The sequence below is a fragment of the Telopea speciosissima genome, chromosome 1 (genome assembly GCF_018873765.1).
Source record: "Telopea speciosissima isolate NSW1024214 ecotype Mountain lineage chromosome 1, Tspe_v1, whole genome shotgun sequence".
Classification (NCBI taxonomy): domain Eukaryota; kingdom Viridiplantae; phylum Streptophyta; class Magnoliopsida; order Proteales; family Proteaceae; genus Telopea; species Telopea speciosissima.
The window spans coordinates 7,097,014-7,155,999 of NC_057916.1; the positions used below are offsets into that span (position 1 = coordinate 7,097,014).

The 58,986-nt window shown below is 38.7% G+C and overlaps 3 protein-coding genes, 1 long non-coding RNA gene and 1 other non-coding gene across 10 annotated transcripts; 1 reads left to right on the forward strand and 4 right to left on the reverse strand.

Moving 5' to 3' along the window:
* Positions 1-2,879: 2,879 nt before the first annotated feature.
* Positions 2,880-11,049, reverse strand: LOC122665546. The gene is made up of 7 exons (XM_043861703.1): positions 10,702-11,049; positions 9,932-10,017; positions 6,955-7,101; positions 6,735-6,843; positions 6,240-6,363; positions 3,814-4,087; positions 2,880-3,301 (listed from the first exon to the last, which is right to left on the reverse strand). The coding sequence occupies exons 1-7, from the start codon at positions 10,823-10,825 to the stop codon at positions 3,194-3,196; spliced, it is 972 nt and encodes a 323-aa protein (XP_043717638.1). The 5' UTR covers positions 10,826-11,049; the 3' UTR covers positions 2,880-3,193.
* An 84-nt stretch (positions 11,050-11,133) lies between these two features.
* On the reverse strand, positions 11,134-11,207 carry TRNAV-CAC. The gene has a single exon. It is a non-coding gene; the product is annotated as a tRNA-Val (tRNA).
* Positions 11,208-15,322: 4,115 nt separating this feature from the next.
* On the forward strand, positions 15,323-26,139 carry LOC122647543 (UBP1-associated protein 2B-like). 3 transcript variants are annotated; one of them, XM_043840938.1, is made up of 2 exons: positions 15,323-16,559; positions 25,779-26,139. In XM_043840938.1, the coding sequence occupies exon 1, from the start codon at positions 15,338-15,340 to the stop codon at positions 16,547-16,549; it is 1,212 nt and encodes a 403-aa protein (XP_043696873.1). In that variant the 5' UTR covers positions 15,323-15,337; the 3' UTR covers positions 16,550-16,559; positions 25,779-26,139. The 3 variants fall into 3 exon arrangements, with proteins under 3 accessions (XP_043696873.1, XP_043696864.1, XP_043696867.1); XM_043840929.1 differs by having other exon boundaries at positions 15,323-16,554; XM_043840932.1 differs by having other exon boundaries at positions 15,323-16,551.
* Positions 26,140-29,403: 3,264 nt separating this feature from the next.
* Positions 29,404-29,833, reverse strand: LOC122645017. Its single transcript, XR_006330445.1, has 2 exons — positions 29,724-29,833; positions 29,404-29,510 (listed from the first exon to the last, which is right to left on the reverse strand). It is a non-coding gene; the product is annotated as an uncharacterized LOC122645017 (long non-coding RNA).
* Positions 29,834-33,531: 3,698 nt separating this feature from the next.
* Positions 33,532-37,894, reverse strand: LOC122639583 (acidic leucine-rich nuclear phosphoprotein 32 family member B). 4 transcript variants are annotated; one of them, XM_043832477.1, is made up of 3 exons: positions 37,631-37,894; positions 36,870-37,024; positions 33,532-34,289 (listed from the first exon to the last, which is right to left on the reverse strand). In XM_043832477.1, the coding sequence occupies exons 2-3, from the start codon at positions 36,987-36,989 to the stop codon at positions 33,828-33,830; spliced, it is 582 nt and encodes a 193-aa protein (XP_043688412.1). In that variant the 5' UTR covers positions 36,990-37,024; positions 37,631-37,894; the 3' UTR covers positions 33,532-33,827. The 4 variants fall into 4 exon arrangements, with proteins under 4 accessions (XP_043688412.1, XP_043688406.1, XP_043688396.1 ...); XM_043832471.1 differs by having other exon boundaries at positions 33,532-34,295; positions 36,870-37,028; positions 37,635-37,892; XM_043832461.1 differs by having other exon boundaries at positions 33,532-34,295; positions 36,870-37,025; positions 37,584-37,891.
* Between the last annotated feature and the right edge of the window lie 21,092 nt (positions 37,895-58,986).

Below are 58,986 nucleotides of genomic sequence, written 5' to 3' on the forward strand. Positions count from 1 at the left end.
CCGGGTCATGTTAAAAAATAAACTTGAAGTTTGTTGTCAAAGAGACTCGTACATAAAAGCGTTCAAAATAAACATCTAAGGTCATAACCACGAGGATAAATATCCAAGTGAGATGACTGAAATATCTGCAGATGTCATTTGGCTATGTTTTCGTGTTGATTTTTGGGTTTCAGACCTTTGTTTACACTTGGAAACAGGGTTTAAGAACCTGGAATCAGGATTTGAATCGAAATTGGTAAGGATTGTTAAGAAAATCAGTTGGAATCAATCGCCCAAACCCTAGTTTTCCGAGGTGAATTGGATGATCCGGCTGATTCAATCCAGATTCTTGAAATGGTGCATGGAACTCTATCTGGATGGCTACTTTTGTTCTGTACCATTTCTGGTATCCAACTAAATTTGACCAATTGATGATTATCGTGATGTATTTAGCTTTGAACCTGCAGTAACAGTGTTGGGGAAAATTAATGTAGATAGATTTGAACTGTCCAAATTGTGTATCCTTCGGACTAGAGGTGCAAAGTTTTTTTCCCCTGAGAAAGAAAAATATCATACAAGTAAACAGAGAGGAATATACTTCATCTACTAAACCGTTATACCTTTTCTTCTATAGCTTTCCTGGCCGAAACATGGGCAAAGATAACATAGAACATCATATGGTACTCCTGCCCAAATACGTTTCCTAAACTCCAATGACAAAATCAAATGCCAACCTGATTCAATCTCTCTATGACAAAAGGAACATAGAACATCATAGCGTAAGATCCCAATTTAAAACCTTCCACAAGAGTAGTTTAAATTTAGGGTAGATTAAAAGGAACCAAAGAAATCTGCAAAGTCTATTACCCCTCACAAAACCCCCAAACTCACGGCCAGAAGGGGAAGGGGAGATAGAAAAGCATAACAGTGTGAACTGGTTGTCAGGATATGGTGACGTGTTTGTGTCAGGGAACTCAAGTAGGCTAGCTTTGGGGGCTGTTTTCTTTTCTTCATTATCTTTCTAGTTTGATAACTGATGTTGGAGTTGTATGTATTCAAAGGAAGGACAGGTTATTTTGGTGGTGCATAGACTGGCTAATATGGCCAGATCTAATAAACTTAGGGACATCATATATGGCAGATGTACATATAACTTTATGGGAAAAAGTTTTCTGTCCGGGAGTGTGGCCTACGCCAGCACTCCCATGAGTCTATATCTCTCCTCCCCATGTGAAAAGACATCTCTGTCCCCTTGTTTTAAGGAGGAGAGAGATAGACACATAGGAGTACTGGTGTATGGTGTAGGCCACACTCCCGTACAAAAAACTGCTTCCCTAACTTTATTTACTTACTATTATCTTTTCATTTGGCATTAAAAAAAAATAAAAAAATTTGAACAGTTGATTCTGGCGCAACGGGTTAATCTATGAAGCCTGCAGTGATGCTGTCTGTGGGTTTAGCTTTGAACCCTGTAGTGGTGGTGTCAAGGAAAAATAATGTGGATAGATTTTTTTTTTACGATTAAGTTTCCCTCCATCCATAGAGGACCGTTCACCCACAATCCTAGGGATCCAATTCACCATTCACCATGGGTGGAGGGAAACTCATCCTTTTTTTTAAGAAAAACCTTAAAATTAACAGAAAAGAAAAGAACCCAAATTCTCAGTTACAACTACTTTGTGTCTTTGTTTCTCTCCAATCTGGCCCGAGTAGCAAGTCATCGGCCATTGATCTATTCTGTTTTAAAATATTTTTGAATTTACTTATCGATTTAATTAGGCTTTAGATCTAGCATAACTGTAAAAATTTCCCATGGCCAGTTCAGAGAGGTACTTTTCTCCATCCAGTTCACTTTTGAATGTAGAGGACTGAATCTGAATCAGTCTGGTCTGGTTGGTTCAATTCACCGGAAACAACTTGTGCCATGGATGACTTGGCTGCTGTGGCTTCTTGCTGGCACGAAGCAGAGATGAAGTAAAAAGAGGGTCGGGGAGAGAGGAGAAAGGTAGCGAAATGGAAGGTGGTAGGAGAGATACAGAGGTTTGTATCTCACACACACACACACACACACATGGAAGGGACAGAGGTAAGGGGATAGGAGAGTGTTTTGCAGAGACAGAGAGTGAGGGAGAGAACGAGAGAGAGTTGACACCTCATGGAAGGGACAGAGAAGGAGAAGGTAGGGAATTAAGCAAGGGCATTGCATGCCTACTCGAGAAAGCCACCCCACCACACATACCTCACATGTCAAATGAGAGCTTAACAATTCTTCAATCCACCAAACGACGTAGAGTATGTTGCTTGGGTAACACTGCTTTGATCTTCAATCTCAAGTGATGCAGTCAATGTTTATCCAAACGTATCACTACGTGAGCATCCTTTGGCAGTTAAACCTGAAGCATAATAGACTTGGTGTAGAAAGAGGGCCTTTTTTAGGCTCAAAACAAGAATCATAATTCTCAAAAACCATGTAATACATAAGCCAGTACACAGTATAACTCCCACAAAGTAATGAGGGCAATAACTGACTGCATCCATGAGTCATATGAAAGCAATTTTGGGAGTTGAGAAGGGCAGCGAGCAAAAAGTGAGATAACCTATTATTCAAAAAAAATGTGGAAGAAGGATAGAATGTCAAAAGAGGACCCTTAGCCCACCCCACCATGTTGCAGCAAAGCTTAATGATTGGCTGTAATTTCATTGCATTGCTCTAGGTCACACCAAACCCAGGTTCCAACTGTGGATCCTCAGCCTAAGTCTAAACAAAGATTTTAAAATACCAATCCATCCAAGTACAGTGTCAATCCACTGGTTTCAGTTTGAACACCGCCAAGTTCAAAATATTCACACATATTGCAAAAGCGAAATGAATACAGCACTCCCTTGCAAAGAACCCAATGTTGCCAAACCCTACAAATTAGATTTAGTAACAAGATGTTGCCAATTATGAGGCTTGACATTGTGATTTCATCCTTTACAATAATCAGTAAGGGCAAATAGTAAGCCCAGCTACGTTTCATGCATACACTGTGACAAGTTGACAACAGCAATTCAAAAACATAAAACACATCACATACCTCCAAGGAACACCATTTACAGAGCCATTCATTAGCATATTTGCGCATAATTCTTAAATGGATGACTGACTGACCACAGATGACAGAAAGTTCATCGCTAATTGTTGTTTTTCCTCCAATGAATGAAGAATGTCAAATTACAGGAGACCGAGTGTCTTCAACTGCTGAACATGCTCAGGTGGGAGGGGTGGAGGGGACCAGTTGGAATCTATCGTCTCACCATCAACATCCTCCACAACGTACTCCTAATAAAGCAGTAAGTGAATCCAAGTAGCATGAAAAAAATATATATAATTTACCTTCCAAACCAAACCCACATACTCCTAATAAAGCAATAAGTCAACAATCCAATTAGCATGATAAAAATATGGGAGAGGGTTGGGCACGCCGCCTGTTCCAGGCAAGCGGGCGACCTTACCCAATGGGAGGGGTGGGAGGGGAGGGGCTGAGTGGTCTTTTCATATGGGAAGGGGAGAGAGATAGACACAGGGTAGGCACCCTGGCAGTGTGCGCTCTCTCTCTCAACCATAAAGAGGATTAAATGCAAATTTGTTTCAGATGGAGCCTAATGGGCAATAAAAAAACTGATTGGACACTCCCAATTGGACAAAATAATGACGTCATTGATAAATTTTTTGGTCGGCCACCAGAAGGTGGTTCTTTTGGCTTAACACAGTATCAGGTGCATAAGAGGAGAAATAGGCATCCAAGAGGCTCTAGCAAGAAAAAGAAATGTGTAGGTACAATCATGACTCACTTTTGTTAGCATTCTTTTTGCAAGTATGTGATAGTGCCGCTGCCAAATCCTTTGCCCAACCATTGTAGCCACAAGTACGCTGTAGAATATGCCAATCACAGTGAAGAGTCCAAGTACAATTAAACCCATGATAAATAGTAATGGCAACCCTGCTTCACCAGCGCCTCCCAAGCAACCACCACATTCACCTGCCGTACTTGCACAACTTTCAAAACATGTGGTACAGTCTGTCCACATACAAAGCGTGCCAGGTAAATGGCAGTCCGCACACATTCTGCACGTTGAAAAGCAAATTCAAGCTAAAAAGAGCAACATAACTCAAAAGTGTTGTGAAACTGTAAGAATGACAGAACCAAGATACATATTAATTTTTTGTTTTATAGGGTCCATCTGTCAGTATTGTATCAGATAATGATTGCTAAAAAATAAAACATCTGAATACACCGTGCACGCAACGGACTTTAATAACTACCTACTGAAAACTAATTGTATTAAATTACAGTTTTGAGATTATCCACACAGAATCAGCATATAAGACCCCTCTCCCTCTCTAGCAAACAAAAGAAAAAGAACTTTCTAATAGAAATGGAAAGAACTTCACAGTTTCCATTCTGATCCAAAAACAAAAAAAAATGGACTACTCAACTCACTGAAGCACCTTTAAAATCATCAATTACTGAATCCCTAAATAGCAGCCAATAGTCATAAAATTCATAAACAACTTAATGTTTCTGGGGGCATAACTGATGCAGATAAAAAACAGATTTGGGCTTAATTTAGTCGAAATAAACCTTGAGTTGGGTTATATACGTGTTGGACCTTTAGTCCAATGGGTTTTCTTTGTAATAGGCCACCTTATGGGCCTAAATTATGAGTAGGAGGTAGGAATACGGGATTTATTTTATTAGTTTAGCTTGATTGTTTTATTTAATTAAGTAATTGTTATTTCATTGGTTGCTAAGGACAGGATAGAGACTTGAGACTTGTATGAATAGAACTCCTATTCCTAGATTGGATAGTGTTTTAATCATGTGGGACACCTATTCTCACTAGTTAAGATAGAGTTTTTAATTATAAGGGACATCTATTCCTATTATGGATAGAGTTCCCTATATCTATCTTTCCTATTTCAAGTACACTTTCCTTTCTTATTGTAAGTACATTTTTAGTTTCTATTTAAAGGACATAAGGCCCTAGAGCCCCCCAATGGTTTTTTGATATTGAATAAAGCTAAGCTTATCTCCTATGTTCTGTGAGATTCAGAATAGCTTCTGTACGATGCAGTAGCGACCTTTAGTGAGATGTTAAGGTAGGATTGTTGGGATAACAATCTAGTTCCAGATAAGATGCTTGGTTCATATCCATCTATCTTTATTCCATTCTTCTTCATCTTATCCACCATCACATCATGTTAGTACTTTAAGTTTCTATTATGTTCTTATGCATACCACACTTGTTGGAGTTTCAGTTTCTTTATAATTACATCTGAGATTTCAAATCGGATTTCATATTTGGCAATCGGATTACATTCTAAACACACCCACAGGTTCAAAATTTGATCTTGTTGCTGTTTTATTTGAGTCCTACTTCAAGTTGGAGTTTTAGTTTACCTTATTCTAAAGATCGAATTTGATTTTCGGTTTCAGATAAAACATCCTAATACAACTGCTTAATTCTGTCAAAGCTTTGAATCACTTTAGATCATTGATTCGAGTTCTTAAAGTACTGCAATTGGTATTCAATTCTGGAAACCTGTTTCAAGTTTCCTATTCCTAATAAGAACCTCCATAACTCTAGATCTGACCATCAGATTTTGAGGAGTTATTCTTCTCCATATAATTGACCTTCGGACAGCTTTTGGGTGAAATCAGAACCTTGGATTATCTGCTTTAATAAAGCTCTTGAATTCTGGTTTCTAAACCTGACACTGTGATTCTGGTTTCTTTGTGTTTCTACTTTCTATTACTTAGTGACCCTAGGTAACTAGAAACCCCATCAATAACATTACAGCTGCTCTTGTTCCATATATATACCTGTTAAAAAGAAATAGGAACATGAAAAGGGGTCATCTCAACCATTGTCATATTTACCAAAGATCGCATTCTTTTTCCACCCTGAGAAGCAGTAATTATGTAACGTTACTTCCTTGCATGATTGTATTGCCCAAAAAGAAGTGACACGGAAGTCATTAACTTAAAGGAAAACATGAAAAATATTACATCAGATCTGATTGTCGAAACAATATAACACAAAAACAAGAGACAAAAAAGAAATGGAAGGGCTGATGGGACGAGTTTCAATTTCTCGTAAAACAAGGCAATTAAATTGCATCAGAAGTCAGAACATAAATTGTTTTTTAAACATATTTGGATATACAAAATAAACACGGAATAAATCTAAACATTACAAGCAGAAAGAATTTTTACCCTGGCTGGCAGCAACAAAGGCATAATTCTCGGCATGGCTGAGCTAGATCATTACGCACTCTTCGATCATAACAAGTAATGAAGCACCCCGACAATCCCAGCAAAGCAAAAAACAGCAGAGCTCCTTCACTCACCAGGAATTACCATCATCAGAGATGGAAATAATTATTCAGGGAAAAGATAATACAACATGAAATAGCAGGTATTGGTCTAGTGGTCAATCACAACACAAGCATAACCTTTAACTCCCCCCCCCCCCCCAAATAAAAAAATTAAGATATAAAAAGCATAAACCATTGAATACCAGAAGCATGCAAGTTGAAATGACAATAAAAAGTATTCAAAACTTTCTCACAGATTGACTGCCTAAACAAGCAAAAAAAGGAAGAAAACTAATATTAAAACAGAAATTAATGCAGACACTAGCCCTATTAGAATAGGCAGAAGCAACATATTTATGGGCTACTCAAGTTATTTCAGACCCCGAGGATATACCGCATATGTAGTAGAAACTAAGTTCACTATCAAAACCCCAAGCCAGACGAAGCCAAAATTGCTGGTAACCATCAATTAAGTACACCAAATATGCCAAAGAAGCAATTACCTGCACATGAAATCATGAATAATATTAGGAAAGTGATTTAGAAATTGTGACCTTACAATTAAAAAAGATTTACAGCACAAGATATATAATTTAGGAAAATCAGTCACCTACAAGTTGAACAGCCAGAAAGATAAATATTATATCTCTAGTTACAAAGAAGCGGAACTTCAAAGTTCGCCATTTCCTATCCGCAAGAACATGCACTCTCAAGTGGTAAGGGGCCTTGCAGGTTGTGCAATGAGCAAATGCAAACCCTTCCTGCAGAAGTTAAAATGAGATCATCACATTCAAACTAAAAAGGAGCTAAGCAGCAGGTACAAGTGTACAACTAGCTATTTGCTAGTCCATGAAAATCAGCTATTGTACAGAAAATGGCACCTTAAATTCATTCAAAAGCTGTTGTTTAAGGTTTCATAAATATCCCAAATGATGAACAAAAAGTAATATATAACAAATCATAAGTATTAGTTTGTGAGTGTGTGTGTGTGTGTGTGTGAGAGAGAGAGAGAGAGAGTCAACTGAACATTTAGTGAATCCATAAACAAAGATGAGAAAGTCTCCATCTAACTGCAAGCCACAAAAAAAAAAAAAAGGAAACCTCCAATAAACATGGCTAGGTCACCTTCAGTCTTCAGATATGGGAAATCAAAAGAAGTGGTGGCACATCACCAAAGCTTGAGAGAACAGGAGGCACATTCCCCTTGTTGTCTACAAAAACTCCACCTATGCTCAGGAATCTTGATTGCCTAAGAAGCTTGCATAAAAATTAAATATGATGGTATGATCATGATGAGGGAACCTTGCTGTCACCAAATGAATTGAGAACGGGGAGGAATCAATTCTCTTTCTTCTGAAGATGAATCAATGGCGACATAACGAAATACAATCCACCGCAAAGGCCCACCTTTCAGCTGTTACGGTAATGGAGTTCCTTCTCTCACTCTGGACCATATAACATATATATAAACCTTTTTCAATTGACCTCTCACAAGTCAAAATATAGCTTATGCTTCAGAGCATAGAAAAAAAAAATGGTGTACCCAGTGCATGAGGCTCCTGCCATTGCGGGGTCTGGGGAGGGTCATAATGTACGCAGCCTTACCCCTGCTTTCGCAGAGAGGCTGTTTCCAGGGAGCAACCTTTATCGTTACACCAAGGCCCGTCCTCAAAAATTATTTTGTGGGGAAATTGATTAGTGTTGATTCCTATTAAAAAGGGGACAGCCCAATGATATAGATATGAATTCACCTTCGGAAGATACTAGATAGAACCCATACCATCTATCATCAACTTCTAGGGTGAGTGAAGTGAGCATTACCAAAATATGCACAATCATGTCTGATTTTAGATGCAAGTTTTTGTAGGCAGGACCAATTGGTGATATCTTGAAGATATATCTAACTTTGATATTACAAAGGAAATGAATGACTTCCAAACAACAAATTTTTCTTTCTTTTTTTATTGATAAGTATCAACTTACGAAGCCATCTAACAGTTTATGTTTTAAAGATGTAAAAATAATAGTTTCCGAATTGTTATATGTCAATGAAACTACGTGAAGCTTTTAAAAGTATAACATTTAGACTAGAAAACCAATAAAATAATGTTTACTTATTTTGACCATCTTTTATATCCAAACATTAATTTGGAAAACCAATGAAAGTCAGGAACACGTCACTAAGGCCCTGTGGTGGCAGAGGGAGGCTCCTTTTGTCTTCTTCATTGTCATCCAAGCCAAAATAAATTGTAATTTTCATTAAAAAAACTCAAAAAACCCTCATTTCTCTCCGTATGTATGTCTTTCCTTACCACTTCTTCTAGAGTCATTTTAGGTCTGCCCTAACTCTTTTAGCTCCTTCGATCTGAATCAAATCACTGTTCTGTACTGAAGCATCTGAATTAAATCCTCTTTTTTGAGTTTTTTTTATAAAAATTACAATTTTGTCCACGCTATGAGTATGTGTTCATTAACCATTCAACGCAAAATACACTGAAGTGGTTTCAGCCTCTGAAATTGAAATAGCTCCTCAGATTTGTATTCAAATCGATTTTAATTTTTCTGAAATTGGGTGTAAAATCATACCAAACAGCCTCAAAAATTGAAATAGAAACCATACCAAAGAAGGAAGTTGTAATTAATGAAGAAAATAAAACAAGAGAAACAATAAAATTTCAGTTTTAATGGTAAATACAGAAGTGAAGGAAAACTATAAACTTGAAGGTGGGGGGGGGGGTTACAATATATCAAAAAAGAAGGAGATGAAAATTTAATGAAGTAAAAAAAGAACACCAGGCATGGAATCATGGGATAAAATCATAAAACCAGAATTCCAGGATCTAGAAATTAAAAAGAAGGGCCTGACACTAAGGCCTTGATGGTATAGAATTAGCGAAATATAGAATAGATAAGAGATAATAACAGATAATAGTTTGTTGAGGTGGAGTAGAATGACCATGGATTCACAAAAATGTAACAACTTACTATAGCTCCCTGAATTGCAAATCAATGAGTAGTGGTTTTTTAATGAACATATTTGTCAATTCAGTACATGTAAGACGGAAGAAAATTCAACTATCATTTCTCTTTCTCCCTCAGCCCTCCAAGAAAGGTCAAAAAGACTTTGTTAAGAAATACATATACAGAATAAGCAGGGCATAAGACACATTCCAGCTTTAAAAATAACTTCACTCAAAAGGTAAGAAAAAAAAAAAGTTCTAACTTACTTCAGTAATTCATATACATCAAGAAATTGGCTAAAATACAAACTCTGGTTGGTTACGTTCATGCTAAGAACATCTGGAGCCACTTTAGCTCCTGTTACCAAATGTTGAAGTAGAACATTATTAACAGGAACTTTATACAATATCAGAGTAATCATAGTTTTTCTATGAACAATACCTAAGGTTTGAAATCACAAAGACCAACAACATTCACAACCCATATATTCACAATAGGAAACCCACATATCTGGAAAAAGGGCTAGACATTTTGCTCAGGTGAATGACTTTCATATGGTATATGGATTCATCTACTTTTATATACTGTTTACTTCACTAGATTAAATGAAAATCACAAAAGTATATATACCCTAACAGCTCGCCAGTGATCCAAACATGCACGGTGAACATATTTCGAAGTTCCTTTGCACTTGCAAGGAGCAATAAAATCCCTACCTGGAAGGAAAAAAAATTGAAAACATGTAGGTCATCTTAAATTGTTCCACTCAACTGGCAACAAGTTCACAATATTGTAAAAACTGAAAGAGAAAAATGTAATAAGGATATAATAGAAACCAGTTATAAAGACTATCTACTTTTGGCACCAAATGAAAGAAAAGGGGGCCGGGGAAGATGAGCTAATGGTGAAATTCCACACAAACCTTTAAGAACTATACAGAATCAGCATTTTGGAATTTGACTAAACCAAAGCCACAATTACCCATGGTTCCGGTACCAGATTATGATGTAATATGTTGAATAATATGGCAAAGCATTACTATAATTTGTACTCGTTCTTCATCTTCTTTAAAAAAAGAAAGAAAAATATTACGGGAAATAGTGGAACAGGTGAAGTTCCAAAGATTAAAGAAAAGCTGGAATTCAAACTGAACAGAAAAGGAAGAAAACTATTATCAAAGACTGCCAGCAATAAGGGACAAATTCAAGGGGAAAAAAAAAAAGAAATTCGAATGAATTCTCCAGGAAAATATAATTATCAAAGACTTAAGAAAATTCAGAAGAGACACAAGGCTAGGATTCTCTGAATTGGAAAGGCGTTGGTAAACAATAAAAGTGTACATTTGCGGAAACCTAAGCATGATCGAACAAAAGCAATTGATAGAATTCGAAGTCAATTACCATCGGATTCAAGACAAATTCTGCACTGTATTTGCTCTCCTGGTCCTGCTTCAAGATCGATCTCGCTTGGTTCAGTAACGGGAGTAGGAGCAAGGAGAGGAGACGGATTTGCATGATCCGCCATGAAGCAACTCGAGAATTAAGCAAATGGAGAGTATAACAAATAAAAATATCAAATTTACTGAGATGAAACTAGGAAGAAGAGGCCCATGACCTAAAACCCTGATCCCTAACTCTCCATTCTCCCCTCCCTTCCCTCCCTCTCGTTCTCAGAGGATTATCTTGCCTCTCTAGCGTAGAAGGAAGGAGAAGAAAAGCTCTTAAAAGTCTCGTTCACGGAAAACTACCTGCATTTTATCTGGGGGAAAGGTTTCCTTCGTCTCGGTCCTCCACTCCTCCTTTGATATAAAGCCAAAATCAAAAACATAATATTGTCTGAGCCCGGGTTCGAACCGGGGACCTCTAGTGTGTGAGACTAGCGTGATAACCAACTACACCACCCAGACAGGTTGATATTTGACAGATTAATCAATGTAATTCCTTTTTACGTATATAGTTGTAGGGATGTAAATGAATAGCCGAAATCCGTATCCTTGTCCGTATCCGTTTAACACACTATTCGAATTCGTCCAAAAGCTAAACGGATACGGATATGGATAGACTTTAGCTATCCGAAAAGCTATATTTACAGGTAAACAGATAAAATATCTGATCCATATTTGTTTAGCACTATCCGAATCCATCCGAAAGCTAATCGGATGCGGATGCAGATATAGCACTGTCTTAGCCGAATTCAATCCGTTTACATCCCCCTTTTTTATGTATTCCAATCATGTACATATATGTGGGCATTCACATGCATATTGTGATATGTATTTTATACAAACCAAGTTTTTTTACCAAAAATAAAATAAAATAAATTTCTATGGAATAAAATTTAAATCCAATGAAAGAACTAAGAAAAATATTTGAAAGGACAAACAAAAATAATTTGTGTGAGGAGAACAATAAAATGAATTGTAAGTCAACGTAATCATTTAAATCCAACTGCATGGTGGGAAAAAGGTGGGGGGAATAAAAAATTATAATTAAACTTTTTTTTTTTGCATAAATATTTATTTGGAGAAAGTTTTTCTTGAACAGGAGTGAAGAGAATCTAACCATTGAAGTGTTATTATACCCTTTGCCCCACAATTTTGAAATCTGAAATACCTTTGGCACTATTTAAGGAATCCCATCCAACCACCAGAATCCGTGGATTAAGAAATTATCTCTTCGTCTTAGGTCAAGGAAAACTCGATCCATACGGTCACATGGCCTTCATTAAGATGTGGTCACTTGAGCTACATAACATATGGTGAAATGAGACATGAAGGTTGTGGTATCTACAGGTTTGCTTTAATTTCTGTTAACTCAGGTTTGGATTAGTTGTAAGCAATCAAATGGAATATGCACGATCATGACAATATATACCAAATGACTACATTAGCCCTATTGCATAGGGTCAAAATAGTAACTTCTAATCTAAAAAGCCATGACTCTAAGCTAATATTGTCCCATTCACTTATGGTGTAAATATGGATTTGGACTTTCACTTTGAAGTATTAGAGGGTTTTATACCCTTCTTTTCAAAACTAGAAGCAAAGATAGAATATATGAGGAAGAATTTCTCTGTGTTGTTTAGATAGTTTCATTTGATCAATCATTCACTTGGTTTTTGTCATAATTCTCAAAGCTGAAAATTTGAGATAATTCATCAAGGCATGCAATATTTTATTGGGGTAAACACAAGTAGCACTCTCAAAGTATATGCATTCCATAACCACATTAATAACACCACGCATGATACTATACTACATTGGAGCATGGAGTTTGTACTTGACAAGTACTTTTTGTAACTAATTTAATATCATCATTTTACATGACTTTAACAATTCATTGACAATTTGGCAATTAGTTTTCGTTTTTAGAATAGTTTCTTCTGATATACCAAAATACGGCTCACCAATACTAAGTTGACATGTGGCACTAATATAACCACATGGAGGAATCCTCAACTTGTCAGGTTATACCCGCATAACACTCGATGACCTAGATTGGAAAACCTAATCATGTGAGGACACAATCTCCCTATAAAAAGGCAACACGTGTTTAAAAATCCTATTATAACATATATATAACGTTGTCAGCCAACGAGCGCAGTCCAATGGGAAAACAAATCTTCTACCAATTAATAAGGAAACTCCCATATTTGGTGGATTCTCCAGCCATCACTCTCCCAACAGGACTCTTACCTTAATAAGCTCAACGTGGAGCACAAGACTCATTGACTTCTAGTGAGGCACAACTCCCGCCTAGCCTAGCATATAAATAGGAGGCCTATGAGTCAGGTAAACTATCTAATTTATCACTCTCAAGCTCTCTTGAATCGTCTATTGCTAAAGAGACCTGACTTAGGCATCATAGAGTCCCCCGTCGGAGAAGACCAACTCTCCCTTGCTCATCTGTTATTTTTTTGCAGGTTCTACCTAGGAAGGATCAATTGAAGGTTTCTTGACGCACATCTTCATTATTTTATATTTAATTATAAAAAAGTCATATATTTGTATGTACAAATATTTTGTTGGTAATTAATGTTTATTTATTATTTGTTTTTATTGGGCTATTAATTACAAATTTTTTTTAATTACTTTGCCTTGATACTTTAGTTTTCTATCATCTATAAAAAATACTTGAGAAAAAAGAAGTTAAAATCTACTTTTCTAAAGAATCAAGAAAAAAAAAAATCCTCGTTGACTGCTTTTGAGTAATTACAAGACAAGCATAGGGGTGTCAAAGTGGAATCAGAACTAGAAACTAGAAATTGAAATCGAATTTTTACCAAATAACCAGAACCGAATAGAATTTGATTGCAATTCGAAGTTAGGGAACAGAACCAAGACGAGAATTGGTTACTTTTCAGTTCCAGCATAGGAGGTTACAGTTAGAACTAAGATTGAACGTAATTTTGGTACCAATACATTATATTATATAAGGGAAATGGTTGGGTATGCTAGCGATATACCGTATGCTACACCGTATGTGTCTATCTCTCTCTTCCTCCCTTTAAGGGGTAAGGGGGTCATTTCAAAGGAGGGAAGACAGAGATAAAAACATGGGGTCCCTCTCCCATTATATAAATACAATATTAATAAATCATGGTATATAAATACACACTATAATACTGATATGTTATAATATATATATATTATTATGGAATGGGTTCCCTAAACTACCCGAGTGTAGTTTCGGGCTAATAAGGGAAACCCCTTTGTAATCTAACAAAAAGGGGTGGGGCATTTATGACATATCACCTCTCACATGAACAGTGGTATGTGATAAAAAAATAGGGGGAAATTTCTATTGCTTTCTCATTTTTATCTAAAGGTGATTTGGTTTCGGTTTGTTCTAGAGAGATTGTTTGTGCAATCTCGAACCGGAGATTCTAAAATTCTGTATTTGTATCAAACCTGTGTGGTTTGGGTTCCTACATGGTTCAATTTTGGGTTTAGTACTTGATTTGTAATATATATATATATATATATATAATATAATATAATATAATAATATATTAGGGCAAGAGAACGCTAACCAGTTGCGTAGCCCTTGCACCAACGCAGTAGCCAATGAAAGGACTTGTAGAGGCATTATTTTGGATGCAATTTTCGATTTCATTGGGGGTTCGAATGATCTTTTCGTGCACAAAGGCATTGATTTGTGTATAGACACAAGAACCATACTAACCATTCTATCAATTAACATGTTTTCCCAAATATATTATGCTATAATATAATAATATATATTATTAAACAATTAGTAATATTCTTTATCAACAAAAAAAATATATATCAATTAGTAATATGGGAAAAAGGTTTGTACATCGCAGCTCAAAAAATGAAATTGCACTCCCTCACATATCACTGTTCATGTTAGGGGGTGATATGTCATAAATGTCCCTCTCCCATCTGTTAGATTCCAAAGGGGGTTTCCTTGTTCACCTTAAATTGCACTCAGGCAATGTAGGGAACTATCTCCCTATTTATTTTTAGAGAAAAGGAATGCTAACCGATCTCATAGTGCAGCGTTTACCTGCACCCAAACATTGCGTAGCACAAAATGACCAACGTACCCCTAATCCTTTCGAGGGGTGCACCGATCATTTCACGTGTAGCTATGTCTGGGCACAGGTACACACCACGCATCACAATCGGTTAACGTTCTTTATTCCTTTACTTTTATGAGTGATAAAAATTTGGAGAAGTTCTCCGTGGGAGAATATATTGCCGGTCCAAACACACTGTGAAGAAATAACCACCGTGTCCCCTATGAAAGGCGAAAATCCCACCCCTCTCGCGCTTCCGATGCGCTCTCATTGACGTTTCCCCACTCCGGCCCTCCCAAACAGAGAGAAATGTTATCTGTTACACCTTTAACAAGACATTAGCGGGTGTTCCGACTTCTGATACAGAAAAACGCAAATTCCCAAAGTCCCAAAACCCTAAATCGCGCGTTGTATTTCTGCCGAACAAGGAGTACTACAATCAGAGTACGGGTGCCCCATCTATCAATTCCCCCCTGCGGTGAACGTGAAATTTTCATGGCGAAGAACAAAAACAAGAAGCGAAAGGTCTCGCAGACACCGAACAAAAAACCCCAGAAGAAAGTAGACAAGAAGAAGAAGAAGCAAGTCGAGAAAGCCCCTGCTATCGTGAAGGAGGAATACTCTGACGACTCATTGTCTGAACCCGAATTGGAGTCCGAGAAGATTCAGAAGCTCATCGAACCCTACAACAAAGACCAATTGATCGAATTTATCTGCGACGCCGCTGTCAAAGATTCTACTATCCTCCAGAGCATTCGTTCTATCGCCGATCGCGACATCTCACACCGCAAGATCTTCGTCCATGGACTTGGCTGGGACACTACCCGTGAAACCCTAATCTCCGCTTTCAAATCCTACGGTGAGATCGAGGACTTGAATGTCGTAATGGACAGGGCGACTGGTAAGGCAAAAGGGTATGGTTTCGTTATCTTTAAGACTCGAGCGGCCGCAAATAAAGCTCTGAAACAGCCCCAGAAGAAGATCAACAATCGCGTTACCCAGTGTCAATTAGCTTCTATTGGGCCGGCTCCTGCGGTCCAGAACTACGATACGACGGGTCGGAAGATCTATGTCAGCAATGTTCATTCTGACGCAGACGCAGAGAAACTTCGGACCTTCTTTGCCAAGTTTGGCGAGATCGAGACGGGTCCGATGGGTTTCGATTCCTCAACGGGGAAGTCTCGTGGTTTTGCTCTATTTGTATATAAGACGCAAGAGGGAGCTAAGAAGGTTCTTGAGGAACCGTACAAGATGTTTGAGGGGCATCAGTTGCATTGTCAGAAGGCCTCTGAGAACAAGCACAAGCCTGCAATTGCAGTGCAGCAGCCTGTACAAACTCCGGTACTGGCTGCTGTGGCAGCTTCGCAAAATTTGGCTTTATTTAGTCAGCACCCAACTCTTAATCCATTATATAGTGGGTTGCTTGGGAACCCAAATGCTGGGTTTGTTGCAGGCTCTTTCAATCCCATGATGGCAGGTGCTCTGAACCCCATTGCGATTCCATCTACTCAAGTTGCTGGGAGTTCTTTCGGGAATGCCATGGGGATAGGAGGATATGGTGCACCGTATGGGTTGGGTACTTTTGGGGGAAATCCTTCGCTGCTTGGGCCGTATGGTTCTAGTGCCACAGCTTTGCAAGGTCTGCAATCTTATCAAAGCTCAAACATGCAGCCATCTTCTGGGGCTTTTCCTGGTTATCTATCTTAGAGGTGGTAAGGTCTATCCTGTCATTCTTTTAATGAACCTATTTTAAAGTTATTTTGTACACTATTTTTCTTTTCGCCAAATATATCTTTACCTTTTTCTTTTGCTATTACTTATTATTATTATTATTTTTCAATACTATCTGATTTACTGATAAGTTGAAGCTTTGTAGTGTATACTTGTTATATTTTTTATTCTTTTATTCTTTTTTACTTTTCACCCACATTTAGCTGGATTCTTTCTTTGTTTTTTAATTATTTTATTCTGTTGATTGTTGAGTTTGTGTGCTACCTTTCGAATAATCGTCATTATTCTTATTAGTTGCCTGAGGGCTTTCTAAGTAGGTTACTTGCAAGGTTTCTCCAAAGGGAAAGTTTTAAAAAAAAAAAAATCTTTTGTTGAGATGTGGAAGCTTAGTTGGCCTTCAAGCTTTTATAGACAAGCGGTTCACGTCACTCTCTGGGCCTCGCTCCATGTGGTAAGCTGCAGCCTGGAGGAGTTTAGTTGGTATAGGGCAAAATAGAACTCTGAAAAATGATGGAAAAGTTAACAGTGAGGGAATGCTGAAGATCAATAACAAAAGGGTAGAGTCCAATAATTGAGTGAGGATCAGGTTCAGTGGATTGGTCACTTAAAAACCTTTTCCTTATGACCGTTTTTGCTGCTGGTGTTATTATTATGGTTATTACTCTTGCTGATTTGTTATTTTTGATATAAGTAGGCTTACTTACAGTCCATATTTTGTCCATCAATAATCTCTTATAGTTAGTAAAGTTGGCTTCACATTTCACAGTTATAACTGTCACACCCCCAGACTCGGAGAGGACGGGTTGCGACAGTCCCGCAAAGGGGATAAAACAGTGGTCCTAAACCTCTACTTGGTTGCAGTGGAAGTCTCTCTTTTACAACATAGCTACAACGGAAGAATTTTTTTTTGTTTGGTTTATAAATGAAAAGGGACTCAAAAAAAAAGTGTGTATATATATACTCAACGTCCAAACATATATACAATAAAAAGCGAGGTCTGGTGGAGTCTAAATACTAAGAACTGTTTAAGTTTACATTTCTGGATGTCTAGTGTAAATATACACTTTACTTACACAAAAGAACAAAACAAGACAACTGACAAAATAATTAGATTAACAAGAGATTACCAGGAAAACATGTGTTTATGCATTTTCATTATAATCATATTCAACATGTTCATGCATCATCAAAAGTCATAGATTCGAGCATGCATCATTAAAAGCAAAATAGTAATTTCATTTTATATCTTCATTTAAGTTAAAGTCAATGATGTAGATAAGTCACATAATGGGCTTATTTCAATAAAATAAGCCTTGGGTGGGGTTATGTATGTGTTGGGCCTTTGATTCCATATGTTTTCTTTGTAATGAGCCTAAAATGTGGGTACAAGGAAGTCATATGGGATTAGGCTTAGTAGTAGCTTATTTACATGTTCCTAGGTTAATTAATGTAGTGGGTTTTACTTTCATAGGTAGGATTAATTAGTCCTTTAGTCTTCCTAGCTTATAGTCATTATTTCTTGTTTGTAGTTCCTGTGTCTCGGGAACAACTTTCTAGGTCTTGGGGGTAGTTTTCCATGTCTAAGAATTATTATCTATGTATGGGGAATTCCAAAGGGGTTTTGAAATTCTAAGAGTCTCTTTAATGTTATTGTGTTGTACACTTGTACTCAAGATTGCTCTCGTCTGTGAGACTTTGCTTGTGGATCTCAGTATTTACATCCAAGATGGATTTCCTTGGTGGTGGCCTAGGTGTGACTCCTACGGCTGGTAGACTGATGGGAGTCCAGTTCTACATCTATCTATCCATCTCCGTCATCATCCATCTTCATCACCACCACCACCAACCTTCATCATTCCTGCCTCTATTCGCTTCTAGATTCGATCTTTGCTTGCTGTCACATTCGGGTTTGCATCAGTCAAGGTCACCTTATGACTGACTACTTGTAACATAAAGGTAGGGCACACCGTTGATCCTACGACCATCCAAATACTCATAAATTTAGTGAGCACCTCTAAACCTTCGGGAGGAAAGGCATCTGACAACTTTGGCGGGGACCTTGCAATTTTGACAAGGAATTCTTGTGGCGGGTGCCACCTGGTCTTTCCCACAACTTTGATGGGAACCTCACAACTTTGGTGAGGCCCTTGCAACTCTGGCAAGGCCAACCATGCCTTATCCAACACCTATCCCTCTGCTGGCAAGGAGTGGTAGTCATGCGGGTTAACTCATTTTATTTCCATCCATCCATTACATTTCCATTTCTATCATTCCATTTCATTGCAATTTAAAATTATAATACATCTTTTGAATTGTTCGGAAATGGAAGATAAAGCAACATGCATCGGCATCACTAAATAAAATAGTAATTTTGTAAAACATGGGTAAACTAGTGTTCCACTCACATCGATGTCCACAGAAATGGAGTACTTGGGAAGAATTCCTTGGAACTATCTCTCACTAATTGGTTACATCACAGGACAATTTTCATATGAAGTTCCCTTTACGTCCATAATTTTCATAATTATATCTCATGTGATTAGATTAAGTTCCATTAAGTTGTATGCCATTTATTTATACTAATTAGTTTTGACATGTTCAATCTGCTAAAATTAAGCTCCATTTTCAAATTTATTTTACCTTAGATAAAAGGGTGCTTAAGTCGACTAGTTTTCCTTAATTTCTAATCTATATCTTGGATTCTTTTTATTTAGTCAACCATAGACTCACACCTTTGATGCAACTAAACTAAATTACCACCATGTTGAAATAATTTATATTTAGATTTTAGGATATAATAAAGCTATATATATATATATATTTATATGTGAGTAACCATATGGTTTTCTTAATGTAATATTTAATAGAGTAGTAACAAATACAATATATGTTATGTAATTAAATGAGTCTTGAGACAACACATAAGCCATTAGCACAGTGGTTGGCATGCATTCTCCCAAAAGAAATCAATGGTGTTTTGAAGAATTTGTGAAGCTGGATTTGAAGAAGCAAGGGGCAAGATGGAGTGAAGGGCCTAAGCTAGAAGAGAGGATTTTGAGCTCTAAAGTGTTAGGTTTTCATCTTTTTTTAATTTCTGATTTTGGGGATTTTTGGTAGATTTATCTTTTTAGAGGAAGGAGTTTGAAAGGAAAGGGGGAATGGAGAAAATGAAGTAGAAGAGAGGAAGAGAAGAAGAAGAAAGGGAGAGGGCGTGCGTGATAGAAAGAAACTGAGGGACAGAGAGAAAGAAAGGGAGAAAAAGGAGGAGAGGGGGAAACCGAGAGAGAGAGAGAAGGCCCTGGCTGGCCTTGTGAAACCCCCTCTTCTTGTGTGTTGTGTGTGTGGCAGCCAAATGGGTGCTGCTGTGGCCATACCTGATTTTCAAAAAAGAAAAAAAAAAAAAGAGAAGATATGAAAGAAGATGAAGAAGGGAGGAAGAAGAAGATAGATCCTCACTAGGGTCTATCAGACCTATTAAATTTGGGCTTCTATGTGGGCTTTTGCATGGGCTAAATACATGATGATGAACTACTGTATTAGACATAAAATCATGTAAAATGCTATTGCTAAAGACCAAAGACCATACATGATTATGTCACAAGTTTAAGTTACAATAAATTGCTGTTATGGGCTGATTATTAAAGACATAATGCTATTCAAATAGACATGATTTACTCATGTCCAAGCCCACTTCAGAATTAAAAATTGGCCCATAACAGTGGTCTATCATCTTCTTTTATTTTATTTTTTAACAAAACAGTGGCCTAAGAGGTCACCACAACAGCCCCTTGGGGCCACACACAAGCACACACAAGGGGGGCGGTCACCAGGCCAGTTGCTCCCCTCTCTCCTCTCCCACGGTTTTCCTCTCTTCTCCTCCTCCTCCCTCTCTCTCTCCGACTTTCTCTCCACCCCTCTCCTTTTTTTCTATCCTTCCCTTTTTCCTTTCTTCTAACCGTGACACTCTCTCCCCCTCTTTCCCCCCCTCATCCTCTCTCTTTTTGTTCCTTTCAAAACTCTTTCCTATGAATTGAGAAATCTACTAAAAATCCCAAATTCAGAAATTAGTGAGGTGAAAACCTACCTATTTGGAGCTCAAAATCTCTCTCTTTTAGGTTGGGCCCTTCACTACTCCTTGCTCCTTGTTCTACTTGCCTTTAATTCTAGCTTCAATCTCTCCCAAAATCTCAGTCTTTTGTAATCCTTTCCACTCTTTTCTCTCTTCTTTTGTTCTCTCCTCTCTTTTGTCTCAAGCTTTTAAATGAGCAACAAAATGATCAATAAGTACACTCTCTCTCTCCTTTATTCTAAGAGTGTAAAAAAAGTAAAATCCGTACTTTCCCTTAATTATCTCTTCTAAATCAAATCATTTTCATGCATTTCAAATAGCCATGGTACCCTTTTTCCATGAAATGGCCATCTGCCTAACCTTTGTTTGAGCTATTTACCACCCAATCCTACCCTCCATCTGGCAGCCCCACTGCCACATGTGCAAGCTACCTCACCTTCTCCCTCCAAGTGGCATCCATGAACATGCGACCTAGGATGACATTTGGCACCAATTCCTTTTCATCCATTTTACTTCCCTTTCTTACCCTTGATTCCTAGGATGACATGTGCCATCCACCTCATTATGTGGGGTTCACTAGAAGGCTTGAAGCAAAAATTCTCCAAATTAGTTCCTAAAGAGACTTGATACTAGGACCTATTGTTTGGGAGAATGCATGCCAACCATTGTGCTAGTGGCTTCTTTGCAAGGTACTAAAACTCGGAACTTGGTACCAACTCGACCCTTGGAAAAACCGAGTCGAGTCGAGATCTCGCCGAGTTAGTGCATTTTTTTTTCCGACTCAAAGCCTCAACTCGGTGGGTTTTAGACCTAGTTTGGGTCTGAAACTTGGTATTCAGCCTATTTTAGGCCATTTAAACACAATGTCACTATCAGATTTTGCAAAAACAAAGTCCAAATATGAGTTTCACTGCGGAGCATAGGTTGGTAGGCGACGATGTACTAAAATACCTTGCTCTACAAATAATTTAGTAATAGAAAGCAATCAAAACATTCAATTAATGTAAAAGCAACTTGAATAAGCATTAGAAATGTTAAAGACTTAAAGTGTATAATACATCAATCTTTAAACAAATGTTACATAAAATGTGATATGCTAATGTATTCAGTCCCAACACGATCCACAAAGAATTCCCATGTCATAGTGTTGCTATAGTTTTGAAGAAGGAGCTTCAAATGGGGAAGAAGAGAGTAGTGTTGGGAGCTTTAGACAGAACTCGACTGAGATATGTCGAGTTTTGTCGTGTTAGGTAAGTAAAACAAGAGGTAGATGGATCGAGTTCTGGGTCGACCCGAGATCTTGTCGAGATAGTGTACATTTTAATATCGTATTGTAACTCGACTCAGTTTCTCAAAAAAACCGAGATCTCGCGAGTTCTCGAACCATGCTTCTTTGTTGTTTCAAGGCTCATATAATTATATTAAATATACTGTGTAAAATAATACTCTATTAAATCTTACATTAAGGAAACCATATGGCTATTCTTATATTTAGCTTACTTCAACCTCAGATTAAAAATTATTTCAACATGTTAATAATTTAATTTAGCATCATATACTATAATAATTTAATTTTTATAATATCGTAACAAATGAATTTTAAGTACTTACCAATATACGACGATATGCCCCACGCCGGCGACTGCTGAAACTCTCCCCCATACATGCCTGTCGGCAATAATAAAATCTAACAAGGTGTGGGGTGTTACAATAGCAATTTCATAGTAAACAAAATTTTTTCCACTGTGATTACTTAATTTTGATTGGGCCTTCTGTGTTTTGGTTCTATTATGCTCCAAGCAAATAGCAACCTTGTGCCCTAAAATATATCCAATTGAACCCACCAAAAACCAGGCAACACCAGACCAGGTGAACTCAAATCTGGACATGGTTTTGGGCCTTGTTCCTGTAGATACTTGTGCTGGATCTGTGATCCACATCACTGCCACTCTTAACTTCCGTTAGATGCATATTTTTCATTCTATACCTTCTAGTCTTGTCATTCATCCATCCAAACTTCGTCATTGTAACAACACTCATCCTACAGACATGCTGATTCATTGTTTTTGTAGCATTCAGCTCTACAAGGACGGGGGAAGAATACAGTGATTGTAGGTTTATGGACAATAAGAGAAGAAAATAAAGATTAGAACTTATATAAACACAAAGGGCAATGGAAGGGCTGATCAATACTGTCATGGTGAGACTGCAAGATGGACATCAACTTTGAAAAGTCTTTCCCCACAGCAATAGGGGGTGGGGGAGGTTTCTTCAAGTGAGTTTTAAATATCTACCATGTGGCAGTTGAGCAGTTCAGGTGGGGCCGAAATTCTGTGGACAGATGGACCCTTGGGTCTCCTGCTCAAATTTAAAGTTTCAGCTTAATCGGATTTTTCCAAATGACAAAATAGAATTTCGGAAAATTCAGGATTATGGAAAAGTGCACAGAAGTGGTTGGAGCAACTGTAGGAATGCATGGACATACATGGGATGCATTCCAATACATGGGAGGGTATTTGATTGAATTAGGCTATAAAATTTGACACGCGGCCTTTCGTCACCATCTTCCTGTTATCCAACAGGCAGAATTGCTATGTTACTCTTCAACATTTTAAAAATGAAGCATCAACTCAGAGGTTCCATACCAAGTGGGTTGCTTATGTGAATTTTCCTCTAATAGAAATAACAACAACAAGAACAATAATAATAATGTGTATTATTTTTGTCACAAGGGTTTGTTATTTTTCCAAACATCACAAGGCATCTATTCTACATGGAAAGATGATGTGTCCATTCCGACTGTCTGGTATATAGGATATGGTTTAGATTTGCCACATGTCAAATATCAGAATCTAATTCAATCAAATACCCTTCCTTGTTCTGGCATGCACTCGTGTATGTCCATGCATGTGTCAAGTACTCTAGACATTATTGTGCATACTCCCAACTCTGAGCAGGAACACACGGTTTAGATTAAAAGAATCATAAAAAAAGCTCATATTTGTCTTGTGATGTTCAGAAAAATCATTTTCCATTCTTACATGGATGACTACTCTGATAATGATAATAATAATAATAATGATGATGGTCATCATCATCATCATCATCATAGTAACAGTAAAAATAATAAGGGAAAAAGAACTGTCTGGGAGTGTGGCCTATGCCACCACTCCCATGCTTCTATCTCTCTCCTCGTGTGAAAAGACACCCTTGGCCTTTGTTTTGTGGAGGAGAGAGGTGGACACAGGAAGCGCTGGTGTAGGCTGTGCTTCTGGACAGAGAATCACTGCCCAGATAATAATTAGGATAATAAATAACATAAATAAAGTTTCCTGAAATTCCTTTAATGTCATTACCCCTGGCTTCATTTGAATCTTCAGTGATGATGGAACTAATATGGGCCTTTTGTTCCCTGGAGACTAAAGATGGCAGGTAAGGTTATTGCATCATGTGAATCAATCATCAGTGATTTTTTATTTCTTTCAAATTGGAGAACATCTCTAGTTTGATTTTGCTTCTCACAAGTGTATGTTTGACTTCACTTGTGTAGAGGAGATGAGGATGTTGAGATGGATGTGTGGCAAGACTAGGAAGGATAAAGTAAGAAACGACCATATTAGAGCCGAGTTAGGAGTAGCTCCGAAACATGATAAGCTACGAGAGAGTCGTTGATGTGGCATGGTCATGTTCAATGGAGGCCTTGGGATGCTCCAGTTCAGAGGAGTGATTTGCTTCAGATTGAAGGAACTAAAAAAGCCAGGGGTAGTCCTAAAATAATTCTTAAGTGAAGTGGTGAGGAAAGCCATGCATAGCTTAGGTGTCGTTTCTTGGATGACTTCGAATAGAGCTGATTGGAGAGTAAGGATCCATGTAGCCGACCCCATTTAGTTGGGATAAGGCTATGTTGTTACTGTTGTTGTTGTGAAGTCTATGTATGATTTCATAGACCATATTTGCTGAAACTCTTTTACAATCAAATCCATTATAAAATGAAAATTCCATAGTTCTGTGAACTTATCATCTATTTCTTCAATGGGAATGTTGTTGCCAAGAAATACATGCTCCATGCTAGAGAACCAAAATATTACACACTTTTCTTTAGCTAACAATCAGAAATTCTGGTTGGCTGATTAATTCTCCTTTCGTTCCATGCTGACTGTGTGTTATTGCCATTTAGAAACATGTGGAGGCTCGGAAAATTCATCCTGCATGAGTTATTTTCTTGTTGCCCAAAGTTTGTTATAGTTTTATATGTATTGCAACACAGTTGGAGATTTTCTTTATAACCCAAAACGCAACATGAGATATCACCTTGTTATGCTGTTGACAGTTTCATAAGAAAACTAAATGGTTCCATGTAATGAAACATGTTATACGATCTTTCCGAGTGCTTAAAACCAAATAAAATGACTTCATATTGTTATTCATGTGTTGAATTTTTCTATTTGACTGTGTACCGTGGTTAAATAGGTTGAAGCCTTCCTGAAATGGCTTCTAAATTATTTGGATTTTGTAGTTCAGGTACAAAAATTTTGGAGAAAATTTGTTCGCATTTATTTTTTCATTATTCTTTTTTTGTTTCACGTTTGGTGTTTTCAGTAGTTATTTAAACATACTTGGCACAGTATTATTGATGTTCTTTTGGTTAGGAATGGAGGTGTGTTTATGAGCTACTACTACTTTATTTCCTTATTCTTTTTATACGTTGAGGTGAATTTGTATCTTTTGTTCCTTGTATTCTTTTCTTAAGTAATTTTTATTAAATAAAGAGAAGGATGGTTAAGGACAAATATTTGCTTTGTGTGAAATTTGCCATGCATGCCATATTTAGCAAGAAAACTGACAGTGTGTTGGCCCTTCTAAGGTAATTAAAGTTAACTAACTACTATACCCAGTATTTGTTACATCGACTTTTTATAGTAAATATATGCGTTAATATCATGTTAGTTTCTATACTCTACTATTTTAAATGGTTAGTTTGGCTTTTCTTTTTGTGTTGATGGGTCATGGTTTCTGTTTTAGCTGCCTTGAGTCCTGGTTCATTTTGGAAGTTTAATATCTCCAATTAATTTAGAGGGGCAATCACCAAGTTCTTTAGTTAATCACCCTTGACACTTGTGAACTCATTATTTGCAGATGAAGTGCAGCTGAGCTAAGGAGGATGATGTTGATGCAACGTTGGAGCAAATTTCAAAGTGCATATTCTGGTTCAGTTCCATGGGCTTCGAAGGCTTAATGATAGCAAGAAAACAAACTTTATTTGTTTTTCTTGTGGGTCCTCTTGTTAAAATTTTTTAATAACTTAATATAGTTTTATTTTTATAGTTTTTATTTTATTTTTATTTTTTTACTTTGTGACCTTGCACTATCTTGTATGACTTCTCAGGATTTCTATATTTTCTTTGATAATTTTGCTGGATAATATCAGCCACACCTCCATTTTCACATACTTCATGGTTTTCCGTGGGTGTTTGATTAGAATTTTAAACTTTTTACTTCATTTTGATCCTCTATCTTATCAAAGGTGTTTGATGTGGATGGATTTGAAATGGTATTTTGCATTTGTTTTACATATTTATTTGATTGTAAATTTTTTAGTCAGCAAGACAACATGTTTGGATACACTTTTTGGGAGGTGTTAAGTCCAACAGCCACTGTGCTATACCTACTGCAACAGAGGGTTGCGTAGTTTATTACTGTTTGTGGCAAGCTTGCTTGGCACCCAAATTTGGTGCATAGGCAGCACCATTTCCTCTCGTCTCTTCTATCCATTTGGTAAAATTTCAGGCTAAATAGAGTTTGCCATGTGGGAGAATAAAGCATAAAAAATGTTTGAAAAACCAATGTTGGAGCAAAATGGTTTAGCTGTTGAAGATACAAGGGAAAATTTCAACACATGGCAGACCATATTGCTGAGTTGGACCTCCAAATTTGACGTGTGATTTGTCCAGGGGGCACTGTATTTGTCTAATGATTAGATTGGTGACATCATCCCACCACATGGTTCAATAAGTCTGCACCTTTTTCTGGATCTTGCATAACAACCTTTTCACTACCTTTATTCATATTTTTTTTTTATTAGAGTTAACATGTCAAATAAATTTTCCATTATAAATTCTTTTTAATTCATTATGCCCTTATTACTCTGTTTCTGTTTATGTGTTTGAGTTGCTGTCACACTTTCATACACCTTCAATTTTTCGTCACTTATTAGATTGTTGAACCTCTAATAAGATGTTCTGTTTCAAAACTATGTTAAATATTTTGGATTTTTTAAAAAAATTGTGGTTCGAAGAACATTTTTTATTGAAGTTTTTAATTTACCTTCTTCTTTCTATGACCTCGGACAGAGCCTACTGGACGTCAAGGATCCATGACGCAGATCCCATTTAGCTGAGATTCTCCTAACGAGTTGGGCTGTGCCTCTTTCCTCTTACTATCTTTCATCTTTCATCGTTCATTTTTCTATTTGTTTCCCATCTTTCTTTTGTCCTTTTCCTTCTTCACCTCTCATCTCTTTCCCCATCTCTCCTTTTCCCATCTTTTTTTTTTTTGGTTAAAACTGTGTTTTCCATATTCTGTTTTGTTTGGATCCATGTAGCCGACCCCATTAAGCTGGGATAAGACTGAGTTTGTTTGTTTGTTTCTTTCTTTCTACATTTCATTCACCAAATTTAAATAACATTGATGCTTTAAGTGATCCTATTGGTATTGGTTTACTTAATTAACTTGTCGACTAAAATAATGTTTTTAGTTTATATATTTTTTTGGGTGAATAAATGAATTTAATTACTAAAGAGCCCAAATGGACAACAACAAAACAAGCAACACAAGGCTAAGGCCTCAGCTAAGAGGAGCTTGGCCGAACAAAAGAAACAGAAGAGAGGCCCCAGGAGACAACAATGAGTCTATTCTTTGGGGTGTCAGGACAAGAAGAGGGAGGGACTGATGACAACTTTGCTTTAATTTCGAAAGAGATGGAATCTCAAATTTGTTGATAAGATCGAGAGTTGGAGGTCCATTTCCTGATATTACGCTCCATCCAAATATGATTGAGAGCGGCATAGAAGGCCATCTTCTCGACAGTGTCACAAATAGAGGAGCCCGCGAAAGTCATATCAATCCAAATCCACTCACGAGAGAAAGGAAGGATTCTTCTTGGAGTCAGCCAACACTTGGACAAAATTCCTTTCCAAATGGCAGTCGATGTAGGGCAGCCAAAAAAAAGATGATCAGAGTCTTCCACATCGTTCTAGCAGAGGCAGCATGAGGGGGAGACTGAAATCTGGCGATTGCGAAGGAAAGATTGAGTTGGAATGCGGTTGGTGAAGACCCTCCAAGCCGTGAAACAGTGGCGAGGAATGTGATGCTTGATCCAAAGAAGCTTCCTCCAAGTAACCAACTGACCTTTCTGGCGAATGGAATCCCAAGCTGCTTTAGAAGTGAAGGAGAATGAGTTGTTAGCCGACTAGGTAACCCGGTCACCCCTTCCAATAGGTCTTCTAGAGATTCAGTGGAGCTCATTCAAAATAAGGTTAAGCAAAGGGTTGGAAGTAAGGGGAGGAGGAGCCCAGGCGGCCTGATCCAAGATGACAGCCACCAAAGAGAGTCTGTGGAGGCCCGAGGCATATATAATTTTAGGGGAAACAGAGTGAAGAAGGATTCCCCTAGGGTGCCAATGATCCAGCCAAAGAAAAGATGAGAGACCATCTCCAATCTGAGAGTGAATAACCTGAAGCACCAAGTGGCGGGAATTGAGGATCTTGAGCCAAACCCAAGAAGAATCTGACGAGGCCACAACAGCCCAAATGGAATCCTGACGAAGGTGTCTCGAATAAATCCAGTCAACCCAGATGCTTTTCTTTTTTGTAACAATTTTCCAGATTAGCTTGATGATGCCAGCAGAGTTAACTTCTTTGATTCTTCGAATACCCAAACCACCTTCCTTCTTGGGAAGGCACACAGCAGCCCAATTAAGAGGATGAAGAAATCTTGAAACTTCGGTACCCTTCCAAAGAAATGAAGCCAAGAGGGATTCCAAGGATTTGATAGTGGCTTGAGGGAGACCATAGATGCCAGACCAGTAAATATAGGATGACTTCAAAACTGATTTGGTGATAACCAACCTGCCTGCATAAGATAGAAGTTTGCCTTTCCATAACTGAAGTTTTTAGTTTATATTGCCTTAAACTTCACTGGAAGTTTGTCATTTCTATAACATGCTTCTGATTTTACCTGTTGTCTGTCTCTATGCTTACAAGCTTCTTGTAAAGCATATCATGAATTTCACTTGATACTTTTTCTTTGTTTGCTATTTCCTTTTCTTTCGCTGGCCATCGTTCTCTTCCTTAGCAACTCAGGGAGACAATTGTTTGGCCTTCGAATTGGTTCCCAGATGTAAGTTTTTTCTTTGACAAGGTCCCATTTCTTTTGCACTCTCTCAATACTTTATTGATCATGATAATTTGATTAATCAGCTGAGCATGGATCTGGTCTTTCTGAATTTCTGGTTGAGAGTTGATCAATGGAGGTTGTGCTAGCTGTAATTCTTGATAAACTATAAGAGGTTTCTGCTTTTTATATTGTCATCCTTCCATCTTGAAATATTATTTTCAATTGAAACTAGAGAAGGTGGCTGCTAGTTCTAGATGATTCTTGCAAGTTTCTATGGAGTAAACAAAGGATCATGATATCTTTATGGGCATTTTAGCAATTTGCTTGAAGGACTTTGATTTTGCAAGCGACACTTTTGAACATTTGAGTACTTGAGTTGCTTTAGCGTCTCCTTTTTTAAGCTTAGGATTTTTGTTGAATTTCCTGGCACCTTTTGGTGGAATGCAAGCTTACACTAATTAAGTGTTGAAGGACCTGACGAGGAGAATGATTCTTGCAAGTTTTGATGGAGTATACAAAAGATCATGATATCTTCGTGGATGTTTTATTAATTTGCTTGAAAGATTTTGATTTTGCAAGCGATACTTTTGAATGTAGTTGCTTCAGCATCTCCTTTTAGATGCTTGGGATTTTGCAAGCGATACTTTTGGTGGATTGCAAGCTTACTGCAGTGATGTGTTGAAGGACCTGAACAGGAAGTTTAGGAGTTCGTGAAGGGAGAAGAAAGTAACATTACATTGATTTATTTGGATCCTTCTGTATTTTAAGAGATTTGTTTGCATTATATGCCAAGTTGGAAGGGGATTTTTTGTGGTGTCCTAAGCTAGCATCGTGGTATGCATATGGCAGTAATGTCCCATGCCACTGTTGCATAAGAGGTTGGAACTGGGGCGATGTGGTGCTACGTAATTTATAAAATCTTGTCTTGGAAGGGTAGAAACATTTGAGTTATCTTGGAGAAAAGATTTGGAATTTCCTGCTAATTGCATGCGTTGGTGTTCTCCTTCGTGTTCTTGTGTCAGTGTTGTTGGATTTGGACATCATTAACTATCAGCAGCAGATTGAAATAGACATTAGTCTAAGGCCTTAGTGTAATTATTATCTGTTGGGATTATTCGTGATTGAATTTAGTGGAGTTATGGTAGCATTCGGAGCTCATTGTTTGTTGTATGCACAAGCCTTGCAATTTGGAGAATATTGTGGGCCCTCACAAGTTGATGAAAGTGGAGGTTGCTAGGGTTGCATGGTGGGGCACTGACCCAGGGAACACCTCATCTGCTTACAAGTTGCTTGGACTTGCAGCTAAGGAATTCATTTCTCCATCCTCCAACTTTTAGACGAGATTTCTTTTTCCTGATATTTATTGGGCTGCTGCTAGCTTTTTTGTTGGAAAGGTTGTCTGTGAAAGGAAATGCTAAATTAAAGGTTGCAATGAAAGTGAGCTGCTGCTTTTAGCTTTTAAGGGATATACATTTGCTGTTCATCCATTTATCTTTTTCCATGAATGATAGAGGCTTCCATCAGTTCTATCAGAAAACAATAATTTGTCTCAACCCCTGGAAGATGTTATTATTGACTTTGGTGCAGAAATTTTGTATCATTTATGATGCAGTGTATCTTTAAATTTTGTGATAACTTGCTCACTGACAATTTAAGTCATGGGGGTGTTAACCTTTTGCTCATGCACCCAAATATTGCATGTTATTACTTACAAGTTGATGGTTAACTATTTATGTCAACACGATCTGAACCTTTGGCACTTGCATCAATTACATTGGTCGTGAACAAATTATGATGTTAACTTGTTATGTGTTATTCCTTTTGCTCAACAACTGAAGTGGTTGATATCCTCCCATGTCATTCTGTTGTATTGTCTGATTGTTAAAGAAAATTTACATCTTGGTGGGGTGGAATTGGATGTTATATGGTGTTCTGGTCTGTAACTATGTCGTCTTTTTTTTTCCCCCCTGGGAAATTGACCATCTCAATGTGGCATCTGTAGAGTTCTAATGTCCTGTCTGGGATAAAGTAGGGTGCTTTGCTGCTGTGCACCCTAGAGTTTGATGCCTTCTTGTTGGGAAAACAATTTCCTTGGAAACCTGGGGAACACCATGCATACTAATCAGATTGAGAATGTGAGCAGTATTTGGCATTAGCGTATTCCACGATATGGGTTCTTCAATCCATCAGAAAGAAAGTTGCCATGTGCATCCAGAAGAAAACCACCCTAATGTATTTGGTAACTTGATTATCAGTAAGTATTCATCTTTTTACCTGGATTTGGTAGTCTACCTGATACTTGATTTGATCCATATATCTGTTATGTTGGTTAATCACTCTTGCATGGGTTGAGGTTGAGGCAAATGGCCTGTGTCCTGTATCCTGCCAGTGAACCACTTGGTGTTGGAGTGATCTATGATGAGCTCCATTTGTCCTGGAATATATGTTCAATAATGATGTTGTTGCATTTTACCTCTCAATTGGTCTATAATATGGAAACATGAATGGAATGTGTTTGCTCCAACATCCTTCCTTCCATGGGCAATCAACAATAAGGCAGGCATGGTTCTGAAGGATTGTGAAGACAAAGTTTAATTTTCTGCTGTCTTAATCTCACAGGTTCCTTTTCAATTTATTTTAAGGGTATAAATGGGTTTTCAAAAACAATTTGAAGATGACTTATAATTATGTTTTTTTGTCAAAAGGTGTTATTTGTTATGCGCATTTTTAGAGTACTTATGTGTTGAAATGGTAGTATTTACTCTCATAGGAAAAAAATTGTGTTATATTAAAAGGGTTAAAGAGAGGTTATAAATCATTTGACATGTTGAGGGGTGAATAACAAAATCCTTTATTAAAAGTAGGGAAAAGTAGTGTGCAAATCCTCTCCTGCACACCAGTGAGTGCAGTGAGGATCAGATGTCTGGAGCAGTCCAGCCAGCCGTTCCTCACTACACTGGTGCGCTGGAGAGGATCTGAACTCGGTAAAGGAGCTAGGAACCTGTACTAGCTCCTGTGTCCAGACACAGGATAGGGGTGAAATGACGATCCCACTCCCATGAAAGGCAAAAATTTTACTTGTGTTGATTCTTTCGCATGCATTCCCTTTAGCCATCATTCTGGTGTTGGAGCCATGCTCCTGGCAAGAGAAAGCGTTCCCTTAAAAGTATTAGAAGACCATCTGTTTATTTTACTGTTAGGCTTTTTCGATCTACTCTATACCTGTTCTTTAGCCCCATTACAACTTCTAAACTTGAAATCCTCTGTGCATTTTGGTTGTGGCTGATGGTGACTGTTCTCTATGGTTGGAACAGAGATGTTGGAGGAACTTTCGAATGACCCTTTAATAGTAAGTTCCATGCAAGGTTATTAAGCTTGGAATCATCCAGTCAATTTGGATTCAGCGGGAATCACCCGAAACCTAAAAATTCAGAGAATCAAGATTGAACTCGACGGATTGTGTTTGTTACTTTCAAATTCTTTGGGTCCAGTTAAAGAAAAGTAAAATCAACAAACCTTTTTTGGCTTTCCAGCCGAGACTATTGGAAGTTTTTCTTTCTATCTTTCATGCTTCATATTACGGCTATGTTTGGCATGCATTCCCATTCTGAGAATGGGTATTCTCATTCATAGTGGCTAGCATTCTTTTGTAGAATGCTCAGACAATTCATCAAACACTTAATGGGCAAATAACTAAGCAAAGACTGATTGTTTGAACTGTATAAATACTTAGCTAATCTTTTTGTTTTGGGGGGGGGAGGGGTTTTGGGTTTATTTTTGACAAAAATACTTACCAATGTGAAGGTATTTTCTTCTGTATATACTGTGTAAAAGAAGCGTCAGTGGTTTTTACAACGGAAGTCAAAATTTCGAACTAAAGCCACTAACCCTACTGAAAGGAACAGTTCTAATCAGTGATGATTGATATGAGTTTCCACACCCACACAATGGTCATTTTGGGGGGGGGGGGTGTTGGTTTATAAGAAGGATACTGTCATCCTCATCCTCGTATCCACCAGAATCCTGACCATTTCCGAATGATATAGGAACCAGAGAGATGAATAGCTTGATAATTGATAACGGAGAAACTACGCCAGCTCTCTCTCATTTCTGTGAAATGATATACCTGCCCTTTGTTTGAGAGAGAGAGAGAGCACTGGCGTAGGCCACACTCCCTAATAGAGAATCATTTTCCTGAAATTTTATTCAGAACCCAATCATGATGCACTGCTAGAATTACTGAGACTTGTTTGATATGCATTCTCCGAGTAGATTCTAGATTTAGAAATTATTTTGAAGCACGAAAATAGAGAAAAACCGAATTTCAAAATGTGTTCCAGAACCAAAATCTATTTCAAGAATGCATACCAAGCACAGCTTAGATATCTACTTACTTGGTTTGTTCCTAGAATCACTAATTTGGCTCAACATGCTATATTTATCAGTGTTTGTCATCGTATTGCATTTCATATTTGGAGAAAGAAAACATGAGCAAAACTAACTCTTAACTTCAAACTAAATTTCTATGAACCTTTAGTGAATCCGAATAAGGCCGAAGCAAAATGTTCACATAAGCTCAATCAGCTCGTTGCCTTGTCTCAGGTTCTGAATGTTCTTAAAAGACATGCATAAAAAGAAGATAATTACCTAAAAATAAACCACCCTAAACATGGCATTACAGGCCTTTTCCCCCATTAAAGCTAAATAAGATGAAACAAGGTAGAGAGATTAGAGAGTAAAGTCACACAGTCGATATCAGAAGAGGCTACAATGTAACTCTAGTTTCATTGTTCACTTCTTCCTCTTCTTTGGGGGCTGGAGAGCTTCCTCTTCTTCATCTTCCTCTTCCTCCTCATTCTCTGGCTCCTCCTCTTCCTCCAATACTTCTTCCTCGTCCTCGTCTCCACCATCATCGTCCTCATCATCATCATCGTCATCGTCATCCTCGTGATCATCGCCATCTTCTTCTTCCTCTTCATCGTCATCTTCCCCATTCTCTTCTCCAGCTTCACTTGCTGCTGCTCCTCCTTCAGTTCCTTTCTTAGAGTTACCGTTGTTGCTGTTGGGATTTTTCTCGTATCCCCCTCCATCTTCTGAAGACAGATCCTCCTCGCCTTCTTCAAAGCCACCATCCCCATCTTCATCGTCCTCATCTTCATCTCCATCTCCTTCAGCATCAACTAGCTCGGATTGACTTTGTTTGTCCTCCATTTGCAATTGGGGTTTGTGAGTCATTAACAACCCAAACAAATCCTGCAACTAAATCATAAGTCCCAATAGTTAGGAGTTTAAACAATGAACTGATTCCAAAAGTGATGAACTAACAGTAACGGTGGTTGTATGAAAAATGACATCAAGAATATCAAGTTGCCATGTGGCAGTAATCTAAAGCGTCCCACTTGGATAAACTTTCGAGATACCCATCACATTTGCTGACACTTCCTCATTGTACATTAGACCACAAAAAACTTAAATACTTCAGCAAATTCTTCAAAAAAGGGCTTGATACAAATCGACAAGCAAGCCAGGTCAGTTGTGTTAAAAGTTGTTGGACGGTGGACGGGTCAGTTAGATTATTAAGCTTTCTGAAAAGGGTTCACCATTCCATCCTGGGCAGGGTCATAAAATCAGGTATTTACTTCAAGAATTAGAAAGACGTAAACTCATATTTGTCACTAAAAGCAGCTGATTTGAACGCTACATGGTATCATGTAGCATATGAAAAGGAAGACCATGTCACCATCACAGGGGCATGAACATTTTCTAGATTGCAGGTGTCCAACCTTGGAAGTTGCTAAGACAAGCCAACAGTTCTACAACTACCGGGGTGGGGGGTGGGGGAGAGAAATAGTGCCTTAATATGGCACAAATGTGACCAGGAGAGTCAAATCCAAGACCTCTCCGGGGGGGGGGGGGGCATGCACTTCCACCGGCAAGCTTCCAACCAACCGAGCTAGCTGCTGTTCACAACCTTGGAACTTGGAACTCTAGGAACTACCTAAGTGGTTTGCCAGTGCCCTGGAGTTGGGCAGACAGACACAGAAAGGTTCTAAAAAAACGGAGCTTTATATTCAGGACGGACACCAAGACCATGTTCACCTGTAATCTGTATTGTATACCTTCTCCGTGACTAAGAAGTCCTCAAGCTCCTGAGTCACAGTTCATTCAGATTTTACAAAATATTCAATACAAGGATTCCTCAATGTTAAGAAAACCCGGCGTACAGCCTTTAGATATAATGAGTTGCAGGCATCAACCAGAGTGAAACCCATGAAAAGCTATTAAAGGCATCAATATTAAAGGCTATTTCAGTAAAATACAACAAATAAATCCTGCTTTCGCTTTCCTGATTGGCCCTGATTAGCCCGGGTGTGCCTGGCGAGGAGGACCCATCTGGGCTCCAGCCCATATCCAACTTCTTATGATAGTGACCGGAATGACCGACTCACATAACCATATCACTTCCCAATAGCCGGGTTAATTATGAAAAGCCAAAGATCAATTATAGGGTATTTCAGGATAGATAATTAATAAATCCTGATTTTGCTCCCATGATTGGCTCTTACAAGCCCGGGCAGTGAGGACTCGTGCCGGATCTTGTCCACAGCCAACTTGTCATGATAGTGACCCGATGACTGACCATATATAACCATATCACCTCCCATGATGTGATGACACCGTTATTTAAAGTATGGACAATAGCCGGGTTAAGCATGAAAAGCTAACTATCAATTATAGGGTTTTTCCGTAAAGATCCTGTTTTCGCTATCCCAATTGGCTCTTACGAGGGAGTGGGTTGCGGGGACCCGTCAGGGCTCCCAACTACATCCAACTTATCATGATGGTGACCCGAATGTCTGACCCACGTAACAATATTCCTACCCCCCATGATGTGACACCCATACTTCAAAAGAGTATCTACGGTTCATGAAAAGCTAAATCCTACTTTCTCTCTCCTGATTGGCTCTTACGAGCCCAGGTGTATGTGGCGGACCCCGGATCCCCCGTCCACATCCAACTTCTCATGATAGTGACCCGAATGATTGACCCACATAACCACATCGCTTCCCAAAGATGAGACTGAAACCTTTCCAACGCTAAGGATCAGTCACGCGGTTCCTTACACGGGACCCACCCACCATCACATTCATTCATCCAATATGCCAAAGCAGTGGGACCCAGTGGTTATGAGTCGGTAGACCGTCCTTATGGTCTACGTTAGACAGCAAGATCTATAAGCCCTACCGACTAGGCGACTACCCTCCTCCTTATTAAATAAACAAATGGGAAATATCTACTTTTTTCTATTTTTACTAGGATTTAATAAAATATAAATATCTTCACCCACTCTCTCATATAAGAATAAATAAAGTCGATATGCACAACGGTCAGAAACTAGTAAAATTCGAATATTCGAATATTTTTAGAATTTTTTTTTATTATCGATTATCTAAAGTTTGACATTTCAAAAACTAGAACATTTTCCACAGAGATATTCCCATCGAACAAAGCAGATAAGAAGAAATCGTATTCTGGGCCTACTCGTCTGAAACCACCGGAACTCAAAACCTTGCCCAAAGCCACACTTTATAGTTCCCTTTCAGTTCCAGAACGGTTTAAAGTAGGTCTTTTTAATATACGACCGGCGCATGATAGCGCGAGACCGGAAAAAACGAACGAAAGCATGGAAGGTTTTTTTTTTCGTTTTTTCGAACTAACCAAAAACAAAGAAGACGACAACCATGAAACTGTGTGTGTATGTGAAACGTCTGTAATCTCAAAAGACAATACAGAAATCCATTAAAAGCTCTAAAAAGGAATGGAAGAAGTTACCAGAGCTGAGAGGTGAGCTTTGAGCAGAGCGGAGGTTAGCAAAGTAGCTAGTGTCTCCCCCGCGTACGTTAGCGAACCATGGTCGAACGTTGTCCGAACCGGACCTTGTTTAGATTCCATATGTACGGACCAGATATCTCGTAAAAGAGAACCTGCGAAACGATCGGAGAGACGGTCTTAAGATCAGTTTTCGAGTTCGGCGGGCAAGAACCGTTAGAAACGTTACTAAAATAACAACTCTATTCTTCTCTCTCTCTCTCTCTCTCTAGTCTGTCACTGCACTAGGCGAAAAGGTTAAACCGTTAAAAAAACACAGAAAATATTACAAAATCGGCAAAGGATCGTGAGCGAATGAGTAAAAGCATTTTGGTTTAATCAGACGTGCAAACAAGAAGACAAGAGATTTAATCTCCTGAAACGCACTCCGCCGGAAAAACGACTGGATTCGGCGATTTCGCCTGAAAATAACGGAAAACAATCTTTCGAGGGGGAGAATGTAATTTTTTTGGCTGGAAACGAGACGAATCTAACCAGAAAACGAGGCAAAACCAGTGGTTTTCGGAAGAAATGGAGAAACTTCAAAAGAACTACATAGGAGAACAGAAAATTCATAGAACAAGAAGAAAAACGTACAGAGAAACTTAATAAGCATGAAAAAACCAGTAGATCGAGCTCAAAATGCAAGAAATCAAGCCAAAAAGCCAAGGAAACACAACAGAACCAGAGGAAAACAGGAGAATTGAAGAGGAAATACTTACCAAGCAATCTGGGATTGAGATCTGAACACGAACCCAAGCAGATCTGAGGAATTCAGGGACTAAAACCTGAAGAAACCAGCATCAAAAGCCCCTTTCATTCTGGACCGTCCGATCTCGATCGCGAAGACTCAAAAACACGCAGAGACTGGGGGAGATAAAATAGGGGAGAGAGAAGACTCACTCTCAAGTGCGGCCTTCTGTGCGGGAGTATTACTGAGGAGCTGCCCGTTACCCGTTAGTTTCACACTCAAAGCAAAAGAAAGCCCTCAACGGGCAACTTGGGCAACCAGGGTTGAGTGCTGAGTGCTGACCTTGCGTAATACCCTGCTTCGGCTGCCCGAAGAAATAGCACAGACGGGCAAGTGGGTGAGAGCTATTAATTAAATAAAAAATAATAATTTAGAGGCTTCAAAGGGGCTTGGGAATTGGATTCTATGGAATCGGGTTCACCCATTCACAATTCCACAACCGTTGATTTAACCATGATTAGTTAACTTAACTTAACTTAACTTAAACCTTTCTATGGATATGAAATTAATTCTCTTTTCTCACCAATTTCTCGTATTTTCTCGTCTACTTAGAAAAGTGTTCTTTTCTGGTGAATGCTTTTATGGATGGTGGGATATGGATATCGTGACAGCCGTTAGTTTCAGATCTGATGGTGTCAGATGAGTCACGTCAGGTAACGGTCATAAAAAATCTTCAAATCACGTCGGTCATACACACGTGTGGATCTTTAAAAAAAAAATGTTTGAAAAATAATCACATAATCCATGGAAAGGACAAGCAACGTGGCAAACTTGGAGACGTTGCTCAAGACTCGGAAATAAATGAATAAATAATGGAAAATAAATAAATCAAGAGGAAAAGGTTTTGGTAGACAGTATCAACTATATGGAATATATGGACAATCCACCTCATGTGAATGGTATATGGTGATCCCTGCCATAAATTAAATCGGTTTGAATTTTTATTTTTTTTGGGTTTGATTTCGATTTGATTTAGAATGCAATTTGTATAAATCAAAATCGAATAATTTTTATAACTTCAAACCGAACTGAATGATTCGTTTTATTTGCTTTTCTGTCTTCCGAGGAGGAAGCGAATAGCAGTGTGGAACTGTAAAAGAGAAATGCGGAGAGTCGATAATTTTGAAGACACTGACGGAAGAGACGAAGTGGAAATTGAAATTTTAGAACTTATGTTCAAACCAAAATAAATTTTAATTTGAGGGTGTACCAAGTGCACGAGGCTCCTGCCACTATTGGGTCTGGATAGGGTTATAATCTACGCAATTTTACTCCTGCTTCGCAAAGAGACTGTTTCTCAACTCGAACCTGCAACCATGAGGTCACAATGGAGCAACCTTACCATTGCGTCGAGGTTCTTCAATTTCCAAAACCAAATTCTTTTCAATTTTTTGTTCAATTCGGTTCGATTTTATTGATTCGGTTTCGATTAACGTGACAACCTAACCTCCCAGGTGATGTTTTATGTTGAAATACCCAAAATGCCACATTCAAAGAGTATATGGTCAATTTGATGTTTTAGGTTTGATAAATAAAAAGGAAAAGTTACACAACGGAGGGTACACTAGTGCCCGTCTCTCTCCTCACAAGAAATGACCTCTCTACCTTTTTGATGTATAAAAGGATATTTTCACCTTCATTGGTAAGCTCCCTATACCACTTGGGCAAAGAAACCTTTCCCTAAATAAAAATATCATTTCATCACCTTTTCACCCCCACAATACAAGTAATGCAAGGATTATTGTAGTTTCTAATATGCTTGAATAGTAAAAATGAGAATATAAGATTTATCTTTGTCAGAGACATATCCACTTAAATGAACCAAGCTTGAATTGAACCAATACTCAACGAACCAAGCTTCAAGTGAGCTATCTTCAAACTCAAGAAACTTGGAATCCATGATTCTGCTACAAATAGGGTTGAATCATGCCTTAGACTACACTCTCCTTAAGATAGTACAACGCCCACTATTGTGCACTCTCGGTACCTTGCGTTCGACCTCGAAGAAGAAACAACCCTCAAGGGAAAACAAGAGGTGTTGCAGTCACTCAGAGATGAGAAGAGATACGCTAAACAATTCACATCAAAGAAGAAAAGATGAAAACCTAGTTCGTTACAACACACACACATCTATATAGAGAGAGAGAGAGATCTAAAGGGGGGGGGGAGAGTGTATTCTTAAATGTCAGTCTCCTTTAGGGATTCCATATCCACACTTCTGGACTTCTCCTACTTATGCGTGTGTCTCTGTGAAAAGACACAACCCATATGAAGGTATATGTCCTAAAGACAATGAATTTATCCATTCTTATTGGGCCTAAAACCATAAGCCCACGATTTGGAAATAAGTCACAAATAGACCCGAAACACTTTAAGTCTTTTGTCCAAAAAATGTACACACTATACCTGGCCCAGCGTGCTCGGCAGACCTACCTCTGAACATCCCCAGTGAGGGATACAAGCTAAAGCATTCTCCCACTTCCAATGTGGGACTGAAGAACTATAAGAAACAAGACACTTTGCACAAGACAAAGCAACACAAGGGGTGGACAAAAAATCAAGCCTTGATGACTACTCTCCAAAACTAAGGGAATAGATTTACAAATATATTTTAAACTTAATTTTATAAAACAAATACTACAACATTTATTCATGGAATAAGTATGTTCTGAAGGACATGTTGTCAATAGGTGATTCAGTTTATTTTTTCCTTCTCGAGCTCGATACCATTGGATGTCGCATTTTTTACGTGTCGAACTCTCAAGCCCAAACAGTAAGGAACCACAAGATTAAGGAACTGCAGAGGATTTTTTTCCCATGTGAACAAAAGGCATAGCCAGAGCTTCTTTTAAAAAAAAAAAGGCGCATAGCAAATCACGGGTCGATCACCTACATTTCCCTCTTTATGTAATAAAAATCTGAAACATGAAGCCCATGAGTCCATGACATCCATGACTTAAGGTTCTATGTTCTATACAGGTGGTCCCATTCAACCACAAGGTTGTGAGATTAGGCTTTTCTTGATAGGATGTGACAAGTGCCTTGGGATTTAAGTTGATTCAATAAGAATAGGGAAGCAGTTTTTTATACGGGAGTGTGGCCTACGCCAGTACAATCAAGCTTAGACCTTGGTCATTGGACAAGATGGATAAAAATTAGAAATGACCAAAATCCCCCTTATTTGACACATACATAACTCGTCCATCCTAATATGATCGTGCATGAAAATCTTCCCCAAAATATTTAAAGGATTCTCTTCAAGAGAAAATGTGTTTGAGCATGAGAAATGCAACTTCATGAAGATAAGTTTGTTTTATGATTTTATGATTCATAAAAATTAGGTCAAAGATTTCATACAAGGCTGTGCAAGCATGCACGGTCGTGCCCCCTCTCACAAGGAGTTACAAAAGTCATAAAACCCCACTCCTATTTTAATGCCTTGAAATTCTCACCCTCTCACATGCACTGCTTACAGAGCCGTGTATGAAAACTGTCCCCTAAAAATTATTATATGGTAGAAAGATGAAGCATTTCTAAGTGGACAGTCTGGATAGGTCACTTATCAAGTTTTAGACTCAAATGTAATCATAAACTCGATCGCTTCTGTATTGATATGCATCTCTATCTATGTTCATACACACTTATGATGCTTTGACCAAAAGTCCTAGATTTTCAGAGCTTTATTTTGCCACTTAGAAAATTTTATTAAAATTGAAATTTGATACGTCAAGAATGGACTTAAAGGTCCACCTGTCCAAAAAATTGAAACCCATCTTAAATGCCACATGGTAGATTTTTTGGGCTAATTAGAAATAACTTATTTGTCAGACCTACCGAATATAATTTGCCTTAACAATTAAAATTTGTTTACTAAAATGCAATACAAAAGTTGGCAAAACAATCAAATATTTATTTTTAGAAAAAAAAAATGTCCACGATATTAATATCACGAGTCCTCTCACACGCTCTCTTCTCCCTGACATGTGAGCTTCCCTATATACGAATCATGTGACGCCCTCTCTCGTGTGTTTATTGACTTAGTGTGAAAATTCCATCCTACATTGGTAGTGTGTCAATCCCATGTCAATGTTTTTTAGCACAGAAGAAGTTTTCCCAAAAAACTTGTTAATCACGATCTTTCATTTTATTTGCTTTGGCTCCTCTTGGTAGCATGTAGTAGTTTGTTAGTTGCTTTTTGGGGTCTTGCCCCTTTTCTTTCTCAGGAGGTTGGACGTTGAGTTGTTTGTTCGCTCCTTCTCGCTCTTTCTTTTGGTAGTGAATTTTTTTATTCAATAAACTGAAAATGTATCAATTTTCGCAGTCTGTCTAGGAAGGTCTTCTCGCATGGCCATCCACATTGTCTTATAAACAAATGATGCGGTTATTTTGACCATTGGATAGAGAAAACATGGTTCGGATTAACCACTTTCAAATTTTAGAGCCTAATTCAATCTATACCCCTTTATTTATTCACATGCATTCTCATGTATGTCCACGCATTTCTATTTTACTCTGACAATTACTTTACTCTCCCATAATCCCGATTCTTTAAACTTCGGAGAAATAGAGATAATTTTATAAATAAAAGCTGATTTTAACTGTAAAATCTTTTCTTTTGAAACAAAGAAAGCTTTATAAAGAAAAGTTTGGAATCTGAGACCATCTTGATAGATTGATTATTCAAAGACTAGGACATATTTCAATTACTTGATAATCACTATCTCTATTTCTAATGTTCTCTTTGAGCCTCTTTAAATTGAACCTTAAATGAACGTTGATGATCATATGACCATATTGATCTTGATGTATAGGCAGCTTCATAGGTGGGACCTAATCCAACTTTGTATTTTGATCTTGGGAGAATATTTTCTGTGCCGTAGCACAGGCTGCGTCCAGGCACATGGACCTGTCACTAAAGGGGGCAGGATGGTCATTGCGCCCACCCCATGTGCCTGGCGCAGCCTGCGCTGCGGCACTGAGAACAACGCCCCTTTGATCTTTTATAGATGAGACACGTGTTCCATTTTTGGCTCTAAGGACCAGCCTTACATGCTATTTCTTTGGAAAAATTTGGAACATACCTTTACATGACATGCTTTGCAAATCACATGGCCACAATAATTTGCATTTCCCTTTTGATGGAAAAAGAAAAAAGAAAAATCTGATTAGGTGAGGCCCATGACATTGAGATTTATCCAACCACACATAGGTTTTGTAAGTTTTTATTTTCTATACAGGTGGTCCCAAGGTTAATTAAAGGAGGGGAAGATGCAATTAATTGGTGGAACAATGTTAAATCTTGTGACTTAAGTTTGGGGAATGGGATGGGGCAAAGAGTATCTTGAACACCTCATATAGTATGAAAAGACTTATTTTATAAAAAGGGTTTTTTTATTAATACCCTTTAAGGTGTCAATAGATATGTAATCTAATTTTTCCCCCACTCTTGTTTTATTTTCAAAAGTTATGTAATGCAGGGGTAAAAAGGGAGTTTCAAAAAAAATTTAAAGCCGATCAATTTAATACAATTTGTTATGTGAAATAACAAAGTTACCCTCATTGAAAATCTGCATTAAATATTTTGGGTAAAGTAGAATCAGGGTTTTAGTAATCAGTATCGATACGAATCAGCCGATCTGATATCGATTCTTCAAACCATGTGTAGAATACACCCTCCCCTCTCTCTCTCTCCCCCACCCCCCCCCCCCCAAAAAAAAAAAAAAAAAAAAAAGGGGAGAAAACAGGAAGAAACATATAATGATGAAATGTCTAACTTTTTATTAAATCTAAATTAAACTTTTTGATGGGATTAGAGTTGAGTATCCAAGAAAAATTCTTACCAAATCCGAATTTAGATACCTGTTGATCAAGTTGTTTTTGTTTTTTTATTTTATTTTTTATTTAGAATGAGTAGCCTTATTGTTGGAAGTTAGAAGTGGTAGGTTGTTGATTAGTTGGAAGTTGGATGACAACCATTAAGCACCAAACTTACATATAAAGCACACTTTAATAAAGTGAGTTGGAAGGAAGAAATACTTGGTAGAATGGTAGGTGTGCTAAGTAAGTCCAGTCTTGTGACTTCATCTTCTGAAAGAGATGGGTTTCTCCAACAAAACTTTTTATCTTTTCATCCAAGTTGCCTTGATAGCAAGGATTTTAGTTTTGTTTCTTTTTCATCATTAGATGAAGAGAGAATAATCTCTTCACCAATGGTGATTTAATTTTATGATTGAACTTTGAGAAGAGCAAATGTTATTATTAACTCCTACTGCCCTTAACAAATTAGAACAAGAGAAACAACTAAAACTCCACGGACTTTTAAGTCTTGCTGCCGTGAGTTCGATCCTTTCCGCATGACAGCAAATAGCGTATGTGAAAAATCGACCCATCAAGTGGGTTTTTTTGAACCTCTAAGATAAAACATCCTCTTAGGCCTTTCAATAATTGTTGCACTCATTTACTGAACTACATCGGAGCACTCTCAAGTTATACTCACTCAATAAACCAAACGGTAGAACAAAGAAACTCTTAAAAGATAATAAACCATAAGCTATGCAATAGAGAAAGAGAGAAAGCAAGGAGTAAGGAAGAACTTTTGAACACTCATAAATTCATCTTTTAGATGTGCAAGATGTCTTCTATTTATAGAGCAAAGAAACCCCTTGAAAACACATTTTCCAAGAAATTCCCTGTTTGGCAGCTTAGAACTACTATTGGAAAATATACCAAAGCCACAACCCAGACATGTGAGACAAGAGGTACCTCTTTTCAAGGAAACCCTCAAAAGCACAGTTTCCAAGAAAATTCGCGATTGACAGCATAAAACTAGCATCAAGAAATATACCAAAGCCACAACGGACATGTGGGACAAGAGGTACCTCTTTTCAAGGAACCCTACTCTTATGGTTTCAAAGGTTCTCTATCACATCGACTAATTCATGTATTGCCAGCCAAGTGGAAAATAGAGAAACATTATACTTCACTAGGCATAGTGACACCTAGAAGAACCCAAAAAATAATAATAATAATAATAATAAATTCTTATACATGTAGTGAGTGATCCATGTATCCAAAGATGCTACCTAATCCTTAAATTTGGGTTAAGAATCCTTGGGGGACTTGGAATGCAAAGGCGAGGGAGAGCTGTGCTGTGCATGCCACATTCATGGAGTCTTTTTTGGTGGATTCGACAAATCAGGTCCCCATCGACCAAAACACACACCTATTCATGTTTTTCCCTCCTCTCTGTGAAGGCTGGGCATGCAAAGTTGTAAAGATCATATGATCCAATTACTTCTTTGGAACCACGGTATACACAATCAGATTCTTTTTTAGAATTTTTTTTTTAAACAACGGAGCCACTTGAGATGATCTCTTTCAAAAGATAATGGGGTGACGAAATTGTAAGATACCATTCACTTCCTTTCGAAGATTTTGCAAAGATTGTTTTCCCTTTACAACCATGGATTTAGTTCACGGTATTGAATATCAATCAGTTCTGAAACCAATATTGATTTATATTGAACATTTTTGCTTTCAAAGATATCGATACCATTTTTAAAAAAAAAAAAAAAAAAAAAAAACCATTTTACCTTCTATCTGTACCATAACACCGATCCGATATCGACTAATTTTCAATATCGGTGTCAGCCAACATTGATACTGATGGGCAGATACCTAAAACCCTGCTTAGAACTAACAAGACTCAACAACTTCTATTGCCACATAGCTCGTCTCCAGAGAGCCCAACACACCCAGGGTGCTGCATGCGGCACAGCTCAACCGCTGGATACCCCCTGACAGCACCCTGGGCGCTGGGTTCCCTGGATCCATGGCTGGTCCTGTTCGTAAGGACTCTTAGGGCAAAACAAACACTGAGATTCCTTGGGCATTTGTTCGGTGGACAGGAACATTATGATTGATGCTTTCATCGTGGGTTTAATCTTTGATACCATCAGATAGTGATTCCAAACCAAACCACCCATCCATGGTTGTCTGGTCCCACCGCCCACAACACCAGAACCACTCACCCAGACCTTTACATCTCAAATCTCCTTTCTTTCCTTCTTGCACTTGAAAGAAAGGCTCTGAAGCTTCCGATCTTTATCACCTCCTGTTATTGCGCGGTGCAGTACTGCATCATGCGATGCTGCAAAGGTCATGTGATACAGTAAGCCCCACATGGTACACATGGCCTCTGCAACTGCCGCACGATGCATTACTATACCGTGCAGTAACAGGAGAGGATAGCGTCCTACCCTCTAACCAAACAACCAACCAACCGATTCATGCTGTGGTGCACTACTATCCATCCACCCGTCTAGCTCGTTTACAACCATTCGTTTTCTAGTTGACTTCATTATCATTAACTTTGAAAAACCCGCTGTCTGGTTGCATGGACACCCTGACCAGTGGGGGTGGGGCAATGAGAGTGGGTGGTGGGGATATCAATAAGGATGAGATTTATAATGCCCCGTACCTGTGTATGAGAATAGAAGCTACGCAACCAGGGAACATTGTTTTTTCCTACTTTTATTTTGGGGCGTTGTTCTCTGTGCTGTAGTGCGGGCTGTGCCTAAGCACATGGGGATGGGCACAATGACCACCCTGACCCCCCCGAGTGGCAGACCCATGTGCCTAGGCACAACCTGCAATGTGGCACTGAGAACATTCTTCCTTTTATTTTTCGTGGGGTCACTGATGCAGCAAGAATGTTGGCATGTGCGATTGATCATTTCACCTTTGGATGGCAATAATGAAGGCATTTAAATTTAATACATGGGATGGGGATTGAGATTACTTTGAATCCCATAATTGGAATACCACAGTACTCACTGCCCACAACTCTTGTAAATCATTTCCAATTTTTTCTTTTCCTGTATATGTTATATTTTTTATTTGGGAAGGGGTGTGGAGACCATGGATTTAGGCATTTGGTGTCGTATCAGTCGTATTAACCAATATGTATACATATTTATAGGACCATGGATTTAGGTATTTGGTGTCGTATCACTTTTATTTTTTTATATGAACTTTGGATTGGTATCAGTTTCTTTTCATGTTTTGTTTTCGATTTCAGTCTGGATTCTGACGTTGATTCAATTTCTCATCAGTTCAGGGGTTTCGGTGTCGGTAAACCTAATCTGAGGGTCTTCATTTCTGTAAAGTTCCATCTGTTTGAGCTAGGGTTTGACACCCCTAGTAGCACGTTAATCGTGAAGGATCTTTATCCTCTCAGGTTCCCTGAACCATACAACCTGGACCGGGCAGGGAACCATACGAACTCTAGACACACTTGCTCCAGATCGTCGGTTGGAGTTGCTGGCTACATCCAAGTTGATCAAGTTGATCTACTTTTATTCTTCATCAATTATATTTAGTGTCAATATCCTATGCCCCTTTATTTTTGGTGGGCATCTATAAGTATGGGGAGAGGACATGGGATATTCACTCGGCAAACATGGCTAGTCTTCCAAATCCATAGACATTAATCCATAATGAGGGTGAGGGTGTTGGTGATGGTGATGATGATCATATTTGATGTTGCCGATGCAATCTATTTCCATGCTCATGCCTATGCCTATGTATGAATATGTTTCTTCCTAATCCAGGGCTTGATGATATCAATATTGTTAATGCTCAGCCAATGCTCATGGATGAATATACTTCCAGGATGGTGGCGGAACAAGGACCAACACCTGCTGAGTCTTAGAGATTCCATGCTTCCTCCTAATCCAAGGCCAAGGCCATCATCCTTGATGATGAAGATGACAAGCATACTGATCTTATTAATGCCCAATCCATTCTCATACCTGTGCCATTGATGAATATGGGTCCGGGATTGGTTAGGGCACTGGCACCGGCACCAGTACTAGCACCAGGTCAAGGGGGCATTATTGGAAGACCAATTAGATTTGGATATGGCAACATCATTGCAAGGCCATCATTACTTCTGTGGTTTAGACTTTCAAGTGCCTCTTCATGGATCTCATGGTCCCCTACTACCGTATCAATGATAGCGCCATTCTTCTAACATTATCCTTGCGAAGTTGCCTTCAAATTGATAGAAGTGGAGCTCAGCTTCGTCTATATGATATGCTCTTCACCAAAACCCTTGTGGTTATTTTAACATACGTACTATTTCTACTCTGTATAACATTTGTAATGTATCTATCTATCATGTTTACCTTGGAAGAACAGGGTTACCAAGTATTATAGTATCTTCATGCTCAGGAAACTAATATCAGTGAATCTTGAACCGCTGAAGTTTAAGTCGATTCATTTCAGTACCAAACCTAGGCTCTCCAGGCACTCTTGCATGGATTTTCACAGCAATATTACTGTGAAGTTATAGGAAATGTCGAAGCTTCGCACCATTCAATACCATCCTGTCTCCTACACGAATTGTACAATGATTCCCCTAAAAAACCTGTCATACAAGTCTGCTATTATATACTCCCAAATCATCAGTAACAAATAATAACTGAAAAATAACAAAGACCACATCCTTGCAAGAGAAGCATGGTTCTTTGCCCATTAAACATGCTAAGGAATCAATCAGCATCAAAGATTTCAAATGGAGGAAAAAAACAACAGCCGATCACAACAGAATCTGGGCCCAAAACAACCTTACCATTTTCCTTTATTTACTTCTGTTCCTTTTTTCTAAAAAAGGGTGTACCCAGTGCACGAGGCTCCCACCACTGTGGGGTCTGGGGAGAGTTATAACTCCCACCACTGTGGGGTCTTTGGGAGAGTTATAATGTACGCAGCCTTACCCCTGCTTTTCACAATGAGGCTGTTTCTAGAGTTAACCACGACCACTCGATCACAATGGAACAACCTTATTGTTGCGCCAAGGTCCACCCACTTCCATTCTTTATCTCCCTCTTTTTTCTGAGGGGGGGGGGGTTAATGTACAGCTGAAAAACTACGTTTAGGGGGTACTATTTTCATATTTCTAACTTAGCCCCCACCACCACCTCCAAAATATGTAATCTGCGACCACTTCCTCGATCTTTCCTCTACCATCTCAACCTCCTCTCCATCACTTGGCTCCGGAAAATCCTCAACATCTTCCTCTGTTGTGAGGCTGAGTTCAAGGTGTGAAACTTGACCTTCTCCCGGAAGCTCCACCTGCTGCAAGTCCCCATCACCTCTAGCCCCTGTCGCTGCTGCAACCCCTGGCGATCCACCACCTTCCACTATGTAACAACCTGCTGCCCCCCCCGGGTGATCAGCAATCTCCTGCAATGCAATTACCTGCTGCTCCCCACCCTCCCCAATCCGCCTTCCACCACTTTCCCCGTTGTGCTGCCTGCTGCCCCCGAAGCACATCATCTGGTGTGTTGTCTCAGATCTCTTCTCTTGTCTCAGGTGCTATTCAACTTACATTGTCTTATTCTTCTTTTTTTATTTTATTTTGTTCTACTGATATTTCCTGCAAGTAAAAGCACTAGCAGTTGGACAAGAGTGGTTCGATCTCTTTCGTTTCCTCTTTCTTCCCTCCTAAAATTTTGTTTGACCGTTCTTTACCAAAGGGCGATTGAAACCCTCAAACCTTGGTTCCTAATGTTACTCTTACAGTGAAAATTAAATCCACAACCAGGTCTAGTTTTTGAACCACCACCCAGATCTGTTTCAGTCAATTATTCTCAACATATTACCTGATTACTAGGTCCGTTTTTGGAAGATTGAGGAGAGTTTTCGATCAAATTTATTTAACCTGGTTCTATCTTGATTGGTTGCTGTTCCCTGTTACAAGGTTGAAGACGATATATTTTCCTATTTATAACCAAGGAAAATTTACTATTTTTTTTTGGGTGCACAAAACATAGGACAATTACTTTATGTTGCACAAATGTCCACCTTCTTCAAAGTCCCCACTGTTTAAAATTCCAGAATCCTCCTTTCCTTAAATTTTATTTACTGATTTGCCCCAATCCTTATTTATCTCTTCCAAAAGAGTCTTGGACTGAAACCGCCACCACACATTCAATTTAAGATGTCACTTTTGTGCGCCAATTGCAACACTTAATCAGAGTTTTGAATCCAGGATCGCATCAATTGGTATTAGAGCCAAATTTCTAGCAGTTACTATCCATGACAGCCAAATCTCACATGACCAATCCCGAGTTACACAAGTTATATCGGGAACTGGCTGAGAGGCCAAGCTTGAAAAGTTTATGGAACACACAGCCTCTTTATGAAGTTTCATGCCTTCAAGAAAAGGAGTGGAAATCAAGAAGTGGACCATCTACAGTCTACACTAGTTCAGTTTGGTACCTTACAGATCAAAGATACACCTCAAGAGGCAGCAATCCAATACAGATATACCACAGGTAGGGACTATTGCATCAAGATTGGGGTTCCAAAGTTCATTAGCGAAAAGGGGTCAAAGGATTTTTTTTATTGGCTTACTAAAGTTCACAGAATTTCCGCTTAAGAAGAAGTGTGAGTTCAAACTCCCCAAGTTTATTGGATATGCATGTTCGTTGTGGGATGACGTACCACATTTGAGGCTTGTTACGCGATTTGGACCCATTAATAATTGGGAGGCCACGAAGCACATATAAAGAAAGAAAAAATTGTACCTCCTAATTACGAGAAGGTTCACAAACTGGTTAACTTTCACCAAGGAAGCAATGGTGTGGATTCCTACACAATAGAATTCTACAAATTGTCTTCGACGTGCCGACTTTAGGAGAAAAGGGTTCAGAGGTATATCAGTAAGCTGAATACCAAGATTCGACTAGAGCTGACCAATGGTGATTTGAGGTACGTCGATGCGGCAACTGCCTAAGCCAAACCATGAAGAGAAGTACAAATATTTGAAGACCATGATCAAAACTTCATCTTACAGACCTCCAGCCTAGATTGAAGAGAAGAAGGCTGAACCCTGCAGAGTGGAAGAAAGGAAGATGGAAATTAACAGAGGCAGTGAGTGGTTGAAGAGCATTGTGTGTCGTAATTGTGGCGAAAAAGGTCACTTCACCAATATAGTTGAGTTGGAGGAATTATTGGCCAATATTAACAAGGATGATGTGGAATATCTTGAACCACCTCCTCCTAATCCAGAAAATGACCTCAATGATGGGCATGAAGATGAGATTGAAGTTCACTCCACTAGTTTTACATCATTCTCAAATAGACTAGTTTAAAAAGCTCCCTTCTTTAGAAAGAAGAGAATTCTTCTGCACAGTTATGGTTCTACAGATATTCATACAGTCGTTAATACCGAGGCAGAAGCAAATTTTATCTCTATTGAATTTGTTCGAGCACGCAACATACTACAAAAACAGCTCTTAAAAAAAGATTCATGTGTGACGTTTTGGACCTACAGCTCGAGAAGAGGCCAGTGCAGTAGCACAAAAACAGCTCTTCAAAAAAAATTCATGTGAGGTTTTTGACCTATAGCTCGAGAAGAGGCCAGTATAGTAGCTTGAGCATACCTATAGTTTGGGTCATTACAGTCCCATGTGCCTTGCTTAGTCACCCCGTTGATGCACTGACATTCTTCTAGAGCGACCTTGGCCATCGACATGCTGTATTCTCTACAATGATGCACGGAATACCATCAAGGTATAACAAAGAGGTAGTACATACTTGATGTCACCACACGCGTTAACATACATGCCTCGTCGTCGAAAATCTCCTCTAGTTATGTCACTCTCTCTTCCTCACTAATGGAGTTGTGGTTTGACCATCTTTCTTGAGAGATGTGGCACCCCAGTTTTGATATAACTATAAGGGTATCTTAGGCTCACAACCTAACTCAACGGAGATGAGTTCTTTTAAGAACGGGAGAGTTGATGCATTTAGGCGTAGGGATAATTAGAGATACACTGAGCTACTCCCAAACCAGCTCTGATATGTATGGTGCGGAATATTGGGCAACTAAAAAGCATCATATAGATAAACGCAGTGCAGTAGAGATGAGGATGTTGAGATGGATGAGTGGCAAAACTAAGAAGGATAAAGTAAGGAATGATCATATTAGAGCTGGTTTGGGAGTAGCTCCAATACATGATAAGCTACTAGAAAGTCGTTTGAGGTAGCATGGCCATGTTCAACGGAGGCCTTTGGATGCTCCAATACGGAGAAGTGATTTAATTCAGTTTGAAGGAACTAAAAGAGCAAGGGGCAGACCTAAAATGACCTTAGGAGAAGTAGTGAGAAAAGACATGCATAGCTTAGGCCTTATATCAAGTATGGCCTCAAATAGAGCTGATTGGAGGGCAAGGATACATGTAGCCGACCCCATTTAGTTGGGATAAGGCTGAGTAGTTGTTGTATGTAATTTGTTTTCTTTTGTCTTTATCTTGTTAAATTCGTTAGTAGCAATTAGGAGTTCAGAGTTCTAGTTGCATTCAAACTTGTTATCAGTTTTAGACTCCAATTAGGAGACTTTATTTTCTTTATACACTTGCATGTACCCACGATGAAACAGATTTGGAATGAAATAATTTGAGCTTATATCGTTGACCATCAAGAACTGTGGATAAGCTAATCTATCTCCTACCCTCAAGACTCTTCTCGTCTCAGGTGTATCCAACTTACGTTCTCTTCTTATTCTTCCTTTACGTTATTATTCTCTTACTGTTATTTCCTTCAACTAGCAGTACTAGCAGTTTGACAAGAGTGGTTCAATCTCTTTCATTCCTCTTTCTTCCCTTCTAAAACCTTGGTTCCTATTGTTACCCCTACAGTGAGAATTATAGCCACAACCAGGTCTTATTTTTGAACCACCGCCCAGGTCTGTTTCAATCAATTATTCTCAACATATTACCTGATTGCGGGGTCTGTTATTGGGTGTTTCTAAGAGGGCGAAGGGTTAGGAACTTGATGTAGATCCAAGCCTCCTCAAGTTGAAGAAGCCACCCTAAGCATAGGGTCATAGTAGGAACCGTAGTATAGTCTTATACTTAGTTTATTTCAGTTCTATACTTAGTTTTATTTTTAAGTTTTTAATTGAACCAGTTCAAATTGGCTGCATCCAATTGGTTCAATTTAAGTTGGTCTAGTTTAAGTGATTTAACTAAGTATCTTTTATTTTAAGTCACTAGGGACAAATAGGTCTTTTACCTTTTAAAGTTTAAGTGATAAGTGATTTAACTCAGTATTTGTCATATGTAGGGTTAATAGGACCAAAATACAGCACATAAGGTGAGTAAAATGAGATAATGGAAACACAAAAAACGTAGAAATGAAAAATGATGGAAATTTATAAAAATTGATTGCAAGTTTTTGGGCCAAGTACCTTAGCAAGTATTTGTCATATGTAGGGTTAAAATGACCAAAACACAGAACATAAGGTGAGTAAAATGAGATTATGGAAACACAAAAGGGTAGAAATGAAAAATGATAGAAATTTATAAAAATTGATTGCAAGATCAAGTTTTTGGTCGAAGTACCTTAGCACATAAGGCGACTGGGTCACCCTGGATCTCAAGGGGTGCCTAGACTTGTCTCCTAGGGCGTTGGCATCACTAAAAACTATGTAGCCTTTGCAACACGTAAGTCCTTGGCTCCTTGCCTGCTCACACCTTGATTCAACAGTGAATTATAAACAGAAATTTTAGGAGTAGAAACTAAAATTAGGACCAATATCGTGGAAAAATACAGAGAACTGAATCTTACTTGGTAAAATAACTTAGAACTCATGCCTCCAGGAATCCACAAGGCTCATGAATGATCACAGATCATACAATGAACACAAAATTCCAACAGAAAGAATAAACTTCCTTCTCCTGAAAAAACAACTGAACGAAAATTAAGAAAATTTAAATATTAATTTGAAGGGGGGAAAGGGAGAGAGTAGGTGAAACGAAAAACAAATGGAAAAATTTACGATTTGACGTAAGGATGTCAACGGATATTCGAAAATCTGTATTCGGTCCATACTCATATCCATTTAGGAGAATCCGAATCCATCTGAAAACTAATCGGATACGAATATGATAATCCCCCTATCCGACCGATTATTATTCAATTCGTTTAGCAATTTGACGATAATAAAATGTCTGAAATATACCTTTGTGTCCGTCTTTCCGATAATTTTTTTTATTTTTATAATTTTATGAGTTAAGATAATGTGATTCTTTTTCTAGATTTTCTATTGGTTTATATAGATTGTTTTATGCATTGTGATACATGGAATCACATATCTAGTAAAAAAAATACAAGATAAAATCAAAAGTAGAAAACGTAATAAAACCAAAGACTAAAAGAGTAGAAGAAGGGTAAGTTGCTGAACTCTCAAGTCTCAACCGTAACCCTCATCAACAAAACGATAAAGATGTCAACAAATGGGATATTATCCGAATCCGTCCGAATAGAATCGAATACGAATATGATAATGCCACTATCCGACCGAATTCGATCCGTTTACATCCTTAATTTGATGGACATGGAATAGAAAGATATAAGGTCCTCATGAATTTATCGTGAATCGAGGTCTTTTGGCTCAGTTTATCCCTGTTTTGCTGAGGGAGCAACCCCATATTCACCTTAAATTGGTCAAAATATACAAAATTCATACAGTTTGTGAAGGATTATATAGAGTAACAGGGGGTCTATGGCTGACCGATATTGTACACAATCATTTAGCTATTGCAATTCTTTTCTTGATAGTCAGTCACATGTATAGGAACAACTAGGGCATTAACCATGGCCTAAAAGAGATTTTGATGTCTATAGGAAAGTAATTTTGGAGCTGTTCATGGGAAGTTTATCGATGGCGATCATGTTAGTGTTGTCGTCCCGAGGGAAGACCAAACTCAATTCACAAATGGGAAAGGAATTAAAACATGGAATGCGATGTGTGCATGTTCCTTCAAAATGAGATTCACATTCATGTGCGTGGGATGGGAAGGCAGTGCCACAATTGTCGGGTTTTTCTACGTGACTTGTTCTAGTAGGAAATTTGGTGGCCAGAAAAGAGGGTAAACAGAAATGAGTTTCACTCCATGTGAGAGCCATCTACGTTCTAAACATCGACCATAACTGATGGACTGATACACTCATAATAAAGTGGATTGAGGAAAAGAAAACCTAAGAGTTCCTAGGTAGAAAAAAAATCACAGCATACAATGGTTCACTTAACTGTCTTGGCACTAATGTGGGATGGGAAAAGAAAACAGCAACAGCCGTTCCTTCCCTCTCCCTTCTTCTTCTTCCCCCCTTTCTCTCTCACGATTCCTCTTTTTCTTCCTTTCGGTATTTCCTTCCCTCTCTCAATTCCTTTCTCTTTATATGCTGTTGAAATAGGCTGCTTACACGATTGGGGTAAGCAGTCCTAGTTTGATTAGGATTAGTCCTACTAGTCCTAGCTGATTAGGATTAGTCCTAGTCATGTTAGGAGTAGTATAGGATTAGTCCTAGTCATGTTAGGAGTAGTACTAGTCAGATTAGATTCTTTTATTTTATTTTATTTTTATTGTTTTACCCTCAGCCGAGTCCTATTCTGGCATTCCTAGTTGTATTAGGAATTCCTAGTAGGACTAGGACTGAGGTGTTATTATTCCTATTTGTACTTTGATCAGATTTACTTCAAGTTATTATAAATAAAGGGGCTTGGGTGATCGATTCTAATCACTCAAGCATTCATATCAAAGCTGTTTACATGGTATCAAAGCCATCTCTGATCTAAAGAGCAGCCTCCCCCTCGATTTTTTCTGGTTTTCTTCTCCAACTCTCTTGGCTACTGGTTTCCTTCTTCTCCAACTCTCTCGGACTCTCTATTTCATTCAGGGCAGCATCTTTGAGGCGATTCAATGAAGAATTAGCTGCTGCCCTCAATGACACCTCACTGAAGATTATACAAACACTGGTGTGATCTAAAACTGCCGCAGGTTTCCTCCAACCCTTCGAGATCAAGCTGCTACATTATTCAAGCTGGATTTCTGTTTTTTTGGAGATTGATCCCTGCACTTGCTGATCTACACCTTACATATTTCAGATTGCAGATCTGAATCCAATCCACATCTGATTCGAACCTGCGATTACCTACATTCAGATATACCTAAATTTTTTTTTTTAAATATAGGGCCTTTTTATTGGCTCATCCAAAGGGGCCAATTTTTGGAGGGAATCTTCTCCACGACAAGGGAGATACTTGATCCTTGTTTCAGCCTGTTCTGACGGCTGAAACTCATACAGTTTCAAAACCCAGGGTTTCCCTCGATACTGTAACCAGCCCTATTAGGGTTTCTTATTGCATCATCAGAATTTTCTGATTTTTTGCAGGCTTATTCTCCACCACTTGCAGGGCATTCGATCCAAGTTTCAGCCTATTCTGACAGCTAAAATTGCTGCCACTTCAAAACCCATACTTCAGATCTGATTCAATTTTTTGAAGATTTGTTTTTTTTTTTTTTCAAATTTGTGGATCGGTTTCTACCTGAACTATGGGAGATTCAAAGACAACTACTGCTACTTTTGGAGGGGATGGTCAAACTAGGAATGACTTCCTTCCCTATGCTGCCGCCATCAAGCTTGATGGTACGAATTATTTAATTTGGGCCAGATCACTATCCTTGACTGTGGCTGGTAGGGGATTCACTGGCACCACCAAACAACCAGCTGAAGAAGGTGTTGCCCGCACTAAATGGGCTGCGAACGATGCTATGGTGATGTCAATTGTTTTAAATTCTACGACCACTGATCTATCCAGTCAATATCTCCTCCTTGACACTGCTACTCAGATATGGACTGCTGTCAAGGGAACTTATGGTCAATCAGGAAGTGGTGCTCAGGTTTATGAAATCAGGAAGACACTCCAAACCACTACTCAGAAGGAGATGTCTGTTACTAAATACTATGCTGCCCTCAAGTGTTTATGGCAGCAATTGGATCAGTATGCTCGATTCCAGCCTACTACTACTGCTGATATTACTGCCTACCACACCTATGTAGACCAATTCCGTGTCTATGATTTTCTGGCTGGCCTCAATGATGACTATGACCCTATTCGGGTGCAAGTCCTTGGACGGGTTCCTTTCCCCACTTTAGAGGAGACTTTTTCTTATGTTCACAGTGAAGAGACACGAAGGGCTGCCATGATGATGACTCCTAAAGTTGAGAGATCAATCTTACAGACTGCTGGTCCCACTCCTGTTGCTTCTTATGATAGTGTTGCTGCTTCCACTACTACTACCAAAGAGCCTATTAGGTGTGAGCATTGTCACAAACCATATCACACTAAGGCTCAGTGTTGAAAATTACATGGAAAGCCAGCTGATTTTGAGGCCAAACGTGGTCGTGCTAAGTCTAAAAGCAAAGCCAATCATACTAAAAGTGTAGCTCCAACTCCCACTGCTGACATTGGTTTCTCCCAAGAAGAACTCCAGGCTTTGCGTCGTATGTTGAACACATCAATTGCCTCTACTACGTCTGCTGCCAATTCAGGTTCCTTCTTTGCCCGTACAGGTATTTCTTTTGCTGGTCATTGTGCATCAATAGTATCCACTCCATGGATCATAGACTCCGGTGCTACTGATCACATGACAGGTTCTTCTAGCCTTTTTAATACATATTCTCCTGCCTCTGGTAAGGATAAAGTCAAAGTTGCTGATGGGTCCCTCTCCTCCATCTCAGGGAAAGGATCCATTGGTTGTTCTCCTTCCCTTACACTGTCATCTGTATTGCATATTCCCAAATTTACAACTAACCTTCTTTCCATTAGCAGTATCACTAAATCCCTAAATTATAAAGTGATCTTTTTTCCCACTCACTGTGTTTTTCAGGAACTGGACTCGGGGAAGACGATTGGATCGGGTAAAGTGCATGGCGGATTGTACCTGCTTGATGGCAATCCTACTCAGGCTTTACCTTCGACATCTTTCTCTTCTGATTTACATAAATGGCACTCTAGACTCGGCCATCCCCCCTTAGTTACTTTATCAAATTTATTTTCAGCATTAGTTAAAGACTGTAATAAGGAAGAATTTTTATGTGAGCCTTGTGTCTTGGCTAAACAGACGTGTTCAACTTATCCTATTTCTAATAAAAGATCCTCTTCCTTATTTCATATTGTTCATACTGATGTGTGGGGGCCTAGAAGGAAAGCTTCCCTGATTGGCCATCGGTGGTATGTCACTTTCATTGACTGTTATTCTAGGTTCACTTGGGTATACCTTATGCACACAAAGAGTGAAGTTTTTTTATGTTTTCAACACTTTCATCAACTGATTAAGACCCAGTTTAATGCCACTCTTCAAATTTTGAGGAGTGACAATGGGAAAGAGTATATGGAAGGTCAGTTCCAAAAATACCTTGCTGCACATGGAATCCTCTATCAGACTAGCTGTGTCAACACTCCAGTCCAAAATAGTGTGGCTGAGAGAAAAAACCGCCACCTCCTGGAGGTGGCTAGGGCCCTTATGTTTGCTCGCAATGTCCCTTCCCTTTATTGGGGGGATGCTGTCCTTACTGCAGCCTATTTAATTAATAGGCTGCCCAGTCGGGTTCTTCTTTCAAAAGCCCCTATTGAGCTATTACTTTGCTCTTTTTCCTTTATAGTCCCACCTAAGGTGTTTGGCTGCGTTTGTTATGCTAAGGATACAAGGTCCTCTAGTAAACTTGACCCACGTAGCCTCCGCTGCATTTTCTTGGGTTACTCTGCTACCTAAAAGGGGTATAAATGTTACTACCCTCCATCCCGCAGGACTTTTGTCAGCATGGATGTTGTCTTTCATGAAAATGTTCCATATTATATGTCCCCACCTCTTCAGGTGGAGAGTGTTAGTGAAGATGTGCTGACTATTGACTCTCCACCTCCACTTCAGTCTGTTTACCATGAGTCTGAACCAGTTCGGCCTGCCCCTAGTACTCCCCCTGAGTCAGGGGGAGAGGTTCCTATACAGCGGGAGACCATTTCTATTCAGGGGGAGCAATCTACCCCGGTCCAGACTCCTATCCAGAGGACTATCAGTGAATTTCCGAAGAGGATTGATGCCAGTAATGTGAAGACCTATGCAAGGAAACATAAGCAGGTTCAATCAACTGTTGCTCCAGTACCCATCCAATTGCCGAACTCGGATCCAGAACCTACCTCTCCACATGGTAATGATCCTGACTTACCTATTGCTCTTCGCAAAGGTGTCAGAACTTACACTTAGCATCCCATATCTCATGTTGTTTCTTATGATTCCCTTTCCCCATCCTTTCGTGCCTTTGTTTCCTCTCTTTCTTCTGTTCGTATTCCTTACAATTGGCAGGAAGCTTTATCAGACGGAAAGTGGAAGGCAGCTATCATGGAAGAAATGGACGCCTTGAAGAAAAATAACACATGGGAGCTTGTAGTTCTTCCACCTGGGAAGAAAACCGTTG

What these genes read in the sequence shown, in the direction of transcription:
- LOC122665546 (XM_043861703.1), bottom strand. Translation starts at nt 10,825, where the DNA reads ATGGCGGATCATGCAAATCCGTCTCCTCTCCTTGCTCCTACTCCCGTT. An exon ending in TCTTTCTGGCTGTTCAACTT is followed by an intron (nt 6,844 to 6,954) that starts GTAGGTGACTGA and finishes TTTCATGTGCAG; the next exon opens with GTAATTGCTTCTTTGGCATA. An exon ending in TAGTTTCTACTACATATGCG is followed by an intron (nt 6,364 to 6,734) that starts GTATATCCTCGG and finishes TGGTGAGTGAAG; the next exon opens with GAGCTCTGCTGTTTTTTGCT.
- LOC122647543 (XM_043840938.1), top strand. Translation starts at nt 15,338, where the DNA reads ATGGCGAAGAACAAAAACAAGAAGCGAAAGGTCTCGCAGACACCGAAC.
- LOC122639583 (XM_043832471.1), bottom strand. Translation starts at nt 36,989, where the DNA reads ATGGAATCTAAACAAGGTCCGGTTCGGACAACGTTCGACCATGGTTCG. An exon ending in AAGCTCACCTCTCAGCTCTG is followed by an intron (nt 34,296 to 36,869) that starts GTAACTTCTTCC and finishes CTTATGATTTAG; the next exon opens with TTGCAGGATTTGTTTGGGTT.